The sequence below is a fragment of the Diadema antillarum genome, unplaced genomic scaffold (assembly GCF_040938485.1).
Source record: "Diadema antillarum isolate AM-2024a unplaced genomic scaffold, OU_Dant_1.0 scf00000103, whole genome shotgun sequence".
Classification (NCBI taxonomy): domain Eukaryota; kingdom Metazoa; phylum Echinodermata; class Echinoidea; order Diadematoida; family Diadematidae; genus Diadema; species Diadema antillarum.
The window spans coordinates 1,722,017-1,794,105 of NW_027270992.1; the positions used below are offsets into that span (position 1 = coordinate 1,722,017).

Below are 72,089 nucleotides of genomic sequence, written 5' to 3' on the forward strand. Positions count from 1 at the left end.
AAATCGCAAAGTTTAATGCAATTTTGGGGAATTTGCCTTTGATATTTCAAATCAAGTTTAAAACGTTAAGTGTCTAGAAACGGGCCTAGGTTTCCGATCCCGCTCTCTCAAAATCTCTCTAGAGATTTGGGAATTGTGCGTTGTTACTAACCCGCGCAAGATTTATGCATGAACTAAAACATTATTGTTGCTCATGTCAGTAGGCATGTTTTGGCGGCAAAAGGAGTAAGATATGGGTAGCGATCCGCATCGTGATCCAAATCTTACTCTGTACAGGGGAAATTAATTTTCATTTATAAGTCGACAAAATGTCGACTTACGCGTAAGTCGACATTCGCGTAAGTCGACGTGTTTTGCTCAGTCCCGATTATGTCGACTTATGCGAGGTTGACTGTAGTTAAGTGTGATCTTTCCTCAATGTAGCACCACCACTCACATTCTCGAGTCATTTTACTCACTTCTCTTGTTTAAATATTTGACCCACATTGTGGATTGTACTGCAAAACCTTAACACTCCCTCAAATATAGAACACTGCAGCAAAATGTTCTTAGGATTCATTTTTTTTTTATTAAACTTCGTACTTTACAAAGCAAGACAAGAAAGTCTTGAATCCAATTATGTACATAAATATCTTTTTGGCATGTATATTACAAGTTTATCAAATTTACATATGTATATTTACCTTTACATTTATATTACACAGATGAACAAATTCACAAATAACTTTCATGACACAGAACTTAAAAAAGAAAAAAAAAACTATTTGAGCACACAACACCTTTAACAAAGCTGATTAACTACACATAAATATGGAAATAAATAGAATAATAACCAGCTTGTTACCACAAGATTACTCTCTATAAAACAACTTTAACAAAATCACTTCCACACCCAATATCGCTCAAAATACATAACTTGTATAAAAATATAAAAATAATCTCCCGTTTTTTTTGCTTCATAATTGTTAAGTCTGTTGCCAAAACACAACAAATAAAAAAAAACTGCAGTTGAATACATTGGAACTTATAATCCATTTAAAATACTCCAAACAAAAAAAGACAAAATACTTCTGTTGTTGATGCTGCAATGGCTAGCAAATATCCTACAACACCTTTAACCTTAGTCTGTTACAGTTCAATATAGATGGTAAACAAATTACCAAAAGTAACATTGCTCTTTTAAAACAAGAGAAATACATGAAGTTTGAACTGTTCAAGAAATTCACAACTGGAATGATAAAATTAATCTCACAAACAGCATACCACGCCTCACGCATTGTCTGTTAACATTCTGACACACATCGTGGCAATTCAGAAATTGCCATTGTACATGCCAATTTCTTATTTTTTGTTTGCTTGAAATCACACAATCCATGACAGCATAAAATACAAAACACTCACAGAAACACAAGTTTACAATGAAGCCACAGTCATGAATAGAAGTGGTATCAACTGTGGCTTTACCAAAATGAAAAACTGAAGTAGTTTCACTGAAGTTACCATCGCTTGCAGATACAACTCATGCAGAAAAAAAAAAGTCACAAAGTAATTAGAGTTTGATATCATTTGGCAACCACAGTAGAAATTCACATTATACGAAGTATCAATTTTTGTCAACTAACATTGCACTGAAATAAACAAAAAAAAAAAGGGAAAAAAGTGTTATGATTTCGCTTCATGGTGAGAGTGATGATTGTACGAAACAGTTTTTCGTCAACTACAGCATGCTTTTGCTTTCTGTCCTAGCATTTTACCCAATTACTGTAAATCTGGCATCTCTCCAGCATAGAATTACTCTGAGAACTGATCTCTGGGGTCACTTGGCAATCCTGGTTGGCAGAAAACAGCTTGTCCTTTCAAAAAATTATTCTGTCCAATGTGAGGATTCCCACAATCTTCCAAGAGTCATTTCGCAAAAAGTTCACTCTGCACCACATCTTCCAGCTACAACCTCAGAGAATACTGTTGCATATTTTGAAAGTCCTCCAAAGAAAGAAGTCACCAAGGCACGATTCTCACGCCTGCTGGTAGAGAGGTTCAGCATCAGAGTCGGACGAGTAGGCCTCAACTGGTGGACAGCTGCACTTGAGATTTTGGTCGCCGTACACATCGTTGACTCTTCCTACTGTGGGCCAGAATTTGGTCTCTGGCCGGACAAAGGGCTGCAGACAGAGAAAACAAGAGACAATCTTGTGAGTGCAATCTTGTGTGATTCAGCGGAGGATGGCAGGCTTTTCATCGTAATTTCACTCTCACTAATCTCTGCAATTTTAGCATATGAATTGAACATAGTCATTCACTTTATCACCACAGAAATTTATGGTGGAATTTCCACTGTTCATGATTTTTGTTTGTGGGCAATGCTTTGGAATAACTTAGGAGGTCAATTGGAGATGCATAACAATATGAACAGGGCAAATTAGATCAACAGTTTATGTTTCCTCCACTCCCCATCTTCTTTTTTTTTCTTCCTTGAAAAAACTCACCAGTGCAAAGGCTGCCTGTTCCCGTGAGTAGGCACGGTCCCACTTTGAGGACATGACAACAGCTGCGGTGTGAGGGGCGTGCTTGATGGGGCTATCCTTGGCCTCGATGCGACCATCTTGGATGTCCTGAATCTCGTCACGGATGACTGCAGGGAATTGAGAGAGAAGACCATCAATTAGGATGTATTCTTCCACAGCTAGATGCAGGGCCACGAATATCAAAGCATTCTTTGTATTCATTCTAAATTTTGCTCTACAATATTACTGGCCTCATTAAGTACCAACAGCTGAGGAAAATTTGTAAGCTCATAGCATACTGCCTGATTATATACAGTGTCACTAGGTCGTTCAGAATTTTGCAGGAAATGGATTTAGTTTAGTTCTTTATTCCATGAAGATTAGGTGCAACTTGCTTTCCTAATTGCAGAGTCAACAGATTTTTGGCATACAGTACTTACAAAGCAGGGCATCACAGTATCTGTCCAGCTCAGCTTTGTCCTCGCTCTCCGTTGGTTCAACCATCAGCGTGTTTGTGACCGGCCACGACACCGTGGGAGCGTGGAAGCCAAAGTCTTGCAGCCGCTTGGAGATGTCCATCGCTTCGATACCGTCGCTCTTGAAGACCCGTGTGTCCAGGATGAACTCGTGGGCCACAAAGCCTGTTCAAAGAGGTCAAAAAGTGGAATGAGTAAGTTGCAGCAAACTAGGTTTTGACAGTCCCGATTTACACGACTTCACAATGAACTAAATCCAGTACATCTTTACAATGAGATTCATACATGCAGCAACTGTATTTACAAAAGTTATTTGAGTTACTTTATTAAGCTAGACCAACAAAGAAAGAACAGGAGGGGTATCAGATGCACACATAAATGCAGACAATGGATTCTTACCGTGTGTTCCCCGGTAGAGGATGGGGTAGGCATTCTCCAGTCTCTTCATCATGTAGTTGGCATTCAGGATGGCCACTTCAGATGCCTTTCGCAGACCGCTTGCACCCATCATCTTGATGTATGCGTAGGAGATGGGTAGGATGGAGCTAGATCCCCATGGCGCAGCGCTGACGGATCCAAAGGCCTGCTGGGTGGCTCCGGGCATGTCCACAATGGAGTGAGACGGGAGGAAGGGGGCAAGGTGCGCCTTACTGGAATGAGAAATGAAGAAGAAACAGATCATTATATTTGAATTCTTCTATCAGATAGGGCAAATGCTGTGCAAGAAATATTCAATTGTGAAGGACATAACTGTTATGTGATTAAAATTTTGAATATTTCCTCCTTAAGCCAAAAAAACAAACTTAACATAAATGAACTTGCTGGCACACATTGAAGTAGCAGTGGGCTGATGTCCCTTGTCTTCAAATCATTGCTAACCACCCCCCCCCAAAAAAAAAAATCAAAGAATAATAAGAAGAGAAGATGAAATTCATTATTACAACTTACACTCCAATGGGTCCCATGCCGGGTCCACCACCACCGTGTGGGATGCAGAATGTCTTGTGTAGGTTGAGATGGGATACATCTGAGCCGTAGTCGCCAGGCCGGCAGAGGCCCACCTGGGCATTCAGGTTGGCACCATCGAGGTACACCTGGCCACCGTATTCGTGAATCATGTCGCAGAGCTCGCTGATGCCCTCCTCAAAGATGCCGTTGGTGGACGGGTAGGTGACCATGATGGCAGCAAGGTTGTCACGATGCTTGTCAGCCTGGTTCTTGAGGTCGAGCAGATCGATGCTGCCGGCATTGTTCACCTTGACTGGCTTGACATCCATGCCAGCCATGTGCGCACTAGCAGGATTGGTGCCATGTGCAGAGGTCGGAATCAGGCAAATCTTCCGATGACCTTGGTCCCTGCTCTGCTGGTAGGCCCGGATGGCCATCAGGCCTGCATACTCGCCCTGGGCACCACTGTTGGGCTGGAAGGAGAACTTGTCATAGCCAGTGATCTCACAGAGGTCTCTCTCAAGGTGCTCAAACATCTCCTGGTACCCTTTGGCCTGGTCAATGGGGGCGAAGGGGTGGAGGGAGCTGAACTCCGGCCAAGTGACGGGCTGAAAAATGAATGTTTGCGAGACATGGTCAGCATCAATTTTTTTCTTACACTAAAAAAAGAACTCACTTGAATTAAAAGAGATCAATGTCTATACCCAACTAGCTCTTCAATCACAAGCTATGTTTGAGATTACAGATGAAGAGGTGGAGTTTCAAATGAAGCTATACCACTAATAAGAAGCCAAGCTGGTAGAGGGGTTAACATATGACCAGTTTGCCTCAACATGCTGATCTACATTTCAATTGACAATCAACCTAACTTTTGGGCATCAGCAATTTGCTTGTACAAAATGAAAAACACGGAACATGTTGTGGCCAATCATCATATATTGTATGTAACCCACTCAAAGAAAAGGATGAAGATTTATAGTCCCAGTCAACATGAATACTCACGATGAGCTCTGAAGTACTGTTGAGTTTCATGGTGCAAGAGCCAAGTGGAATCATAGAGTGAACCAGAGAGAGATCCTTGTTCTCTAGCTCCTTCATGTAGCGGACGATAGAGGTCTCCGACTGGTAGGTGTTGAATACCGGATGTGAGAGGATCTCTGATCGCCTTGAAAATTGCCCGTCAATCACACCGGTGGAGGGTGGTTCCTGAGCAATCTCTTTGGCAACATCAGCCTACATTGGAAGAAGCATAGAGACAAATCCATCAGCATCTTTGATCATCAGTCACTTACTGGGCAGGAACACTTATGACGAGTATATACATGTACAAGCAGGATAAAATTCCTCTTTGCATTGAAAGACTCTTCCAGAAGCAGGACAGCCTATTAATCAGAGAATCAACTTACTGCAGTCTGGCTGCTTCCCATGACCCAGAGGAGGTCGTTGAGGTCCTTCTCTTCCACAGTCTCGTCCAGAGCGATGCCGATGCATCCATCGTCAAAGACCCGGAAGTTGATCTCCTTCTCCGCCGCCCTCTGCAGGATGCCCACGCGCTGGCCATTGCACTGGACCTTAAGTGTGTCGAAGAACTGGTCCTGATTGACCAGCTCCAGTCCCCGGTTCTTGATCCCTTGAGCCAGGATGACCGTGGCCAGATGGATCCGCCTGGCAATATGACGCAGCCCCTTGGGTCCATGGTAGACTGCATACATGGCGGACATGTTAGCCAGCAAGGCCTACATGGAAAAACATCAACATAACAGCAGATTGTTGTCAAAATTGTTAGCAATGGTCAGATCTGCGATGCATTCAAGTGAATCCTTTTTGAAGAAAGGTCTTGATTATAAATATGTGTACGTGTCTACACCTTTCTGGGCATGAATCAAGCAAAAGTTACTGCAAACTTGCCAAAGCCATAAGGATTAGAAAGGGACAAAGCAGGCTACAGGAACTAAATGAGTGCCTAGCACTATGTAGCCCTGTACAAAAAATCTTGCTCCTAACCCCTCCCAAAACTGTAATCTCAACTATCTATATGTTGCTATTAATTAATTTTTGTTCCATCATGGACTGACATTGCCACAGAAGTCTTACCTGTGCAGTGCAAATATTGCTAGTGGCCTTCTCTCTCCTGATGTGCTGCTCACGAGTTTGAAGCGACAGCCGCAGTGCTGGGTTTCCAGCCGAGTCCCTGTGTTGCAGAAATTCACGAAAACAAGATTGCTTACAATCAATTCCCATTGTCCATTTTACACTTCGCAATCAAAGTAATCAACTTAAAACAATTACACTTGCTTCAACATAGTACAACAGGTCAGTCAGAAGAGGATAAAATTCAGAAGTGTATGCTATTATTGATACATAATGTAATGTCTCGTTTGCTGTTATAAAATCGGGACAACCAAAGTTATAGATGTGACGTCTCAATATCCCCTACTCCACCACAAAAACTTTATGCATAAAATGACAAAGGACATAGAACTTACTTTGTGACACCAACAATGCGCCCTGGCATGAGCCTCTTGAGGTGGTCTTTCACAGCGAAGAAGGCCGCATGGGGTCCACCATATCCTGGAGCTGTGCCAAAGCGCTGGCTGTTGCCAAGAGCGATGTCCACCCCAAATTCTCCCGGTGGGGTAAGGAGGACCAAGGCCATGAGATCAGTGGCACAAACTGTCAATGTCTGGATTGTGGATAACATAAACCATCACCTCTGTTAGCACAAATGAACATGAGGGACAACTACAGTTGTACTCCAAAATCTTTTAGAATCAATATGTTCACAACTCTGTTCTATTCATCTCACCAAGACTGACTAGTTTACTCAAAGAGCTATACCCTTAAAAGATTTTTTAACATATTTAAATGCATGCCCAAATATGATTTCTTCTCTTCTATTTCTTCGGAGGACAATCAGATTACACACCTTGTTGGCTTTGGCATTCCTCACAAGGGTGGTGTAGTCATTGATGGTGCCATCTGTGTTGGGGTACTGGAACAAGACACCGGCAACATCCTTCTTGCTGAAGTCCATCTTGGTGTATGGCAGGACTCTGACCTCAACCCCAATGGGCCTGCAGGAAAATATGAAAGATAAGAGGGAGGAAGGTTGAGTAACGGTGTCTGCAATGGGTGAATGCTTTCTGTTAGTGGGAGGAAAAACGTGACACTTCAGTGATGTGAATGGGGGGATGAGGAATTGAGTTGGGTTACATGTGTGCTTACATACATCACCTTGTCACAGTCATTACCTTTCTTTAAGACTTTTAAGGCCTTTAAACTTGCGGGTACAACGCCCCCTGGGTGGTGGCTGTCACCAGTCCCTTTTCAGGAGCCCATGATTGGATTGGTACACTTCCCCTCCTCCAGGATCCGAACTCGCTCTATCGCGCTCCATCCTTTAACCACTACTGCATGTACCTCCCCAGCTAGGTTGGAGTCTTGAGTCTCTGGTAGTGCGAAGCCGATGTCGGTGGTCAGGCCGAGTCTTCCGAGTCCCCACCCTACCATGCAGTCATCAGCAAGTGGCCATGGTAGTATTTATGGTGGTGGGCAAGGCAATCACAGTTGTCAAGTTCACCACTTTAAGAACAGGCCACCGCATTGTTCGGGACTTTGATGTTACAGGTTACTTTAATCTCATTGTGGCCAAAGGAATGGATTAAATTGGTGACAGAGCTTCATGGGGAAGTGTTCCACGGCAGGCAAACTCGGCGATCTCATGTGGAAGGCTCGTGAAATGCTGCAAAGGGACTGGAGTGCATACAGCATGCAGCGAGAAAAAGAAGAATTAGTCCTCAAGCTTGAGTTGGTTGGGTACACCAATGGGATGAGGGTTAAGATGGGCTCATAACAAAAAAAAAAAAAAAGGAAGGAAAAAAGAGAGGAATAGCATGTCAAGGAATGCTTCGAAGAAGTATCAATACTAGTATAACCCATAGATGATCCACCATGACACAAATTAAAACATGTACATAAAACTTAATGTCCAAAAGGTCCTGAAAAGGAGGATACATAGAGGGAAATTCATATTTATAAAGGAATAAATCCACTGACTGCAGCAGCCGTCATTAACTTTGCAATGAATCTGCCAGAGAAAAAACAATAAATGCTTTGACAGAGAGGCAAAAATATCTGATTAATAAATGCAAAGATCAGGTAATGAGAAGTAAAAACAAGGTGATGAATATGGACTGGAAGTTCAAAGAACAATTCATAACATCTTAATTGGTGCTTCTTTCCACAGCATGGTTGTTCACACAAAAGAATTGCAAGGAAAAAGTTTCCCCAAGACAAAATCCTGATGAATGAAATGTAACCCTTGGAAATGGGAAATATTTGGTCAGGTAGATAGGGTTATTGAAACCATGAACTCACTCGCTGGTCTTGAGTAGAAATTACAGCCCGCAAACCTTTAAATGCTCTTAGAATATCGTGTCATTATTACAGTGCAGATTCATAAATTAAACATGGTGAATGGCAAGTGCAAGTGCAATTCAAATTAATACACACAGTGCTCCCAAGAAAAATGGGTAATACAAGTACAGCAAGCACTATACACGGCACGAACAATACTCACTCTGCACGGGTTTGGACAAGCTTGATGGTGTGTGGGTGGCATTTCTCATCCACATAGAACACCTTCCTCTTGGTATGCCTACGAAACACACAGAAAAAAAAGAGAAAATCATTAGCAACTTGCTTCTCTCACAAAATCCATGTTGCATCACCTTTATCTCAGAAAATGCCAATAACTAAAGATTCCCTCTTCGAATGGAATAAAGTTTGCAGATACACGATGAATCATGAATGAATGAATCATGACTCAATGAATAAACATGTCTTCAGCATTTCCTAAAACAAGCAAAATTTTCAGTCTTCTAAGTGCCATAGACTATCACAAGGTCCATCCAAATTCAGATTCTCATTCAAAGCAAAAAAAAAAAAAAAAAAAATGTTGGAGACTCACCTAAAGCACATGCCCATGGCCTCGGCCGCTGCCGTGCCTTCGTCCAGTAAAGATGAGTTGGCAATGTCCAGACCAGTGAGGTCAGCCACCATGGTCTGGTAGTTGAGGAGGCTGGTCATGCGCCCCTGAGAGATTTCTGCTTGGTAGGGAGTGTACTGGGTCACCCTGTCAAAGAGAAGGGAATGGACAATAAGTTTATATCTACTTCCTGAAATTGTGTAGTCCACACCACTGAAACACATATTTTATAAGAATACAAACTTATTTCCTCTATTTCTAATCTTCCTCTTCCCCAATTACTGCACTCCACAGAACTCAAATTCTTAATTTCATTGTCACAAAATGCTACACATGCACAGAGTTTGAAACAAGACCAGAAGCAAACCCACCAAGAAATAGATATTTGAGGGATTGTACTCACCAGCCAGGGTTTTCTAGTATGTTGCGGACAATGACTGTGGGAATATGGCAGTTGTGGTAGCCCAGCCCAATGTAGCTCCTCCATACTTTGTTCATGGATGCCATGTCCTTCAACTTATCCAGCATCTCAGTTTCACCTGTGGGAATATCAGAGACAAAAATATCAAGGTAATGCATCATTCCCTTTTCAGTTACTGCAACATGAAAAGTGATATTCATGACTAAGAAAAGCATGGAAGATTTAGTATAAGGTCTCTCTCTTGCAATTTAATGTCTTTTCTCAACTTAATAAACAGACCTAACAGTGCTTTGTTTTTTTCAGTTGCCATATCAATTATTGCAGGGCAAATTGTTTCTATCCTTCTAATAATACAAATTTGAATTCATGTATATGGATCTCGTAAGTACACACCTATGCTATAGATACTGCATATATTTACAATATAAATTTAAATGTTGAGTTGAAATAACAGTTAATTTCTTTTTGAGAGTAGAGTCAAGTGCCTAATTTCACTCCTTAACAAGCCTCCATACTCACACTGAGCTGGATCAAGGTCCATTTCCTTGTTCAGTTTGATTTCTCTGGGAACAGTGCTGTCAATCATTTCGGCCATGCTCTGCAGGGGAGATAATTTAAGGACATTCACTAAAATATGAGAAACATGTCAACAAATAAGCAGCTTCGATTCTGTGACATGGCCATGTCTAGATCAGACATAAAACCCTATACTTGGATCAAATTAAGGAAACAATAATGGGAATCCAGGTCACTCTTTTTTTTTTTTTTTGGTCAATACTCAGAAAAATAGCTCTTAAATTCACGATGGCATAATTCTATTCCTTGATTTTTCATGCAACACTAGCACATACACACACAAGAGCCCCGACAAGCATTTGGAGGGAAAAACGGTTGAAATTGGAGGGAAACGAAGCCACTCATGCCCTCTTGCTCTAATCACCTAAAGCTTCTTAGCAAGGTCATTAATTCCAGCGTTTTACTGAGGTCCCTTTAACAGGAAGCTCCAGACCCAAAATGCATGTACTCCACCCAAATAACGCGCTCCTACCAGAGGTCATTGTGACGAAACAAAGGACAACAGCCCTGAATCGCCAGCCGCGAGAAACGTTCTGGCCAATCAGAGTGCGCGTTTGGTCACTCACTGCGAGAAGGACGTCGCGTCGTGTACGCGTGGGAAAATGGGCGCGTGAGGCAGAATGAAAACAATAACAAAGAGTGATCCTCACTCACCGAGGGCATGCTCAAAGGTCAGGCGGGGTAACCGTCGAAGTATGTCAGAGACGGCAACTTTTTGTTTTCACTTTTTCTTTTCTTTTACGGCATAAGGTCAAGCAATGCGCTGTAACAGAGAGGGAAGGGCGTGAATTGTCTGACCTCTTCGGGGATGACTTTGTCAGAGAAGACATACAAATTGCAACCATATCATAACTCCCACAAGAATATTGAATACAGGGCCTACGCAGCACAGGGCGAGGAACAATTAATACTACCGAAGTCTTTTCCGTGACAATCTGAGAAAAAATAACCATCTGCCACTTCATATCAAGCGAATGTTCATACCACTTATTAACAGTGTTAACTTTAGCTTTCCTCCGTGTGCGTGGCCTGGGCTCCTAATTACACGGGGTTTATCAAATCGGGCCTTGTATCGGAAGGTCGGCAAGCAAGCAAGAGATTCTACTCGGAAGTTGAGACTTGTTAGTGCATGTGTGTGTGAATCCCGATATTAGAATCATACGGAAATTTGACAGGCGATATCTTACATCATCTGAGGCCTATGTGCTTCGAGCACTGGGTAGCGAATGCCGTACATGTGTAGATCAACGTAAACAGTCGACCTCTCTCAGTCGCTAGCTAGTCGTTCCTGCTAACACGCACGGACAAGTGCAAGCGTGCGCACGAAGAAATCACACCAACTTTCAAAGTATGGCTGCTCAATATGGGGGAAAATATAACTGCACACCAGTATTTATACTTAAGTTTTTTGGTCGCGAATTTCAAGATTCGTATTCAGTATCAAGATAATGAAGATATCTCTCCATACGCTTCTTTCAACACTGGGAATCGGGACTGTGTTTGATCTAGTTAAATTATTGAAGTCCGAGCGAAAGCTACATACACTTTGTTGGGCCTAATAAAGCCGCGAGGAGGGTGTCCGATTGTGCGTGTTTATTAAAAAAAAAGAGTAAATTATCGATACACTGTACCAAGTAAATTTACTCGAAGTTCAATAGAGCACAGGTTAGCTTTTACTTGGCATCATTGTAAATATAAACGTCTCGTGTCAAACTTGAAAATTTTCCTCAGACAAATAAATGTGAATTTATCTAGACCCAGGCTGTAGGAACCTAGGTATATATTCCGGTATTCCAGATCGCGGACGACGAATTTCCTCTTTCGTAATAAACAAATCCAAATTTATTAACAACACACAGCCCAGTCGGGCTATATACCAAATTTATATGACATAGAGTACTTTTACCTTAGCTCCTTGATGATTAGTCTTCATAACTGAACTAGAAATGAACTAACAAAATTAAGAATATTCAACAATACAATCGTAATTGATGGCAAAGAAAGTTGTGGGGAACCTGAAACAAAATTGAATAACTAAATCACGATAAATGTAGCTCCAATACGAAACACAGGGACGGATCCAGGAATTCTTTATTTTTTTTTTTTGGGGGGGGGGGCGCAAACAATATTTCTGATACTTCCGGGTTTTATATCATTTTTTTCATTTCGTTTGTTTTAACAAAAGAAAGACCCCTCTGGATCTGCCACTGAAACTGAACCAGCGCAGAAACATTCGGTCGATACGCTGAGCTGCAAACAATATTTACTAAAGTAACACTAGCCACATTTCTACATTTTCAGGTACAATATATATATTACAGCATAAAAACAGAAAAAAATGACAGAAATGAGAACAGGAGAAAAAGCGTCAAATAATAAAATTTCTTCCACTTACATCAACCCCGACCACTTGTAGCATTTCTTGAATGTCTTCCTCCCGCGGTCCCAGATGCCTGTCAGCAAAGTTGTCGTGTTTGTGGTAGATTCTGTCCAAAATGCGGGTATTCTCCAGACAAGATGGTGTAGCGGTGTGCTGATTTCTGCACTGGTCCGTCATAATCACTGCTGAAGTTGCCGGGGCCTTGCCCAGCATGGCAACTGGGGCTTGTCGGGCTCCAATAGCTCCCTTGGCCCACTTCTGGCTGCTCCTGCGAGCGGCAATGGCAGGCAATCTCGCAATTCGCATCATTTTGGCGATGAGTTGATTTATCACTTTAAAAACCTTTCCGGTTCTAAAACTGATGACCAATGGTCTAAATGAAATCGCGGTGAAACGGCGCGCCTGGAGGAGGCGAAAGACAAATCACACACAAAGTATGAGAGTTCGACTTGAAGATGGAAAATCAGTCACTCAGTAATTTTTGGCTTTGAAAGCCGTTGCACTAGTGCTACCTATTCTCACGGAGGGCCAGCATGTCACCGGTTTTCTGCTTTTCTAAAGCTTCAGCGAGCATCCTCGATATTTATACCCTCCGCGGCTAGTAGCCGGTTGATGTTGCGATTTCGTTGCCATCGATCCCATGTGTATAGACGCATCCACGAGACTCAAGAATCTGCTTGGAACCGGTTCGAAGCGAGTTATTCAGAGACGTTTGTTGTAGTATGCAAATTATGTCAATGCTCCGCCTCAGCGTAGAGGGGCTCGTCTGTTGCGTCAGCCAATGGCGCGCGGCATTCCTGTCACACCCCCACGCTATGCATGAGTCAGCTTGTCATATGATTAGCGATCACATACTAGTACTTAGTACATGTACTGCAGTGCAAGATGCAAGATTCGCCCTGCCACTGCGCTACTCGAGTTCGGAGCAGAATCTCACCAGCTCGCGCTCTCTCATTGTTCCTGCCAAGGAGCTAGCTCCTTGTTCCTGCGTAGTCAAAATTTTGGCCCTGCCAGAAAAATGTTGGAGCAAGTCCAGTAATTTAACAACTACCTGTATCGATTTTCTGTTGTCTTGCGGTATGCTAAAAGAAAAGTTACCTTCCTAATGGTCATTGAATCTTCTCTCTGTAACAGAAATTTGCCGTCCAAAATGATCCGTATACATATCGGGAAACTGATGTCTATTACAGAATTGGTTACCGCCAAACTTGATACAGGGATGTCCCCGTGATAATATTGGAGTGTATGATATCATTGTTAATCTAGTCATTGATACTTTCCCATGCTGTTACAGGAATCATTCACACGATCTAATTCTATCAATCAGCAATTAAAACTGACACTTGCCAATAAGTTGTAGACATATTCAACAACCGTACGTTCGCTTCATGAACAGCCACGGGGCTCCATGGTTAAGTATACATTCCGATCCATTTCGGGTTCCCCCGGGCTCCCCATTTCCCCGCAGCTGTAATTCGAATTCGTTAAATCTGTCAGAAAAAGCGATTAATATCAAATAAATAATTTACTCATTTATGCGATACTAGTAGGGGCCTACACATAGTTTTCGATATAGCCCATGTTACTTGGCGCAGAATTAAGGTTTGTGTATACCACTTTATTTGACCACTACAAGTTATTTGACCACTATAAGTGCACTATTTACTAATTTCTAAAAGATAAAATGCTTCGCATTGCTCTTAGGATTGCAAGGAACTATTCTAAAAATGGTAAATGAATTAATAGTGCTGCATCTCAGCTGTGTGCCACCTAATGAGTCTAATTGATATCCAAGGCTTAAAAGAATTTCACGTTTTATATTTCATATCATTATAGGCCTATGGTTATATTCACTGTGTTTGGGGAAAAATCCACTTTTGATGCCATCATAACACGAGGTGTGATTTGTGAAAATCTTGATAATCATTTATGATCATGTCATAGACTCTAATGAGCAATTTATATAGGGTTTCTCTTCAGCATATGTTTTGAATGTTCGAACAAAAATAACCTAGCATAATTTTCGTGAATCTTAACAATTTCCGGGATTTATCGTGTTCATTCGCTGACACAAGTCATTTCAACATCGAAGCCATCCAACATCATGTCAAGAGTTGAGATCAGCGAACTTCAGCTAAGCCGAGAGTAAGTTCGCGCGGGAACCGGTTTCAGGCGGTTCCCAAACCATGGTCGTCCGCATTGCCTAGTCTGTCATTGCAGACTGGAAACTAACTAGCACCACGTCGACGAAGGACACATCGGAAATATGCATATAACAGTAGAGAGGTATGCAACAATAAGTAATGGATATACTGTAACATAAGCACGAGAGTAATTAGAGGATGTTAATATTGTACAAATCACTGCAAACCCTTATAAGACGATCAATGTTGTGTCTATCAATAAATCCTCTTCACACGATATCCAATTTTCGACAACGGTAGGCAGTGTGCTGTGAAAATATCCGCCTCTTTGTCGGCTGAGCAATGTAAATTTCCAAGAGCATAATTAGTACGTTTCTTGAAATAATAATCATAAGTTGTCAGTTTAAAATAGCAATCAGCTCAGAGAGGATGTCAGTCTGATTGGGTGTGTGTACATGCCTATTGTACATGAGGGGATCATTGTTGTGGTATGTGAAGGTATACTAGTACACGACAGTCGTTTTCCTGTAACATATGGGTTAGCAGTCTGCTTTCATCTTTTAAAATGAAAATCCGACACCCATGAATTCTTCATAGCACAATTGTATTGAATCTATCATGACGCAATAATAATGTACCCCTATTGTAGTATAATGTGACACAAGCAGAATAACGATCATAGCGTATTGATAGTCTCAGAAACTAAACACTGATCGATGGGCTCGCCCTCGAGAACCGGATGGTTGGAAGACCATGACATCGGCAGTCACGATTTTCGTGCGAGATAATCATATTTCACCACCATTAGTACATTATCCAAACTAACGTGAATATGGGGAGAGGGAGAGAGAGAGGGAGAGGGAGCGCGCTGGGGAAGCAACCTGCCTGTCGCGATAGCTGACCCATTTATTTCTGAACCCTATCAGCCAGCGTAGATTACTAGTTACGGCTCGCGATCCAAGTTCAAGCTCGCGGACTGTTTGTAGCTTACTGTTGACACAGTGAAGCATTGGTGCGTTTATTAATAGCACTTTTTATATACTCTCTTTTCTCTCACCTCGTTACGAAGCTCTGAAATGTGAAACTACAACGTATTTGTTTGTTTGTTTGTTTTTCATTAATCTTATATGCATCTATAATAATTGGTATATGAAGAGTTTGTTCGCAAAAAACCATTTTTGAAGATTTTGAAGTACGGTCTCTGTCATAAAGTACAAAATAATACCTTTTAAAGGATATATTGGTCACTACATAGGAACATTTTTGAAGTTATGGTCAAAAGAAGCCAATTATTTTCTTATTATTCTCTTTATTTTTTCTAGACCTTTAGTCGCAAATATCTCCATTTAGCAAATATGGACTTATCGGTTTTTGCGAACAAACTCTTCATATACACATTTAGGAATATGATTTTAAAGTGATCAACGCATCTATGAATTCTTACATAGAATCATGCACCGGATGCTGAAATATCACATTACATGGATAAAACTGTGGAATTTCCCACTTATAGGTGAATATGTGCAGGGGATCAACTTCCTGATATGTTTGACAATAGATACATTGATATTTCAAGCAGCCGAAGCCATCAGGATGTGCAGGGATGATAATTGAATGAAGGTTCAAAAATGTTCTATCTTTAGCATTCTTAAGCCCCAAATGCCATTAGAAATAGAATCGTTGCAAATATTTCTTTTTTTTAATTATATGTTTTATTTCAAAATCACATAAAATCACAATATTTACAAATAATCATCAATCAGCAAAAACGAGGAAAAAAAAAGAAGAAGGAAAAAAGTGAAAAGAGCAACTGACTTTGAGTTTCACTCATTGTACAAATCTAAATGGTGCGACGAACATATAAAAAATGTCCCTTTCGCTGCAATGTTTTGTTTATGCATAATAATTATATTGACTGATGATTTCAGATAAGGACCCCCCCCCCAAAAAAAAAAAAAAAATGCGAAGGAAACAGGACATTGCTGTGATGGCAGAGAATATTATTTTTGTTTACAACCCCCAAATCTGCGAAACGCAAGAGAGATACCAAAGCAAGCCCATTGCGGCGAAGCTCGGATCACCGCCTTTTGAATAAGCATGAGGTTGCGAAACGAATCGCTCTGCCTTGGTCATGAATAAACATGAGGTTACGTGTCCCCATGTCCTTTTTGTTATGACGGGTCCTCGTGATCCATTATGTCAATAAGATTGGCTCTCCGCCAACGCACAGACACGCTCCCCTTATTGTAGTCTACACGCACCCCAAGATCTTTGTTGATAAAGGACGGTGCATGCCCCATAGCCCACCGGAAACCAAATAGTGAAGGATCGATACTTTCACCTCGTACGTGAATCCCGTTCAACCTCTGTACGTTCAGGGAGGTGGAAAGGTACGTTTAAAAATGGTTGTAACACGGGCCTTGGTTTGTGGAAGCTGTGTAAAAGCAGGGAGGTGGGGACGTAAAAGGGTTGACCTTTATTTCAATGAAGAGAATGAGCTGTATCATGACAAGAGAGAAAAAGATACATTGAGACAAGCAAATACAATGTCATACAATGGAGCTACTCTCATGTTGTAAAAAGAAATAACAAAATGATTCATGAACGATATCTGAAGTAGTGAGAGAGAGAGAGATAGAAGAAACCACTGGATTCTACAAGTGTAAATACTGGATACACAGTAATGTAAACAGTAATAACAAGCGCTGAAGGTAGAAATAGTGTATATTTCTAGTAGAATAGGCGGGGTAAGGTGGGGCATATGACCATCAAACAGGTAGAAATTAGAGGTATTATGCTCTTTACTTCTCCTATGCCTGTGTGACTGGTGAATGCTACTATAGTATAAATGCCATCATGCATCACTAAATCACTTGTATGTTGATTTCAGAACTTGTGAAGATATTGACCTTAAGCAAGAAAATAATGAAAACATGGAAACACACCTCTCAGCGCGTATACATACGCGCGCACACACACACACATACAATATTCATACAGTGTATGTGTATATTTTTCACTTTGTATTTTGTATATGCAACATATAATTCTAGACATGACACGACCAATTAATGGAGATGATCTCATATGTTTGCCTAAAATACAGACCAACGGGATTTAATAAAATATCGACTTTACCTTACACCATTTCTACACGTTTTTGAAAGAAAAAAAAAATTGGTGTTTACATTGAACTTGAAGAAATTGCATAAGAGTGTCTAGTGGCGAGACTATCCTTTGGTTCAATGCCAAGTCGACACACGCACTCTCTTCGGTATATTTTCGGCAGCCGGTGTACAGTAAAGGGAGAGTGCATTCGAGATGACGTCACAAACGAATTTCTCGCGATCGCCTTCCGTCATAACACTGGCGTGTCCGTACGGCGGATGACGACATCGCAGCGTCTTGTGACTTGCATTCGTAGAAAATGCCAGATACATAAATCACGTGAGCTACAATCGTTTTGTGTTGTTGTATAATGACAATGTGCGTGTCGTTATACATAATCCAAACAAATATAGTGCGGCGATGTTTACAATATTATGGTTTCATGAAAACATATTCACGGGCACGACTGTGGAACGATTGGTCATTATGCGAAAAATGCTTTTTCGGGTTTTTTTTTCTACATCCTGTTAGAATATGGTTTGTATTTGACTTGATATAGGAAAACAGAATATCTGAAATAGATGATAGAAAAGAAAAGGAAACAACTAACATTTTATAGAGCGATCGTGCAATCGGGAAAAAAAAAAGCATATCCGAAAAATGCTGGAACGTGTAAATCCCTAAATTCTTCAGCACGGCATCTCGTATAATGTGGATGCAACCAACAAGTAGTACTATCTAAATCGCTAATTACGGTTGGAAGGTTTTTATTTCAGTGGACATCGGAAAGGCTGACCGCTCTGAAAATTCATCATTTATGTATCTATCCTTTCTGTCTATCACTGTATATACCGTATGGATGGATTTATTACATGTGGTAGGATTTATTATGCCATGTATGTATATCTTTTATTGATAGTGGTCTTATTCAAACGCTGATAACGTACTCATGGGCGTCACCAGGGGGGGTGCGTTGGGTGCGAACGCACCCCCCTTCAGCCCGTAATAAAAAAATAAAAATAAATAAAAATCAGTCTGCGAGCGACCTCAACGCCGGACGCTAAATAATTATTCTTTTTTATATTTTTTTTTTCAATTTTGCACCAGGGACAACACATTCGTGGGTAAAAACAGTTCGCACCCCTGGCTCTGGCAGCACTGATTTTATACATATAGTATTCTATACAGTGTTTACTATTCATCGACCGTACTGTACATCCGTACGGTACGGAGCACGCACACGTTTGCATGTACGTGTGCTACTTACAAGTATGTAGGGTCTACGTACGTTACTTCTGACCAATCCATATTGCCAGCCCAAGTGCGAGCCATTAAAAAAAAATAAAAAAAAATGGAGGGGCAAGTATATCATTTTGCCCACCCCCTCGATGATTTCAGAGACGAGAAGATTTCCTTCTTACCTTTTTTTTGACAGAAAAAAAAAGTTGGTCCCATGAAAATATTGGAGGAGCAAGCATAATTATCATATTTTTGCCCCCCATAATTAATAATTGATAAATGAGAAGATTTTCTTGCTTTTGATAGAAAGAAAATGTTGCCCCCATAAAAATAATGGAAGGCAAGCGCACCATACGCCCCACCCCACATAATCATAATTCCCGCGATGAAAAGAAATTCTTTGCTTTTTTTTTTGTTAGAAATCTGTCCAATTATTTCACCCAAAAGCAGTGGCGTAACTACGGAGGGGGGGGGGGGGGGGCGCACAGGGGGGGGGGTGCCTCCCCCCCCCCCCTCATCCGCTAGTTAAAAAAAAAGACTTACCAAATATGGTAATTCAAGGGTTAGTAAACTGCTTTTGAAATCGACATGAAAGGGTGATCAAGATATTTTTCTATGATTTCTTTTAACCAAGAGGTATATAGTGTGAAATATTGCTCAAAAAGCCCGGAGCCGACAAAAGGTTGTGATTCAGCGTGATTCCTGGTTGGCATTCTGCATATAAGTAGGATGTGCGCAGTGTACTCAGAACATGCGAACGGCAAAAAGAGTCGGTGCAATGTTGCGCAATGTGATGTAGAATGTACACCTTTGTACCTTATATACGCTTCGTTATATCAAAGCTAGATATTTGATTTTGCAGTGTTGCTTTACATACTAGTCTATATAAAAATGTCTTGCTTTGCCGATTAAAAGACTTGAAATGGGCTAATTCCTAACTTTTCCATGATTATAAGACACACACACAAGCAAACACGCACAATTAGGGGATGCTCTTAAGTGCAGATTTTGGACATCCTTCCCCCGCTTGGTCACTTCGACGCCACCTCGCTGGTCATATCTCCCCCAATCATGAACATAAACCGACACCCTTGACTACCAGTGGCGGATCCAGGGGGGCGGGGCGCACCGGGCGTCCCCCCCCCCCCCTTTATTTCCAAAGCGAAAAAGTATCGCTACAAACGGCAGTTTTTGGACTGTAAAATGTCAAAATTTTCAAGCTCGCTCGCTCCGCTCGCTCGCATTTAGTCATAACGCCATTCTCCTAGTGTTGCTGCCAGTAATTGCCAGCAGTTGCGCCTGGTGCGCCCCGCCCCATTATTTTCAAAGCGAACAAATATAGCTACAAACGGCAGTTTGGGGACTGTAAAGTGTCAGAATTTTCAAGCTCGCTCTCTTCGCTCGCTCGCATTTAATCGTTATGCCATTCACCTGGGGCCCGTTGCATAAAACTTACCGTTGAATTTCAATGGTAACTACCGTCAAAATTAGGCGTCACAGCCAATCAGCATCAAGGATTATAAAATTTTCCGCTAATTTCAAGACTTACCGCTAGAAAGGAGCGGTAAGTCCAGCGGTAAGGGTTTTATGCAACAGGGCCCTGATGTTGCTGCCAGTAATTGCCAGCAGTTGTGCCCGGTGCGCCCCCCCCCCCCCGTCTTAATTTCTAAAGCGAAAAAATATGGCTACAAACGGCAGTTTTGGACTGTAAAATATATAATTTTCAAGCTCGCTCGCTCCGCTCGCTCGCATGTAATCATTATGCCATTCTCCTGATATTGCTGCCAGTTATTGCAAGCAGTTGCGCCCGGTGCCCCCCTTAAATTCCAAAGCGAATAAAAAAATATAGCTACAAACGGCATTTTTTAACTGTATAATGTCAAAATTTTCAAGCTCGCTCGCTCCACTCCCTCGCATTTAATTGTTATGCAGTTTTCCTGATGTTGCTTCCAGTAATTTGTCATTTCACACCGTCATTCCATAATCCATTTATAGGGGGACAACTCCCTCCAACAACCTCCCCCCTTGCTCGCTCCGCTTGCTCGGGCTCGGTCGCGTTCATCACATCAGTGTAAGAATTAATACTAAAAGTTTATTTATATGATACCATTTATAGGCAAATTGTTCTATAACAATTTACTTACAAAATATACTGATACCTTAAACAAGTGTGACTGTTTCCAGTCGATAAAACACGCAAAAAACCTGCATCAAATTGCACCTCTATACAACATCAAAATGCAAAAAGTGCTCACTCCCTCCCACATCCTCCCCCTCGCTCACTCCGCTCGCTCTTGTTTGGCCGCGTTCATGACATTCAGTGTAAATATTAAAACAGGAAGTTTATTTGGATGACACTATTTTATAGGGCCTAGGCAAATTGTTCAATAATAATCTACATCAAAATATATTTCTACCTTAAACAAGTGGGACTGTTTCAAGTCGATAAAACAAGCAAAAACATGCATCAAATTGCACCAATTACAGCATCAAAATGCAAGTTCAGTTCTAACCGTGGAAGGGGGGTTGGCCCCCTCCCACACCCTCCCCCCTCGCTCGCTCCGCTTGCTCGGGCTCGGTCGCGTTCATGACATCAGTGTAAAAATCAATACAAGAAGTTTATTGAAATGATATAATTTATAGGCACATTGCTCAACAACAATGTCCATCAAAATGTACTGCTACCTTAAACAAGTGGGACTGTTTCAAGTCGATAAAAACACGCAAAAAACCTGCATCAAATTGCACCATTTACAATATCAAAATGCAAAAAGTTCTCACCGTGGGAGGAGGGGGTATCAACAGGCACTTCCACACCCCCCCCCCCTTGCTCGCTCCCTCGCATACTAACAACCCCCCCCCCCCCCCCCCCCCCCCCCCAAGATGAAATCCTAGCTACGCCGGTGTCCTTTCCCCGCTTGGTTTCCCTCAAAAAACACTAAAAGTCTGGGGATTGAGAGCTTCCTATTTTCCAAATGTCTGTCCAAAAAATCGCGCTACATTTTATGTCAAAACGCACCCCCCTTAAAAAAAAGCTGGTGACGCCCCTGCGTACCGTTGGCTTTTGTCATCTTTGGTAGTTGATGAATGAATGACAAAGGGTGTACAAGGAGGCCAGATTTCTTAAAATACCATAGACCTTTCGACATGTTTATCTGTACAAACAGATGGATTTCTTTATCATTCCATGTGATGTTTGCACAGACAAATAAAGCTATCTATACGTATATGAAGAAAATATCAAAGCCACTATTTACCATTTGCAGCTGAAAAACAGCTTTATAAGTAGGGCTTGAAAATAGTTCTAAAATGTGAGTTAGGAATAGAAACAACAATGTAAAAAATGTTATCAGTACAATCAAAATTAAGTATTGTTGAATATACAAAACGTGAACAATAGTTTTATTGAAATCGTTTCTAGAATAAACCGTCTACAGTCATGGTTTAGTTTAGAAAATTAGCGATATCTCCTTATATTTGTGGCTTGCAAATTCTTTATGGCAGGATGTTTTGTGATACAAATAATTATGCATCAAAATCAAACATTTTTTTCATCACCACTCCCAATGGTAGCCCTATTTATGGTGACATTATTAAATGTCGAAAGATCATCGAAAAATCTGACCTATACTGCGACACCCGTTATCACCATTTATCACACACACAGCACACACACACACACACACACACACACACACACACACACACACACACACACACACACACACACACACACACACACACAAACACACAAACACATGCATACACGCATCTGTTTATACTCTGTACAAAGATAATACTCAGGGAATGATTATATACATGATCGTTACTTTATTTCTTTATTTTGTTTAAATGCACAATGCAAGTACGTACAATGCACCAGAAGGTGGACTGTACTTCACAACAAGAAGGGGAGGGGCTACTATATAACTTTTAACATAGGTGGAATCGCATTGTATGGATAGGAAAACAATCGCCAATGAAACGAGATACGCTCTGCTATTCTACTCTTGACAGAACATGGTCCAGTGAATCAAGGTTTTTACTGTGGCTTTGTTCTCTGATTGGATTAGCGCAGATGTCTAGCAGCTGATTGTCGATGAAAAGAGATTGCTATAATTGTGTCACTAAAGTCTAGTTTCGCCGACTGGGGTACTATTGCTGCACCCAAGATTGTCTCCAAACTTTATAATTAGCTCAAGTTTGCATGGATTACTGAACTGAAGAAAAAGCTTGCCGAGGCGTTAACCCTAACGACATGCCAGCGAGGAAGCTCACTGTAAGAAGTAAACGGAAAGGGGTTGACGAGCCAAAATAAAAGGGCATTATAATAGTATTATAAGAGGAGGAATTCAATCATGGTATCTATTCGCGCCATTTTGGAGGCAACGACTTATTCAAGCGAATTCAAGGGATTCCCTATTGTATGATGACATTCGGGGCTTCTTGACATGATCGAGACAAAACTAAACCCAGTCCAGGCTCGCCTTTTATCTCTCTGGTCCAGTGAATCAGGGGTACAGTGTTGCATAAGAGGCGAATCGCTGCCCTCTTATACGACGACATTGAACGAGAAGTCAGGAGAGTTCTCTCCAATTAAATTGTCCATTGATTTTGATTACCGCCAAGCTTTCTCTTTCGAAGAAGAATGCGTGCATGCAGTGGTCTTTGAAATTTACAATAATCTCTTATAGATCACTATGGTAAGCAATAATAAACCCAGCGTTTCGCTTGAAGGAATTCTTCTTCACTTATTGGTTGACGTGAGGATTCAGTTTTTAGCTTTTTTGCAAAATACTTAGAAACCACTGTATGAAATGTTAAAGGGCATACAATTCTAAGAGGAATTCAAAGTTTATTTGATGCAAATCGGTTTCGAAACGGCTGATATCCAAAAACAAAAGAAAACAAAGAGATCTTAATAAAAGGTGGGTCTCAACTTTTGTTAGGATTGCTTTCTTACATCTCAGCCATTTCAAAACCAATTTTCATCAAATAAACTCTGCATTCCTCTTTGAACTATATCCTCTTCTCTATTTCATTAGAAGTTTCTCATTATCTTGAAAAATCATCACCAGCAAGGTTGGAAACCTGAATCCCCATCTCAACCGAAACTGTACCATTCCCTAAGCATTTTCGTAACTTGCAAACTACGTTTCGAGACGATAAGGATCTCTTCTGTTCAAGCAGACATTTTGTTTGTGTTTTTCTCTTCTTCTTCTCCTCCTTCTCGAATGCCATAACGGAAGTAACATGCAATCATAATTGCAGGAGAAGTTGGCGCTCAGATTGAATGGAGTCCACGCAGGGGACGAGTGATTATCGATTTTTGTCTCGATAATTCCTGTGACCACGCCTACCACCGTCAGGTCAGACCACAGAGCTCTACACACTGTGTGTAGAGTTCTGTGGGTCAGACTAAAGAATTGATGCTAATTATAGCTTAACGTCATGTTATTGGACTATGTTCCGTCAGGTGTGTGATGGCGTCCATTCGTGTTTGCGCGCCTTTTTACACAGCAACACCCTGATAGCGTGACCAGCAGTATTTACACTATTTAAACATTTCGTGAGAGCTACAGGTCGTCATCACGGCAGTGTATACAATCAGCGCACCTCCCTGATACAATACATAGTTAACATATTTCCACTGGTCCACTTCTTTTTTTTTTTCATGGTGAGAATGTCTAATTGCCTCATTCATAAACTATGTTACTAATATTACTTTCTGCATACCTTTAGTACAATGCATGGTTGTCTCTGACAATTTGCAGCGTGTCTGAGACTTGGCCCAAGAAAGCAGCATCCAACGAATGTAAATTTGCTTCTAAAGGCCCTGTCACACCTCGCGGTCACACTGGCAAAAGATCAAGAAGTTTGGAGGGGGTGGGGAAAAATCCCTGCTTGATGTGGAAGGTTTTGTGAGAAGTTTCGACATGTTCGAGGGAAGTTTCGCGGGAAGTTTGCGGTCACACTGGCAAAACCTCGGGATCTTAAAGATCGCGATCTTAAAGGGATCGTAAAGTTTTGGTTGAGACCTAATTTCAGGTTTCTAACATTTTTTGGTGAGATAATGAGAAACCTCTCGTGAAATAAGAAAGAGCTTGTAATTCTATGAGGAATTCAACGTTTATTTGATGAAAATTGGTTTTGAAATGGCTGAGATATCAAAAAAAAAGAATGATTCTAATAAAGTGTGGGACCCACACTTTATTATGATTGCTTTGTTTTTCTTTGTTTTTGGATGTTTTAGTCATTCCAAACCCGATTTTCGTCAAATAAACTTTGAATTCCTCTTAAAATGGTATGCTCTGTACTATATCATACGTGGTTTTTCTTGGTATCTCACAAAAAGTTAAAATCCCAATTCTCATCTCCACCGATACTGTACCATTCCTTTAAACTTCTCGATATTTTTGCCAGTCCGATCGCGCTTATAAAAAAGGAGAATTTTGGAGTATGTTTCTACTTAGGACCAGGGAGGTGAGACAACTCCCTGCTAGTACTAAGTGCCAACACAATGAATTATGATACAGAAAGAACAGGGACTCAAACAGGCGCGGTCAGACTGGCAAAATATCGCGAAGTTCGAGAACTCGAAGTTTTGCCAGTGTGACCGTAAACTTCCTACGAAACTTCCAGCGAAACTTCTCACCAAACTTCTCACTCGCAAAAAACCCTCGCAACCCCGCCAAACTTTTCAATCTTTTGCCGGCCAGTCTGGTCTGACCGATTTTCGGTTGAACAATGGGAAGACAAGCAGACAACAAAGAGAAACGGTGCAGTTGTTTTGGCTTGATAAAGTCCACAGGGCTGGATTGGATGAAAGCTCAACCATAATATTGCTAAAGGTTAGAAACCGTGTATAACCTCCTCTATGAATATCATGTGTAATGATCCACAGAGACACTTAAAAGCGCTGACTGCTGGCTAGATTTCTGAGGACGTCATTCTGATCTTCATAGTCCTGACTGCGTTAATGAGTCTTTCTTCCTTTTTTCGCCATGCTTGGAATGTAACATATTTTTGACAAAACTTATCACAGACAGCATGAATGTATATTGTACTTCTGACCCTCCTAACGGTCATCAAACTTTGGCATGAAGCAGCACGAAAATAATACCCTTACCGCCCTGCCACAAATCCCATTTGAATCCCTGTTCACACAGTTCATTCATCTGCATTTTCTAACTACTGCAATTAGCATTACTTAACAAAAATATCCAAATAGATTATAGCGATTAAGTTACAGATCATGTTGCCATTTGATCGCATTTCGCTTAGAGGGATATTTCACATTTTAATGGGATTCCTAACACTGAAAATGTAGTATTTCTATTGACAGATGCGGAGAATAACTGAAGGTTTCATGTAGTAATATCATTCAATTTCTTCCAAAATTCTTCCAAAAATATACATAAATATACCCTCTGACTGTCTGAACAGGGATGTGACTTCCCACCTCCCTGCGCTTACTGAAAATTTGCAATGTGCAGCAAATTAAGTCTTCGTCTGATGTTTTAGTTTATGTTCTTGTTCTTTCAATCGAAATTTCCCTTCATTTTTTTTACCAATGTCATAGTAGGAGAGAAGAGTTATATTAAATAGACAGCGCTTCTAATTCTTTGTAAAGAACTTTCGATCTCCCCTCTCCGCAAGTAAACTGGTCCACGGGGTTTGGAGCACGGGAAGTGAGTCAAGGAGCGAAGCCTTCCTGGGCCTCTGTCATCAGACGCTGAATCGACCAATCAGAGCTCTTCTCCTTGCCCTGACCCCCACACACCCGCGACACACCTCTTCTTGTAGCCATCAGGGGAACACTGGTCCATCGGTTTCTTTGGGTGCTGCTGACCTATGAAAAGCATTCTATTCAAATGCGCCCATTGTTATGTTGTGCAACCCACTTGTTTGCCGAAATGTATCCAATCCGTTTCGAAGAAGAGAAGAATAGGGGATGGTTGTCAGATGGTTGATACCCGATAGCCTCGGATGTATAGGAACTGTACAGACTTGTAGGTTATAATATTTTCACCCATTTGCGATCTGCAATAAAAAATAATAAGATAACTGCTCTCGTTTGCTGCAAATCAGATACGAATACGATGATATTATCAACACATGAATAAAACAGTCTCAAAGTAAGTGTCAAAACCTCGTCTTCAAGTAGTGGGATCGAGTTATATTTGGTTATAAGTGTGCATTGGGATGTTGAGTGAAGAACTCGCAGGTCAGTAAGCCAGTTTACTGAAATATTCAAAATGTATGTAGGCCTATGTTTTCAACACACAGGCTTATCCTGAATACCAGAAAGTTTGCCCGAGGCATACCTGAGACTTACCAGGCATAGCGACTATCAGTGCATGCAAAGTTCTTGTATGAGGTTTTTAGAAGAAAAACGTGTATACATTTGAAAACACAAGTAACTTTACTACTGTACTTCATGCAGGATGAGGGGTATGGATGGGCAAAAGACTTTTTTTGTTCTTTCTTTTTCGTGAGCTGGCTCTCAACTCGTCGCCTGCGCATTATCTTTGGTTGCATAACCATTACCCATTACCACCTTGGAAGGTACGTTATATGCAAATATCCTTCCCCCCCCCCCCCCCCTCCAATAGGCTCCATGGACTTTATGCGGTGCTCAGCGCGGAATTTTGTCTAGCGTTTAATCAGAAGTCCCTGGCAAAAAAAAAAAAAAAAAAAATGACATGAGCTTTTGGATTTGAATAAACCTTTCATACATAACACACCCGTCAGCGATACATCTACCGCAGATCTATCACATGTTTCACATTCAAACACATATATGTACTTTTATCGGCGTCATCCAGTCTCCCTTCAGCGATGTAATCAAGTTTCTTTTGCTTTCACAATATGTTTTAAGACGACATGTTTAACAATAGGACAATGAAGGGGTTACATTATGATCAATAAAAGGCATTTTGTTAATGTATATATTACGTATGTATGTATGTATGTATGTATTTATTTATTTATCTATTTATTCATTTATCCATTTATCTATCAATCTGTTTATCCATCTATCTGTTTATCTATCTATCTATCTTACTTTCTATCTATCTATCTATCTATCTATCTATCTATTTTCATTTTTTATTTTTTGGTAAACGAGTAAATATTGCAGAGGAAAACCTTTTAGTTCTTTCCCGCAAAAAAAAAAAATATAACCCACTTGTGAAACGATATAGGCCTACTAATGCTTTTAACAAACGCAACTCAGATTTTTGTTTGTTTGTTTGTTTGTTTGTTTGTTTGTTTGTTTGTTTGTTTGTTTGTTTGTTTGTTTGTTTGGCTGGCTGGCTGGGAGCAAGCATTTAGGGCATATTATTCTCCACGATTCACTCGCATAAAAGCAGTTTCTCTCAACAAGAACCATGCACTGAGAACAAAAAGCATCTGGAATATTTGTATCATTTTTTTTTTGTTGCAATCTGATTATTGTACGGACGTGAGAAAGGGTCGAGGGCTGTCTTGATTTCCGTTTGTTTGTTTTGGATTGTCTGTTACTTGGCGAGTCTTTATTACATATGAATATTTCTGTTTTTGCCTTCGAAATCGGAAAGTGCACACAGTTGAAGGTATATGTTCTTTGTTTCACTGTATAAACCAACAATTTTACTGCGTGAGGCCTGCGTGAACAGTCGTATATTATTGTCTGAATGACTGAGAAATGATAATTTACATTCATACATATTTACACAAACACTCACAACACACACACGCACACACTCCCACACACACTCCCTCTGTATAATTGTCTTCCTATATACATGCAGTAGTTCTAAGTTAGGCCTATAGCTATCAACACTGCTTTACAAACTATCACATTATCAATTATGATCTGTGTAACGATTATGGAGATTATGTACTCAGGTATATGCCTATATATCGTAAACTCTATCTAGCCCTGACTGGGCAATCAAACGGACCAAAACTGACTTGTGTGGGAATATCACATTCCATTGCAGGGTCTCTTTTTTATGACAAAGGGCAAAATAACTGTGTCGGTTTAAATCCACGTTGCCAAATTCTGGGAACGAATCTGACAATAGCCGCACAATGGTAAAGAACCAGTAAAATCCGGATTGCTGCGAGTCCACTCTTCCGAGTTCCTAATATAGGCTGTGAGTGTGATCGATACTGTCGTATCGTTATACCGAAAGTCTATTGTAAACAAGGTAGTCCAACATAGTATGATGTGTGTCGGGTTAAAGGATTGGTAGTATTGGTGGAGGTGAGGATTTAACGTTTTGCGAGATATTCAAAAACCACTCTATGAGATGTCAAAGAGCATGCAATTGTAAGAGGTATCAAAAGTTTATTTGATCAAAATTGGTTTTGAAATGGCTGAGGTATCCTAAAACAAAGTGAAACAAAGAGATCCTAAATAAGGCGTGGCCTGTCGCCCTTCATTAATATCACTTTTTTATATCTCAGCCACTTGAAAAACAATTTTCATCAAATAAACGTTGAATCCTTCTTAAAATTACATGCTCTTTCATATTTCATATGAGGTTTCTCATTATCTTACTTGGGAATATTTTCAACCTGAAACCCCAGCTCAACCAGTACTGTACAGTCCCTTTAGTAACCGCTGGCGCTTCGTTGCGACATAGACCGTCAGAACTATGTACAGCTGTAGGGCCTACATTTTATTTTTGGACACGACAGTTTCCTCGGTCAATATACATGTTCCTCCAATGTAACGTAGAGGGATTCTCGGTGGCGTGGATAGAGTAGCAGTGATATCAGCCTGGGGTGTTTCACAAAGTTCTGGTCGAGGTGAAGATTTAGCGTTTAACATTTTGTAAGATATTAAGAAACCACTGTATGGGATGTCAAGGAGCATGCAGTTCTAAAGGGTATCAAAAGTTTATTCGATGAAAATCGGTTTTGAAAAGGCTGAGATATCCAAAAACAAAGTGAAACAAAGAGATACTAATAAAGTTGGGGCATGTCGCCTTTTATTATTAGCACTCTTTTGGATATCTCAGCCATTTGAAAACCAATTTTCATCAAATAAACGTTGAAACCTTCTTAAAATTACATGCTCTCTCATGTTTCATAAGAGGCTTTTCACTATCTCACTTAGGAATGTTCAAAACATGAAACCCTACCTCAACCAGTACTGTACAGTCCCTTTAAGTCAAACTTAAAAATTAAGATTGACTTCAGATTATATATCGTCGCTGGTTTCTCTTTTCAGTTTTAACTAAAGTTTTGAGAATCGTCTTCAAATTATTATCAAAATTGAGAGAAAAAAAAAAACCTTTGCACCCTATTTTGTTAATTAATGCCTGTATGAAAAAGTCTACAAAATGTTCATTCTTACATGAATGATAATTATTGAAGTCATACACAGCCTACCATAATATCAAATTGAACTTCAAATTTACGTTCGACGTAAATTCTTCGTAAAACAACCCTTAGAGATATTCAGGAGAAATATGGTGTGGAGAGAATTTAAAAAAAAAGAAAAGAAAATAGGCTCCTTTCATTTTCAGAATTGCTAGTTATTTCCTTTGTAATATTATGTTGCTGTTCTTTAAGATTTTTGAATCCGTGAAAAGAAGATGCAAGTACATACAACAAACAACATGCAGAAAACTTTCATCAGTTGGGAAGATCATACAATACTGGAGATTCAGGCTTCTACCAACCTTTAGTGATTTTCTGGCCATCTTTCGTCCTCTCCTATGGACTTCTTCGGGCCAAGTGATTGCACAGTTTCTCTAACATGGGTGATGTAAAAATATTAGCGTTTGAGAGGAATTTTTGGCTAAGAAATGTGAAAGAATCTATCTGAATAAAAAGAAACAAACGAAGAGTTTGTTCGCAAAAACCGATAAGTCCATTTTTGAAGATTTTGAAGTACGGTCTCTGTCATAAAGTACAAAATGATACTTTTTAAATGACATATTTGTCACTACATATCAAGATACATTTTTGAAGTTATGGTCAAAAGAAGCAAATATTTTCTTATTATTCTCTTTATTTTGCTTGACCTTTAATCGCAAATATCTCCATATGGCAAATATGGACTTATCGGTTTTTGCGAACAAACTCTTCAAACCCACTATCACAAATCTTCGGTCCAATATAAAAAAAACAAGCAGGATAAACGGTCCAATCACTTGGCCCGAAGAAGTCCACAGGAGGGGACAAAATATATAGCCATGCAAATCACGAAAAGGTTCATATTGGAGCCTGAATCTCCAATTGAACAAACAATCTGTTGTAAGATTTAATGTAAGTTGCTCTATAGCATATAGCAATGGTGTATTGGAGGAAACAGCTGAGTTATATCATCAACCAAATGCATGGTTTTCAGGAAGTCTGTGTAAAAATCAAAAGTAGAATCATGAGTTAAACATTCCCACAGCCGCAGTAAATAATGTGGCTACTACAGATGCTGCGATTCTGCGAAAACATGGTGAAACTTTGTCATTCTTCATCTGTTTGACTTCATGCTTAAAACAATAGCATCTTGTCAATATTTTCTCGTCTTACCTTTCCTTTTCTTTTTCCATTTGTTCAAAAATATTCCTCTTTGCACACGATATTATCTGATTTTCTAAATAAATGGAGCACTTTAGTTAAGGAAAAAGACACGATGATGACTACCCATTTTCTTTGCTCAATTTTCCACTGTATTTGCTGTATACAGAACCTAGCATCAAACTTTTTTTTTTGTGGTCATGTTTCTTCTTTTGTGTTTTTTTTTTGTCTTTTTTTGATCTCTGACTACTATTGCAGAATTTCTCAAAGTGGATAATGAGAATGTTTTCATTAAGTATTCTTTTTTTATGTTTTGTGGATACAGGGTATTATAATAGTGTTGGAAATGTGGGACCTGTGAAAGTTTATTGTACAATGTATTTTGCAATGTGACCGAATAGGCAACCTCCCGTTATGTATTTTTCTTGCAGACTTTGGATCTGAATAGGAAATACTAGTAATTAACAACAGCATATCAAAAACAATCAATCAAACAAGAAAGAAACAAGCAAGCAAGCAAACAAACAAACAAACAAACAAACAAACAAACAAAAAACAAACAAACAAACAAACAAACAAAAAACAAACAAACAAACAAACAAAGCCAAACAGCTTCCTTTGAACTACGAGGCCATGTCCCTGAAACAGACACGGGAAATTGCGCTGTCGGCTGCATCAGGGAGGTGAGACACCTCCCTGGCTGCATGTAGTGCCGGGCGCAAAGCGAGCGGACGGGTAACCAATACCGAACATACAATCGATATTGATCACATGTCCTTCGGCGTGGTGCCTGTCGTTGCCAGCGCCGTTCGCAGTTCGGTTGACCCGATTTCGATGACCTTAAAGATGTTGGTGCCGGCTTGGTAGCTTTTATCCCCAGTTTCATTTTCCCAATTGCAACGTAAAATACTACCATTGCCATGGCAACGAGTTGGTAACAGCTAATTTACAGTTTTTGACTAGGATATCGATGAGACGGATGAAATTATTGTTGCGTGTCACCCCTTCTGGTTCATAGACTAGTCCAGGTGCCGTGTGCAAAATGGGGCGTGGCTAAACTACTGCTCACATGGCCTTCGGCATGGACCCTGGTATAAAGCAAAGGACGAACATACCTGCAGTTCGATCCCACCATCGAGCTGTAATAATCCAACCCTATGGATCCCACCAAGGATCTCCTGCTGCGAATAGCGTACCGGTATAATAGTCGTGTACTAAGTTTTTTTCCGCGGCGTACCCAGATGTTGTTATCCTTTTGATTTTCATTGATGTGTCATTTTCAAATGGTATTAGTTTTGGGCCCTGCTATTCCGAATGATTCACTTGGATCCTACACTCCATGCCTCAAAGTCAAACTCGCTTACTGATGTGTGTCAAAATGTCTTGCTGAGAAGGATCATGCGCGTATCGTCATGATAAACATCTCACATGAAATGCAGAAATGGCAATAAATATAAACTAGTTGCATCTTTTCGACTAATTCCGTATTTGTAATTCACTTCAAGATGACAATATGACATAGTGAAAAGGACTGCGGTAATATTATGTTCAAGCTCTAAGTTCCATGGCTAGTACTGTATACGCCATAATTGTATAAAGATAACATGCATACTGGATAAACTGTGCATGTCTTTAGGTCCTATAGTCACCACGACAATTTAATATATCTGAAGGTGACTATAGACATGTATTACTCCGCTCAATTTGAGTACCACTTAGTTCTATATGAACGAAGCGCAACAAAAATATGCCTATTAAAATCTCATAATAAGTATATTTTTCAATACAGGATAGGCTGCTAAATTTGAATTTGAGTTTGTGCAATGAAACAAAGCTCTTTTTATCATAAGGTTACAGAATAATAATTGTACAACAAAGGTTTCAGTTTTTAATTCCTGGTATTTACACACTTAGGTATCACTTTGCTATCATTCGTGAAGTGAAACCTCCTCGATGTCTGATCTTCATAAATAGTCTCCCTTTCCTTTCTTCCTGCAATCCTTGCCCTTTTGTATTCGTGTTAATTTCCCTCCTCTCTCTGCTCCTCCCTTCATTTCTCTATCCATACCAATTACCTTCTCCTTTCCATGGGTCATTCTCATGATTCTGGGATCATTGGGAAAACAACAGCGATAACAACAGCAACAGCAACAACAACAATAACACCATCAACAGCAGCAACAATAACAGCAGCAACAGCAACAACAACAAAAACAACATACAGCGGAAGAAGAAGGCTTTTTTTCTATGGCTGCCTGATATACATTTGCCAAACTGACAGAACCGTTTTCTCAAAATGGTCGCCAGTTTGTTTCTTCTTCTTTTTTTTTTTGTTCTTCTTCTTCTTCTTCTTCTTCTTCTTCTTCTTCTTCTTCTTCTTCTTCTTCTTCTTCTTCTTCTTCTTCTTTCTGGGTCCCCAACATGGAAAAGTTAATGATGGAGACTAGAATATGTAATGCGATCTTTCTAAATTCATAAATGAAATCTTTTTCTCAGAAAAAAAAGAAACATTTTTGGAACATGACAGCAATTTGTTTTGTTTCATTTCTTATAGTTAAAAAAGCAGGTGACCTTAAAAATAGGAAGCGGGAGGAACGATAAACATTTATTATCACTATTACTCTTTTTTTACTTCGCCTTACTACCAGCAGGTCGCTCGTGGATTGCCGGTACGATGCAGTGTACGGCCAAATCAGTATAAGGTATCATATTAGGCTGCAATGCTATAATAAATTATAATATACTCCATACAATAAAACATGATACCGTATGACAAGATCTTCATAAACACTAATAGTCTTGTATGTGTGTGATTTTCCCTCAGGGCTTCGTGAAAACCCAATCTCTGTCGGGAGAAATATAACTCCCGCAGAAATATTTAGTATTGTAATGCACCTATAGTTAAGGAGATGACATTACTCTCATCTGAAAACAATATGATTCGAAGGAAAAACTTCATACAACGTTCATGTATTTATTTCTGCAGTAAGACACCGAGTTTGCCTGATGCTTGACAGGCATTGCCGTATGAAATGCGACCGAACAGGTTCAGAAAGCAAGTGCTACCCTTAAAACAAAAATTGGAAGATCACGAAATAAGGGGGTCAACGTTAAGTTTCGGAGGTCATGATGAAATTCTAAATTGATTTCATGTTTTGTTGTGTTGTAAATGAAAACAGACCATGCCTCCTTGATTCGATATGTTGGCAAGTGTTCCCTAACGTCAGACATTTTTCATTCAGCTTTCAGAAAGTAAGTGCAAGTTGGTGCGATCCTCAAAACAAAGTTTAGAAGTTCAAGAAAAGGGGACTGAAAACTACGTTTCGGGGTCACGAAAAAGGGGTCTCTGAATAGGACTTCAGTGAGCAACAGTTGATGTTTGCAAAATGTTCCCAACGTCAGGTGTTTATCTCTGGCATACAACCCCCTCCTCCTTCTCTCCCCCCCCCCCCCCCCCCCCCCCCCAAAAAAAAAAAAAAAAACCCGGCACCCAGGTACCCGGGAATAGTCCTGTGTTGTTAGCAATCTATTCTTTCCTGTTGGACATGTACTGCAAACATTCTGCGGATCTGAGCAGACGCGTCGAAGTGGGCGTGGCAGAGGCGTACTAATTCTTTGCGTTCTTCTATTATCTAACATGGACAATGATGGAGGATCCCTGTATCTGGGCTACTGTCTCCTATTGTTTGGTAGTAGGATTAGAGTTTCTCTATGTTGTTTTTCATCATGTTTTGGCGTATCTTGTCTCTTCGGGGAGGATAAGAGCTCCATGGTAAGATGGATGAGAAACGCTCGAACGGTTGGAATGTGTGAATGAATGGAAAGAGGTATTTGCGGAGGTTCCAGTTTACTTGATTCAGCTATTACTGCAGAGGTCTCTTTCGTGAAGTATACATAACTCCATTAATTTCATGAAATAGGGAGGGTGAGGTAGAAAGGGGTTAGGTTGGGGGTTGAGAATATTCGATCCAACTCGGAACTCTTTACAACACAGTCATAATCTCATAGAGTCAGTAGCTTCCATGACAGGAATACATATAGATGAAATGTTTATAAACGTTTAAATGTAGATTACTGTGTTCTCTATCTAAACTCATGAAGAAAATTGATAAATGAAAGCACTTATACAAACTTGATGTAAGTTTGATATGAAGAGTTTGTTTGTAAAAACCGATAAGTCCATATTTGCCAAAGGGAGATATTTGCGATTAAAGGTCAAGAAAAATAAAGAGAATAATAAGAACATTTTTGCTTCTTTTGACCATAACTTCAAAAATGTACTTTTATATGTAGTGAACAAAATATCATTTAAAAGGTATTATTTTGTACTTTATTACAGAAACCATACTTCAAAATCTTCAAAAATGGACTTATCAGTTTTTGCAAACAAACTCTTCATATAATAAGTACTAGTAATACAGAAAGATGTTACACTAGATATTCCATTTGGGTCATACCATTAGAATGTGTTCCCTGTTGTTTGTATTTATCAATACAGTGTATAGTTTATACATCAAGCAATAAGTACAATGGTAACACTCAGATTTGGTATTAAAGGGACTGTACAGTACTGGTTGAGGTGAGGGATTCGTGTTTTGAACATTCCTAAGTGAGATAATGAGAAACCTCTTATTAAATATGAAAGAGCATGTAATCTTAAGAATTATTCAACTTTTCTTTGACGAAAATTGTTTTTCAAATATCTGAGACATCCAAAAAAGTGATAATAATAAAAGGCGACAGGCCACCACTTTATCATGATCTCTTTGTTTCACCTTGCATTTGGATATCTCAGCCATTTCAAAACCGATTTTCATCCAATAAACTTTTAATACCCCTTAACTAGAATTGCATGCTCTTTGACATCTCATAGAGTGATTTCTGAATATCTTGCAAAACATTAAAAGCTGTTAATCCTTGAGTGAACCAGAACTGTACAACCCTTTAAAAATACGCATATCAACCTATGACCTTCTGTAACTATCACATAAACAAAAATATTATGAACAAAACAACATGAGAACAAAACAATCTGTATGGTCCAGCGATTTTCTATAGGAGCAACCCACCATGTGATATGGGCCAAGGATCAAGGAGTTCAACGAAATCACTGATGTAAGTAGAAAAAGAAGAGGAGGGCACAGCACACAGCAACTGCCAAAACAATCACACACTACATGTATATACACAATACCTGCACCCCATTAACTCTCTTAGGACACATTTCTAATGTCTTCTAGTTCTTAACCAAGCCTTGCTGGCTGTGCGATGAATGGGACAAAAAACAGGAAGTAAACCATCGGAGTAACAACAATGAAGAGATTATCAGATTAAACTGAAATTGAGCATGCCTCATTAACACATTCTGTCAATAATCAATGCCAACTTTCAAAGCAGTAGCATTATCTGTTCAAAAGTTATTTGGGTTGAAAGTGAAGAGTGTGTACAAGCTTTTTCAAAAATGAAAAGGGAACTCCTAATCACACTATTTTACACCTAATCACACCTAATCACACTATTTTACCAAAAATGTTCGAGATAAACTGCAAAAGAAACACACTTTCCTGCCCGTTTCATGATTCCAAATTTTAGTATAATGTAAAAGAAGACTTGCTCTTCCAGAAAATATGAAATAGTCAAGAATGGCTGGGTTGACCCATTTCACCTATTTTCAGTCCTCGTGCAAAATCAGTGTGTGCGACTTTTTGTTCGTTTTGTGATGCACGGTCACGTATGTTGCCCATAGAACTATACGAAGTTGAATAGAAATTCAATTCCCTTATTATGTTGCCTGAACAAAAAACAGAAAACTTAGGACCTCTGTAAGGAATCCAGTGACTTTTTTTTTTGGGGGGGGGGGGGGGGGGGGAGGGGGTAATGGAACACATAAAAACAGTTGTGAATTATAAGGTTATAGAGAGTGAGGCAAATTGGCAACTCTCTGTGATCTAGGTGTTCAGCACCTTTCTACACATATTTGTTTTGTGCACCCTTTGTGCACAAAATTTCACTTGTATTATTCTTTCTCAAATATTTTGGTTCAATCTGCAGGACTCGTCGGATGAGGAAAGACAAGTAAATATGTATGGATCTAAGGCCAAGTACAAGTCTAAAATTTTTTTTTTCTTCTCTCTCTCTCTGTGTGGAGAGAAATGGAAATTGGTGATTTTTTGTCTGCAAACCAAATAAAGAGGTGCTCAACACCTAGATCACACAGAGCTACTATAATTTTGTCTTACTGGCATAACTTTAACAGTGTATGTGTGTGTGTGTATGTGTGTGTGTGTGTGTGTGTGTGTCTGATTTTTCCTGTAAATTTTCACTGATCTACTCCTCTGTTTTCTGTTTACATACAACTCAACATATTACAGGATGAAATTTCCCTTTAATGACATCCTGTTGTGAATTTTATACACAGAGTAATTATGGCTGTTGATGTGTACCCCAAGGTGAAGGTCAAAATTCCTGGATATGGCAACACCCACTGTCAACCCCTTTTTAACTCTGCAACAGAAAGGAACCTAGTAAAGAACTATATGGAAATTTGCCAGTAGGGTCTACAGCAAAAAAAAAAAAGGGAAAAAAAGAAAAAAAAAAAGTAAAATGTCAATGATATACAGATTTGAATGATTAGTATGGCATGGCAACATATAAACAAACAAATATTGACATCATTACGCACCATTGAGGTAGGCAGTGTAAGAATGTCTGATTTATTGCATGATTTCTGGCATTACATTTATTTTTTCTTTACAAAGCTCTGAAAGAATTGATCAGTAATTATCCATTTTATAAAGATGGTAATTTCTTTAACAAATGCACAGTATGTTACAAAGTCCCATTGAATCATCATAAGTATGCAATTTCTTCTTCACTGGGTTACAAGAGCAGATGAATCAGCCTTAACAAGTTCAAACACTGTTAGTCATGACTTTACATTACCTGACAAATGTGTTCTGATCTACCAATTACGGAAGTACATTAGTATTCTGTCCTACATAGCTGTGGTTCTCTGTTCAGTCTAATCACTGCAACTGATTGACAAATTGCCCTACATCGACGTAAATCACTGTTAAACTTGGCATGTAAACCAATGAACCAAACAGAAAATTGCTCGATGGCAGAAATATTCATTATCATGTTTGAGGTTGGCAACCTGTATGCTCTATTTAATCAATGTGTTGGGGACTCATCATGTTCTGTATTTTATTTGGTTTGGTTTCATTTTTCTATACTCCACATTTTGCAAGAATATCACAGACATATCAAAAACAAGGAAAAGTAGAAATTACGCGGTGCGTAATATATGTCCCCGCCGGAAGTAGCATTTTGTAGCAAAATGTGCAATAGAGGTAAAAAATCAAGGTCAAAGGTCAAAGAAGTCAAAGGTCAAAATTCTGTGTAAAAGTTTTGAAGCCCTCACCTAGTGCCATCACATAAAGCAAACGGAATCGAAATCGGGTTAGAAATGGCGAAGGAGTAGCATTTTATAGCCAATGTACAATACAGGTCAAAAATCAAGGTCAAAGGTCAAAGAAGTCAAAGGTCAAAATTCTGTGTAAAGTTTTGAAGCCCTCACCTAGTGCCATCACATAAAGCAAACGGAATCAAAATCGGGTTAGAAATGGCGAAGGAGTAGCATTTTGTAGCCAATGTCCAATACAGGTCAAAAATCAAGGTCAAAGGTCAAAGAAGGCAAAGGTCAAAATTCTGTGTAGAAGTTTTGAAGCCCTCACCTAGTGCCATCACATAAAGCAAACGGAATCGAAATCGGGTTAGAAATGGCGAAGGAGTAGCATTTTGTAGCAAAATGTACAATATAGGTCAAAAATCAAGGTCAAAGGTCAAAGAAGGCAAAGGTCAAAATTCTGTGTACAAGTTTTGAAGCCCTCACCTAGTGCCATCACATAAAGCAAACAGAATCGAAATCGGGTTAGAAATGGCGAAGGAGTAGCATTTTGTAGCAAAATGTACAATATAGGTCAAAAATCAAGGTCAAAGGTCAAAGAAGTCAAAGGTCAAAATTCTGTGTAGCAGTTTTGAAGCCCTCACCTAGTGCCATCACATAAAGCAAACGGAATCGAAATCGGGTTAGAAATGGCGAAGGAGTAGCATTTTGTAGCAAAATGTACAATATAGGTCAAAGGTCAAGGTCAAAGGTCACGACTGAAATTCTGTGTAGAAGTTTCAAAGCTCCCATGTAGTGCTATCATATAAAGCAAACAGAATCAAAATTGGCTCATAAATGACAGAGAAGTAGCAAATTGAAGATTTTGATCACACACGGACGCACACACGGACACACGGACGGACGGACGGACGGACACACGGACACACACACGTACGGAGCCCGTTTCATAGTCCCCTGCTCGAACTCGTTCGGCGGGGACAATAAAATGTGCAAATTGTCAAATTCCACAAAATGTTGAATTTTCATTCTCACACAAAATCAAACTCATGGTCTGCATGACCAACGTTGATAGCAAATGTGATACCGCACTGATACTTGCTGTACACTACAATAGATGGATATCCTTTGGCTGGAAAGCTTTTGTACCGACAGACTGGTGTCTACATGATACACAATAAATCAACAAATATTGGTGTTAAGAGTTGAAACAAATCAATCATATTATACACATGAAGCAAAGATGAAATGGCAAGCTAACATTCTTCCTTTCATATTAAAGAAGTAGGTGGGTTTGATAGTACATGTACAATGTATACTCAATCTATACATACTTTCTTTTCATACCATTTCTTCATTGTCATTAATAACAACCAAACAAACATATGTAAAATACCACAAATAATTGGCAAATATATAATGAAATCAACTGCCCATAGAATCTTACAATGATAAACATATAAATATCTTTTTACTGTCAAGACTTGGTCACAGCAATTTAGTTCATCCCTTCCTATTAAGTATATTTCAGTTTGTGAAATCTCACTTACACACATTAGATGTTGCCACCTGGGACAAAAACCATTTGCAAGCTTCTGGACAAGTAGGGATAGCTCTCAATAAAAACACTTTTAGAGCTTACACTGTACTGACACTGATTAGGCACTTGCGCAACACAGTGGACTCCCATTATAATGAAGTCCTCAGGACCAGTAGTTTTCCTTTGTTATATCAAAATTTAATAATAATCAAACAAGTAAACAATAAAAAAACACAAAGCAGATAATGTTGGGGCCTGAATTTTTACTTCTTTGTAACTGCAATTTCGTTATATACGTGTTCATTGTAATGGGAGTGCACTGTAAATAATTTGCTTGATGAATTAATTACTGTCCTGCTTGCAACAACAAACTCTGGTGTCCACGCAGTCCCCTGTTCCTGAGTATAAAATCATGGAAGACACCAAGAGAAATCCAGGCAGTAATAGAATGCTGGGACGGTGACAGCAGCCAGAGAATTATAACATGTTACTAAACTTCATTAATAATCATTAAAACACACATATCACTTTATAAATCATACTTTGACAAATTCTGATTCTGAACTCATTAATCGCTCAGCTTGCTTCAGTCAATATCTACCTGCTATCTGTATTCATAAGACAGCCATATCTATCTGGACCTGTACAGTATGTCCCCCAAAAAATTACAATCATATTTTCGCATTGATAACACCCAATATGATTAAACTGTCTAAATGCTACTTCAGGGTCTTAAAATATAACATCTTAGCTCTATTTTGCAGAAAACCCCATTCACTTTGGTTAAGCGGTCACAGAGAAATGAGGATTGTTGTAAAGCATGTCATGAGTCGGATTCCTCCGAGTTTAGCACTTGGGAGCTCTTGTGTGTGAACACAATACACAGAACTTGGCGGGAAGAGATTCCTGACATGCTCTACAAAATTCCTTGTTTCTCTTTGATCACTGAAGCAAATCGAATGGGGTTTTCTGTAAGATGTGGACAATGAGTTATAGTTTCGTACCTTGAAATTGTATTTGGATTGATTCCCCATTTTCAAAGTTATCATTGCGGAGGGTCCCGTTGTAATTTTTTTTTTTTGTGGGGGGACACACGGTACTTAATAATGTGGGTATTTCCTTCTGTGAGTGACCATCATACAGATACACGGTATTGCCTTTCTGGAGGTGTAGTATAACACTTGAAATCCCACATGGGAGTTATATTTTCCCTTGGCACTGCACACTTCAAGAATATAATATTTTGAGGGGAAAATATGATTTCCCTGGGGACTTTCAAGGGTGTGTACAGTTCTGGTTGAGGTGAGGATTTAGCTTTTAACGTTTTGCGAGATATTCAGAAACCACTCTATGAGATGTCAAAGAGCATGCAATTCTAAGGGGTATCAAAAGTTTATTTGATGAAAATCGGTTTGGAAATGGCTGAAATATCTAAAAACAAGGTGAAACAAAGAGATCCTAATAAAAGGTTAGGCCTGTCGCCTTTTATAATTATCACTTTTTTTTAGATATCTCGGCCATTTGAAAACCAATTTTCATCAAGCAAACGTTGAATAATTCTTTAAATGACATGCTCTTTCATATTCTATAAGAGGTTTCTCATTATCTCACTTAGGAATGTTCAAAACATGAATCCCCACCTCAACCAGTACTGTACAGTCCCTTTAAGTGTTATATCACTCAACAAAAGACAAGCCAGAAGCTGTTATACTAATAGTCTAATTGGATACACATCATATCATTCTAGTCCTATTGGCAGACATTCAAATTCTTGAATTATATAACTGGGTACCCTATTGTGATGTCACTGCTTGCAATACAACAATTTTGATTCATGCTGCATTAGTCACAAGACTGCACTATGACCAATCAACAACCAGTATATGTAGACCACATAATATTACTTTATATTGCCTGTCTATGCATCTGTTTCTTTATTCAATTGCACTGCAATATTAAAGCAATGTTTTTACATTGATTGCAAACATTTAATGAATTACATGAAAAAAAAGCAAACAAACAAACAAACCCTCATTTGCATGAAAAAGATAATATCAAATGTTAATCTAATGTATTACTGCTACATAATGGTCAAATTTTATCAATAGTATTTCAGTGCATATGGATAAACTCATTCTCGATTCTAATAAAAGACTCTGATAAAATGCAGATTGTAGATAATTGTAGATGAATCATAAGCCAATATGCAACAGTATATTGGTAACAGGTACAAATAATCTTCACTTACTATGAAATCCAGTTCAATGATTTTTTTTTATCATGGCTACCACTAAAACACTGATCAATTCAATGCTTATTTATGTCGATGTCGGGCAATTTGTCAATCAGTTGCAATGAAATCCAGTTGTTATTCGTCTGTTGAGAATGAGAAGGGCGTTAAGTGGTCTTGAACACTATGGGTTTTGTGGCAACTTAAGGCCCTTATCATTCTCAACCGACGTACTGTTGTTTGGGGCAGGGGAGGGGTTGTGGATTTCCTTTTTACATTTCCCTTTCCTTCACCTAGGTATGAGGCTAACCACATAGAACAGCATCACACAAAGGAAAAAAAAAATGTTATTCAATTTCTATCAAACCCTTTCAATCATCATGCAAGAGAGAAGAGAGAGAGAGAGAGAGAGAGAGAGAGAGAGAGAGAGAGAGAGAGGGAGTAGGTCAGAAGTTCATTGAATATTTTAACAACAAAAATCATATATCCAGACACATATCTTTCTATGATATTCTCCTTGGCAGCGCGGTATGAAAGATGCAGCTGCTGATCTCATTGAGAGGCACAAAGGGTGTGATTAACGTCATATCCTATTATATGTTGCGATTGACTGATGTTGACAGGAAACATGAATCCAACTTCAAAGTACTGTAACTTATGGCAGCCATAACTGGGGGCCTTCCAAAGGAGATGAAAAAAAGCACTTTCGATGGGTTATGCAATGAGCCAAGTGCGCTGCTATTCTTTTGTTAGGTATTCATGAAACCCCAACAGGTACAAATTACCATAAAAAAACAGAACCCAAACTCAATGGCCCGAATTCACGAAGGTGGTACAAATGAAACCATGGTTTAAACCATGGACAAAAACCATGGAGCGCCAAGTGTCGCACGGAATATTTCGCTTCGAAATTGGTTATTTCGTTGATGAAAAATGATTATTTTGTAACGAACTGACAACATTTTGTAACTAAATGAACATTTCATCCACGAAATGATAATTTCGTTAACGAAACGGTCATTTCGTCAACGAAATTACCAATTTCGTAACAAAATATTCCGTGCGACACTTGGCGCTCCATGGTTTTTGTCCATGGTTTAAAGGGAAGGTAAACCCAAAGAGCAATGTGGATTGAGTGAAAGCAGCAACATTAGTAGAACACATCAGTGAAAGTTTGAGGAAAATCGGACAATCGATGCAAAAGTTATGAATTTTTAAAGTTTTGGTGTTGGAACCGCTGGATGAGGAGACTACTAGAGGATATGACGTATGAGTGGACAACAATACAAAGAAAATATAAAGGAAATTCAACAAAAATTCACTTTTCTGGAATTATGAAAGAGCAGTGGACCAACTGCTTTCAGAAAGCAGGGGGAATAATTGCTACCCTTAACATATGTCAATATCAAGTTGATGGAATTTGTAATTTTCATGAAAAATGGATTTTTGTAGTATTTTCTTTATATTTTCTTGCTATTGTTGTCCACTTATACGTCATAACCTCTAGTAGTCTCCTCATCCAGCGGTTCCAACACCAAAACTTTAAAAATTCATAACTTTTGCATCGATTGTCCGATTTTCTTCAAACTTTCACTGATGTGTTCTACTAATGTTGCTACTTTCACTCAATCCACATTGTTCTTGGGGTTTATCTTCCCTTTAAACCATGGTTTCATTTGTACCACGTTCGTGAATTCAGGCCAATTGGTCTATTGCCAATGCTCGCAATGCTGCACTGATGAATGCATAAATTTGCATATAATTGGTACATATCTTGGTATCTTCTCTTGCCATAGATCCTTTATCACATGTTGTGAGCAGCAATGATCTGTCCACCTTGAAAAACCTGTGAGGAGAAAAAACAGCACAAGAGAGAATAGAAAAAATATGTGTGAAAACAAGTATGTAAATACATATCACTAGAAGACACAACTCTTGCATACAATGAAGAAATGGGATTTCACAATTGAAGATTAATAAACTAATCGAGACACTAGATGCAACAAAAGACCTTGCATGCATTGATGGTAACTCTTCTACACACACACACACACACACACACATACAAAATGACACCGTGTCAGGAAAGACAAAGGGTGTGTTTACCAACTCACTTCTCATGTAGAATTAAGGCTTTCAAGGGACTTTCAGGAAGATTATGATACATGCAAAGTTGTTTCGATGATGAGGTTGGGAAATGCTTTTCTCCAATGCCAATTAAGTGTGATCTGAAATGCATTGCAACAAGAATGCATTTCTGAAGAGATGATAAATGCAAAATTGTTTGAAATGTGTTAATAGCTCAGACCTACCCACACCAACTACATGATTTCTGTTCCTTGGGTCAAACAGCGCAATGGAGCTGTCCTCTCGACCCGCGATAGAAATGATATGCTACAACTCGAGAAATGCAATCTGAAAGGCCCTTGTAAAAGCGTTTTGATATTGGGTATTAAATGATGTTTCAAACACGGGAAGATGATAAACTCACCCAAAGTGAGACAAAAGTAAAAAGAAATAAAACCAGACAGACATAAACTAGAATGTTTCAGTTCTGCTTAACTTTATTTTGTTTTACATTTACTCAAGGCAAAGTAAAACTATAACCCTGTGTCACCTAACATTCTTAAGGTTTGACACGAAATGAATGTTTTTCTCATGATCCTGAAATAAAACTACCCCTGAAATACACAAACAAAGAGACAAAAGAATTGTGTCTGTAACCATGTGACCTGGGTTAATGTTACCACGATTGTAACACAGTCAAGCAAGTCAGATCAGACCTTGCTTCAGAATTATTCGGGATAAAAACAAAGACAATGGAATACACTGTCTATACCACAAAAAAAAAACCAACACCAAAAAAACAACAACAACAGCAACAACACAACAAACAAACGAACAAACAAACAAATGAAAAACAGTGAGGTTTTCTGAGCACCCAGACTTATCCTATGTATACTCTGGAAGCAATGACAGACTTTGCCTATAACAAAATTAACTGCTGATGACTGAATATCAATAATCAACCATGACTTCAAGAAATGTTTACCCTCAAGCAGCATTGCCACTGCAGATTTCAATCCCTTGCCATGCCTAGCATTCTAAAGGCTTCTGCATGAACGGCTACTGGTGAAGAGGAGTGGGGGGGGGGGGGTGGTAGGAAGGTGGAGGAGTTTGAATGATGAATGCTTCTACACCATCTCAAGTAAAGACCAGCGACTTGCTGCAAGATGTCAGCGAGATGGAAGTCTGTCATGTCATTTGCGCATTGCACTCTGCGATTATTTCACAGCAATTGCAACGCACGACAATTGCAATGTTTTTGGGCTACATATCTTTGACAACACTATTTTCATCGAGATACTTGTGTAGAAGTGTGGATCCATGCAAACTAAACATACCGGTAGGTTTCATAAGTATGCGCTGGCACTGCCTAATGAAACCCACAGACATCAAAAACAGAGGTTGTCAGGGCCAACATGGGGGCGTGCAGCTCATAAAGTCCCATTGTTCATTCAGATTCTACATAGGGCTTTTTACACTTGTGTTTCTTAACCCCGGACTTTCTCTGACCCAGGACTATCGTTAGTCCCGTACCAATTTTTCAGCTTTTTACACTCGCCAATTATTCCCGTACTATCTCTTGTCCGGGGCTAAGGAGAAAACTGACCTTTTTACACTCGTATTTCTTAGCCCCGAACTTTCCAAACCACATGAATATTCATAATTACGCTGTGTACTGTACACGTACACGCACGCACCGGCAGCACTTGATTACCTCGTTTCTGATTGGTCAGTGGGGGGTCGGACTTCCTCTCCGTCGCTTAGCCCAGGATTATTTTTTCGTTCTGTTTACACTCACTTGCTTGGTACCGCAATTGCGGTGCTAGCACCGCAATCGCGGTGCTAACCCCTGCTATTTTGCAGGGCCAGATAGTACTGTACTATCGGTGGGGTTGGCCCACTTTGGCAAAAACGAGTGTAAACAGAAAGTGGGCTAAGGATAGTCCCGTACCAACGGTGGGGCTAAGGCCCTCCCTTAGCCCCACCGTTGGTCCGGGGCTAAGCAAAAATTTACAAGTGTAAAAAGCCCTCATGTTTCATCTAACACTGAGGGTTTGGGTCTATTAACTTCTGCCAGCGCATTGGAATCTTCGGCAAACTGATGGAGCCATTTAACATCCGTGCGACACCAGGAAGTTTCACGCGGTCAGACGACATACAACCATTCACCACATTCATAAAGCCTTGTTAGACCCCCCTGGTTGGCACGCACATATGTACACTTTTGTAGGTGGCCATTGATCCTCTTTCATGGGTGTTTGTGAAAAACAGGAAAACAGGCTGAGCAGAAACACCATCCAAAGGCCAACAACAACATTACTTAACTTCATGCTTAGCTTCTTGAATAAGACTATAAACTGCAACTGGATGCAAAGTTTCCACTTTACTCCACCGTGACAAAAGAAAAACAACAGCAACAACAACAACAGCAGCAACAACAACAACAGCAGCAGCAACAAAGACGACGATGACAACAACAACAACCTATAGACTACACTTTGAAGTACAGGAATCACTGAAATGTTGTTTATCAGACGCAGAGTGTATGACTTGATCTTACCATGTTCTCCTTCACACACATCCTTGCCTGCATTTTGTAGCTTTTATTCCAACCTAAAAATGTTCTCAGCCAGAGTTTGTGGTCTTTTTTACTTCCGACATTCACATTCAGATTCAGAGTCTTTCACGGTCCATCATGCAGAAATACTATTCAGTTTCAACCACTTTAAATGGAATGCAACATATTACAGCATGATGAATACGATGAAAACAAAGACACACAAAACAAGCCACAAGGACAAATATAAAAGATGGTGATGTTATGACAATAAAACGCATGTTTCCACGTCATTGTGTCATACCATTTGTTCATTGCTTGAAAAAAAAAATTACAAACTCTGGTGTGAGGCTGTTGGCAAGAAATGCAGAGTGAGGCATGTTTTCGGGGGGTGGATCCAGGAATTCCGTAAAGGGGAGGCGCCTTTGCAAAATTAAAGGAGGCGCACGCACTCACCCCCCCCCCCCCATTTTTTCTTTTTCTTTCTTGTGTTTTAACAAAAAATTCAGAGGGGTGCATATGCACCCCCCTCTGGATCTACCACTATGTTTTAAAGGCTGAAAAGTTGTCTGTCATGCTGGAACCCACAAATCACATTTGAAGTGCGGCCATGGCAAGTACCAGCACCAACAATGGACCTGCATGCACATACAGTGGACCTTGCCATCAATAATCTAGTATCAGGACCAAATCTAAAGACAAACTTTACCTCGAGACGTACAAGTAACTGGTTTCGTACAGGAACCTGGTGGCCTGCGTATTAAAGGGAAGGTAAACCCAAAGAACAATGTGGATTGAGTGAAAGCAGCAACATTAGTAGAACACATCAGTGAAAGTTTGAGGAAAATCAGACAATCGATGCAAAAGTTATGAATTTTTAAAGTTTTGGTGTTGGAACCGCTGGGTGAGGAGACTACTAGAGGATATGACGTATGAGTGGACAACAATACAAAGAAAATATAAAGGAAATTCAACAAAAATTCACTTTTCTAGAATCATGAAAGAGCAATGGACCAACCGCTTTCAGAAAGCAGGGGGAATAATTGCTACCCTTAACATATGTCAATATCAAGTTGATGGAATTTGTAATTTTCATGAAAAATGGATTTTTGCAGAATTTTCTTTATATTTTCTTGGTATTGTTGTCCACTCATACGTCATAACCTCTAGTAGTCTCCTCACCCAGCGGTTCCAACATCAAAACTTTAAAAATTCATAACTTTTGCATCGATTGTCTGATTTTCCTCAAACTTTCACTGATGTGTTCTACTAATGTTGCTGCTTTCACTCAATCCACATTTCTCTTTGGGTTTATCTTCTCTTTAAGTCTATGGCCATTTCATAATTCAGTATGGGACAGCCTATGAAGCTTTTACAATGAGGATTCTCACTGCTAACTACTCTGACAAATCATGCTGTTGAATTTAACGAGATAAAAATAAAATGCCAACTCTGTGTGACATAGTTGTTAGGCAGCTCTTCCTTCAGTTTGCACAAAGAAATTCTCCAATATCATTTTCTCACAGACAAGACTTATCCTTTGATAAGGACACTCAAAGACATATTACTCTCATTATTATATACCAAGGACAGGTCTGATGAAAAACTTTCTAGGGACAAAAATGAAAACTGGTGAATTTTTGTGGTTACAGCTTGTTATTCCGAAGATTCGTTATTCCGAAGGCTCTTCAGTCCAAAGATTCGTAATTCCGAAGGTTCGTTATTCTGAATTTCATTTTCAGATTAACAAATCTTCGGAATAACGAATCTTCGGCATAACGCCACAAATGTTCGGATTAACGAACCCTTTTTCATTTTCGGATTAACGAACCTCTAGGTACAGGGAAATTGTGTGTTTTGGATTAACGAATCTTCGGAATAGCGGACCTTCGGAATAACGAACAGCACCCATTTTTGTGTATAAACAAATCGGAGAGCTGCACACTTCAGCATTACACAGAGTTGCCAATTTCCTTTACTCTCTAAACTTCAACAACTCAAACTTTCTTTGTGCATCTCATCCCCCCCCCCCCCATAATTTTACTTATCTATTTTCTGATGTTTTTCTGCTTTCATTCAAAGCAACAGAGTATCACAATGGAATTTCCCTTTAAGAGTTGACTTTTCTGTGATGTGATTTAGCAAACAGGGCATTTTACTTTATGACCTTCAAAACATGTGGCACATTGAGCTTCCTGCCAAATATTTGACATTGACATTTTGTTTACTGAGATTTTCCTTTTCAGTGATAAATAGCAAAACAGGTCAGTGATAAATAGCATAACAGGTTGACAGCGCCATTCTGACAGCATGCTCTACTGCCATGTTGGATTGTGAGCCAAGGGGTTCAACATTGATGCTACTCACCAGTGAAATATCTAGATTAACCCTTTAGCAACTGAAGGTTCTGTATGTAACAGCCTATTTCACAACACTTTCAAGTAGAGGTTGATAAACAGAGTAAAATCTGACAAACACGTTGCTAGAAATGCAATCCAAATTAGACATAACAGTTAAAAATATGAAATTCCTTTTTTTTTTAAACATTCTTTCATACTCCAGGTCGGACCATGATGCATCCACTCCTACTGCATTTGAGTTTTTGCTCTGTTTATAAGAGATGACATGAACATGGTATGATATGGCTTCTTGAATTTGTTATTTTCATTCAAGCAGCAGCTTCTACCATGATCACAACAGGTGCGGATCCAGGAATTCCGTAAAGAGGGGACGCCTTTACAAAATTAAAGGGGGGGGGGCGCATGAACCCTTCCCCCAATTTTCATTTTTGTCTATCTATTTCATTTGTTTCAGCAGAGAAAATAGAGGGGGGCGCATGCCTGGTGCGCTCCCCCCTGGATCTGCCACTGCACAATGTCATGGCTCCCCGGAGCGAACGAACACCCACGAAGGAATGATCTGCCTGTTTATTTGTTACTAGGTACAATAATGTATATTTTTTACGGGCTGGGGGCAGCCCCACCTTATTGTGCACCAACAAAGACAGCGCTTCGCTCAATGGGCTGGGGCAGTCCCCGACAATTTACAATGTGTGTGAATGAAAAGATGTTCCAGCGATATGAGCTCTATTGTTAGTGAACTACAAAAAAAAAATTTTTTTTTGAATAATGAAGAGGTGCAATTCCCTTCCTACTCTACAATATTCTGAATCTTTACAGGCAAAATGTCTTTCCTAGTATGTAACATGCCATTCTAGATATCATATGAGTTACCAGTATTTCTCACTGAACTCATGGCTCAATAGTTAAAACAATTCATCAGCTGCCTGACAAAAAAAGAGTTGGGGACATTTTTCAACCATTTCTTAGTATTACAGGGTATAAAAGAGTGCATCAATAAGCCATCAGATGCTGCAAAGATGATGATTTCTAAATTGTATTTGATTAAACATTACTGTGCTTTGTTCTCCAATTGGCATCCATGCCGGAGTGCCTTATTCCCCGTATCAGCTAGGCAATTGCCTCCCCCCCCCCCCCCCCCCAGCTAATTACTGGTTAGTGTTAAGGTTAGAGTAAAGATTAGGGTTAGGGCTAGGTTTAGGGTTTGGAGTTTGGATCAGGGTTGGGATTAGGTTCCGAATTAGGATTAGAGTTAGGGTCAGGGGAAGGGTCCAGGGTAATTGCCCAGGGGGTAATTGCCCTATTAGATCCTTCTTCACAGATTGGCCCACATGTCTGCCACCTTATTCCCCGCGTTCACATTGTCCCCCGCGCCGCAGGGACAGCCTCAAGAGATCTTATCTTTTTTACGATCTGACCGTTCACATTAGTTACGTTCAGACGGCAGGCCCTAACCTCGAGGTTAGGAAACCTCGAGGTTTAGCTCTTGCCCCCTAACTACGACGCGTGTCCACACGACGAATCTTAACCTCGAGGTTAAGCTTCTGCCCCCCGTAACTACAAGTGGGTGCCACTCGATGTTAAAACCACAAAACCGGAAGTTTCTTTCCCACACTGCTAACAAGGCGTCTATTTATTCTTTAGTCCAACCCTGTCGGACTTGCTTACAGGTACTCTTTTTCTCTGTCATGGTATGCAGAGATAGCACTGCACTGATGACTTTATGCCCTTATGAAGATATTCGTCGAAAACATTTTTTTTTTAGCGTCGGAGAAGAATCTAGAATACAGTAGCGAGTTCGACGTGTTCAATTTCAGAGATCAAGCGCATGGGAAGAAAAGATGATGTTGTTGTGTCGTGCGTCATAGGTTTTTCACGTGTAGCGTATTTGTGGTGTACGTTTGGGAGGTTGACCCGGAAGCAGAGGGAAATTGTGGGGGCTGGAGTTTACGGCGAGGTCACTCTTAACTTCGAGTTCGTTGTTTTTTGTGTCACACACGGTTCTTAACTACGAGTGGGGACCCCCCGCGGCTCGTGGTTAGAGCGCTAACCATAAGATTTCTCGTGGCTCGAAACATCGAGCAAAACCTCGAGGTTTGCTAAACTACGAGTGCGTCTTCAAGGTCCCTAACTACAAGCTCTAACCTCGAAGTTTCCTAACTTCGAGGTTAAGGGCTCCCGTCTGAACGTAACTATTGGTATCATCTCATCTGTCCCCGAGCTGTGGGGGCAATTGGGGCTTGGGGCGAGCTCTGCCAGGCATAGCGCATGCCCACATTTGATGACCACAGCTGGACGCTATCAATTTCGCCCCAAGGTCACTCTCCCCTCCAAATCTTGTCCCCGTACCCGACTTGATTCGCGGGGACGAGGGGACAAGTCCCAGCGAGCGTTCACATTATGGTTTTGGAGGAGAAAGTCCCACAGCTCGGGACTTTCCCCACGGCGCGGGGGACAATGTGAACGCAGGGTGAGTCAATCAATAGAGATTAATTGAGATTACTTAATCCCTATAGTGTCACCATGGTCTTCCTGTTGGCAGGAGGCTCATTCTACACCTGACTGAGCTTTTGCTTACTTAAAAACAAGACAGATGACTGACTGCTGATAAAAAGAGCTTTGTGGTTTAGCCAAAATGTCTGGATGTATGAAAGTACAAACAATATCTTCAAATTCTATACGTTACATTCAGACGACAAGCCTTAACCTCGAGGTTAGGAATCCTCGAGGTTAGAGCTTGTAGTTAGGGACCGTGAAGACGCACTCCTAAGGGCTTTTTACACTTGTAAATTTTTGCTTAGCCCCGGACCAACGGTGGGGCTAAGGGGGGCCTTAGCCCCACCGTTGGTACGGGACTATCCTTAGCCCACTTTCTGTTTACACTCGTTTTTGCCAAAGTGGGCTAGCCCCACCGATAGTACGGTACTATCTGGCCCTGCAAAATAGCAGGGGTTAGCACCGCAATTGCGGTGCCAAGCAAGTGAGTGTAAACAGAACGAAAAAATAATCCTGGGCTAAGCGACGGAGACGAAGTCCGACCCTCACTGACCAATCAGAAACGAGGTAATCAAGTGCTGCCAGTGCATGCGTGTACGTGTACAGTACACAGCGTAATTATGAATATTCATGTGGTTTGGAAAGTCCGGGGCTAAGAAATACGAGTGTAAAAAGGTCAGTTTTCTCCTTAGCCCCGGACAAGAGATAGTACGGGACTAATTGGCGAGTGTAAAGAGCTGAAAAAAATGGTACGGGACTAACGATAGTCCTGGGTCAGAGAAAGTCCGGGGTTAAGAAACACAAGTGTAAAAAGCCCTTTAGTTAGTTAACCTCGAGGTTAGCTCGATGTTAAGAGCCACGAGAAATATTATGGTTAGCGCTCTAACCATGAGCCGCAGGGGTCCCCACTCATAGTTAAGCACCGTGTGGACACAAAAATCAACGCACTCAAAGGGGCAGGAATTTAACCTTGAGGTTTCCTAACCTCGAGGTTAGGGCCTGTCGTCTGAACATAACTACTGAAAGAAAAAAATGTATGGATATCCCTAATTCTGGGTTGTTGGTTTTTTTTTGTAGGTAGCCAACATATTTCAAGTTGTATGTAAACTCAAGTGTACTTTATCACTCCCTACAAACTGTGAGTCAGGTAATGTCCAAAGTGAATCAAATGTTATGCAGAACCGTCACAACATGCCCGACACTTCAGAGCAATGTGTGAGCATGACAGATGTATATTCTGCATTCAAATGGGATTATTCTAGACAAGCTGTGTGTATTTTCCATCTCACAACATATATGTATTCACAACCATAAGGGGAACAAAATTGTGGTTGCATACACAATGGGTCACATTGAACAAACAGTAAAGCTTTGATTAGTCGAGGGAGAATACAGTGTATATTGCTATTACCCTGTGGGCCATATTTATATGTCATGTAATTCATTAATTGTGACTTCAAAAATAATTTCACAAGTGGTTGAATTCATGAGTCAGAACTGCAATGGTAACAGAGTGAGAAATAAGTACTACACCCTTTCACTAGTCTCAGTGGAAACTAGAAATATCACTTAAGGTGATTAATACCCCCGCCCCGTGACGACAGTCTTACCCAAGGAATGATCTTTCCTTGATCTTCTGCCATTTAAATGCCGTTACCATGTAGACGCAGCTTCCGACACGTCCGAAAAATATGTCTTGCACATCTTCCCACCAAGACTATTGTGTGTGCCACATTTCATAAGCTTTTGTCAAAAACTGAGGAAGTAGGTTCAATCACAACGATCTTTCCTTGATCTTCCGCCATTAATAATGCCGTTACCATGGCAACGCAGCTTCCGACACGTCCAAAAATATGGTCTTGCACATCTTCCCACCAAGACCAATGTGTGTGCCACATTTCATGTGCTTCAGTCGAATACAGAGGAAGTAGTTCAATCTGCAAGATCTTTCCTTGATCTTCTGCCATTTATATGCCGTTACCATGGCAACGCAGCTTCCGACACGTCCGAAAAATATGTCTTGCACATCTTCCCACAAGATCAAGGGTGTGTGCCACATTTTCATAAGCTTTGGTCAAAAAACTGAGGAAGTAGTTAAATCCGCAAGATCTTTCCTTGATCTTCTGCCATTAATATGCCGTTACCATGGCAAACGTACTTTCGGGGTACTGTCAAAAAATGCGTCTTGCACATCTACAACCAAAGGCACACATCTGTACCAAGTTTCATGGAAATTGGGCAAAAAAACTGAGGAATAGTAGTTTGCAACACAAATATTTTCCATCATTTTGGCTCATAATATGTGAGCTGTTACCATGGCAACATACTTTTTGTCACTGTCAAGAAATGTGTCATGCTGACCTATATCCTAAGACAAACATACAATATGAATTCGATGAGAATTGGAAGAACACTGATGAAGCAGTTTTGCCATGAAGCATTTTGCCCTTTAATTTACCAATAACATGCCGTTACCATGGCAACGCACTTTTGCCACTGCGGAAATATGTGTCTTGCACATTAACATATTCAGATGAAGCATCTGTACCTAATTTCATAAAAATTGATCAAAAACTGTGGGGAGGAGTTCGCGACGCATAGATTTGTACCCATTTTTGCCCATAATATGCCATTACCATGGCAACGTACTTTTGGGTACTGTCAAAAAATACGTCTTGCACATCTACAACCCAAGGCACACATCTGTGCCAAGTTTTATGGAATCGGTTGAAAACTGAGGAAGTAGTTCGCGACGCAAGATTTGCGAACAGGACCGACCGCCACGATCCGAGACCGCCCGACCGCCCGACTGCCGACGACAGACCGCACCCGACCGTCCGCTGATTCCTATATACCCCCTTCAACTTCGTTTGGCGGGGGTATAAAAAATACTGATATCCAACCTTGGAGATGATATATAGGCACAGTCGTGCAACAGGTAGGGCAATATTTTTGTGAGCTGCTTATTTCTTAAACAGCAGTAGACTCCTATAATGTAGGAAAAATTGTGAAATACACTATGTATACACTAAACATAATTGTCCTGTGCGCATGATCTACAACATTCTTATATAATCATAATGTAAAAAAAAAAATGTTATATCCTCGGCAGACTGAATTGAAGTTTTGGGCATTATACTGTGACAAGCTGAAATTTTTCGCGGTACAGATATTTTTCGCGAATTGCTACTGTAGATATTTTATCGCGAATTGCTACTTAGATATTTTCGCGAATTGCTACTTGGAAGACATTTTCCGCGTGTTGTTAATTTTGCGGTTGCAAGGGTCTAACTGAACTTAGTTATATTCGAGCATTGTTATTTTCGCGGTTCAAAGGCGATTCGCGAAATTCGCGAAAATAAAACCACCACGAAAATTTCAGCTCGTCAGTTCTTGTATCTTTTTCAGCAATTCATGGGTTACTAATTTCAATTAGTTATGTATTTCATGCTTCTGTCATTTGGGCATGCTGCGTAATGTCAGGAAATCCATAAAATATATGACAATGCCCTACTTTCATTCAAGTAATGTGAATGCATTATGCATATACCAGTGTCTTAATATGAAACATACACATAAACTGCCACAAGGGATTGTTATATATACATACATGCACAATGTATACCCACACCTATACCCGTACCGGTTATGTCAATATATTTGATGAATTTCCTTTGGATTGCTATGGTTGTTGTTATTGAAATTTACTTCTTTGCTTCTCAATCATAATTTTGAATGTGGCAGTTAATACTTACTACCTCATTAAAATTTAATGCAATTTGAGGCGGATCCCTCTAGGAAATCGGGATGCTACACAAGGTCTTCATGAGCTTCTTGCCTTGGGGTGCATAGGGATATGTCTTTGTCATTCTAAAGGACAAAGTCACAAAAATATATGCATGGAATGAGTGAATGCCACAATATTAGTAGAACACATCAGTGAAAGTTTGAGGAAACTTGTACAATCCATTCAAAAATTATGAATTTTTAAATCTTCAATGCTGCTATTGCTGGGTGACAGGATTACAACATTCTGTGACATCACACAGCGTAAATATTAACAAACTGAATGATACACAGAGAACAACAACATCATTGTATGTCAGTGACATATAAAATATAAACAGAACTCACATACTTACTTTAACTTTATCTCATTGTAAATGAATTTAAGTGTTACTGAGTGATAACTATGTCCATTGGCTTGACCGAGTCATAGTGTATTCAATACATTCACACTGTATTACATGCAAATAAGATAAACAACAATGTAGAAAAAGGGATCCATTCTCACAAAAGTTCAGCGGATCAGTGATTTATTTGAACACTTTAAGCTGATTACACTGTACAGTATTTGTGGTCAATTTTAATGACTATAAGGATGTTTTGCGTTATTGATAAGAAAAATCATTTTGAAGTCAGACAAGCATTGATGACAAAACAGCGTATGATTTTCAGAACATCTCAATGCAATTTATTCGATGTAGTCTCTATAGGCAAGCATGTCATTGCATCACTGAACATTTCAATGTGAAACTGAGACATCTTGTATTCTGCGCATCTTTATGTACGCTTTCACAAACCAGGCCATTGTATGAGTGAAACCTACTTTCGAATCTGCAACACCATGCCATTGAACTTGGTATCATTGCATTGAAGGCAGCTATATAACTACCACGATCTGGATCGCTCTGAGATCGAAATACCTCCGGCATACCTTTGTAGGTAATATTTGACATTTTCTGAGAAAACCAATTGTATATGTATAGTTTCTCAATACGTATGCTGTGATGATCATGAGTGATCAGGTGTAAGGTCACTTTTTGTGTTGCAATCCCATTAAGCCCTGCCCAGTTTTACAGTTCCATGGTCGCCATACATTCAGATGCATAATGGACATGATGGAATGCTAATTCGTTATTGAGTTGCAGTTCAAAACGATGCTCTGACCATCATTTCGTTATACATCGTTTCGTTAGTCAGTGTTCAGACGTATTTATTCATCTTATATAGCTATACCATTATATACCATTCTAGTATAATTTTTTTTCATCTAAACACCCTGTATGTTACTCAAGCCCCCTGCCCATTGACCTCAACAGACCAATAGGAAGCTGGCAACCTGAGAAGTGCTAGCTGGTCGTGTCAGGTTGGGTGGTTAATTTTATGTTATATATCAAGCTATCTTCATCATTAATTGTGAAAGACATCACATGCTCAGCTAATGTACACATGTGAATGCATGAAGTACCGAACAAATGTTGGTGATCTGTCTTACCACAAAAATAAAAGAATGCAGATATGCTGTTTTCTCTTTTAGTTTCATATACTCATGAACAATCATTTGGTGTCCTTGAAAATACAGCTTATCATATAATTAAATGTACAAAACAGTGTTTGTAGGTTTTAGTTTCATCTCCATAATTGTGAAAATGATTTGGCTGTCCATACAAGAAGGCTTACCCGTATCATAGAAATAAGAGTGCAAAACATATGTTATGAAAGTATGTAAATGGATCGATAAACAAAGGCCGAGATATGCAATTTTATTATAACATATCCTATATCTGGCCCCAAAAGATGTACACGCAACCATGCAGTTGTTCACGCAACTGCTACGTGTAAGCAGACAGTTGTCAGCCATGGACTTCACTGCACTTCATGAATCCAGGAATTCCCATACTCCTGTCCCTTCAACCCCCTTCTAGACTCAACCCCCCTCCCCCCCTCCCCACTCACTTCCTCCCTTCCATCTCTCCCAAATCATAATGTAACCATGGCTTCAGATGTGCTGATAAGCTACCCTGGCTTATAATAAAAGGTTGCAGCTCTGTCCAGCATGGGCCAAGGACTCAACCTTGAGTGTGGAGATGATCAACCTTCAATTCCATTATTCAAGTATTAGCTATTTTGGACGTATAGTTTGTCTTGATTAACCCATTGAGGATGGGCTGATTTTGCTACAACATACATTTTCCCATAGACACCTGCCCGAGTAAATACTCAGGACTCATCCTCAACGGGGTTTAAAGCAGCCCTATCATAAATAATAGCCCTTATGCTGCCAATTTGTGGTGATCATGGAAGGTTTCAAGGCCTTGTGGTAGTAGAATGATTAAAGTGCTGGTATTACAAGTACCTCTGTCATGTATACACTTGCACAAGAGCAAAGTCCCATCACAGTGTCCTTCATATATAACTGTCAGTTTCATCCATAGGGATTCATTATGGACACCAGTTCATGACCAGCTTGTCATTTTGCTGATGGTATTTGCTATTGAAATCGATTTGTACATTATATTACTATATTGGTCTTTATTATAAGAGGAGAGATTATTTGTAGTAGGCTTTCAGTTTGGTGGGTAACTGATATCTCGCTACCTATGACCATTTTTTTTTTTAAAGCAATCCTGGCACTTGTACAAATTTGACTTTGCACTGCCCTGCATTATGGTGTGCCAGTGCATGCTATTTAGTGGCACATAGTCTTTTGGTCATGGCAAATTTATAATAGTTACCAAATGCATAATCTTCAGGACACACATCATTAAAAAAGGATTTGTCAGTAAACCCACATAAAGATTGGCTCTCTGGCTTGCCAGACATTTTGCCGTGGCCATAATTTTCAATGAGTGCTGTAAAATTCACATGACACAAAATGCAAAGTCATGAACTCAATAACACATTATGAGAAGAATACTAGAAGTTAACTCAGCTTGGAAGATACAATCCATAGTACTCAATGAGTAATGATGGTAGTGAAAATGCTAGCTACTTTTGTACATGTTCTTCATAGCATGACATGGTACTAAAAACACTTAAAGTGAAATTCCCCACCATGCTCATGTCAGTTTTTAATCATTTTTTTTTAATATTAAAAGCGAAACACATCAGAATGAGACTTGGTTGAATCATTGAAATTGGACATAAAATCAGACATTTATGGAATGTTTACACTTAAGGGTAAAAAAAAATGGAATGGTTGTACTGGAATGATGGGTCAATGAAAAAAAGAGCAGGCAGGTTTTTTTTTTTTGAGGGGGGGGGGGGGTGGGGAGTTGTTTGTCATAGAACATGCTAAAACTAAGCACAGCTTGCCTGCTTTACCTTTGGGGCAGTGATTAAGAAATTTCAAGATATCACATTTAATGCATATGTGTAGGTCTGTTGTATCACAAACATGCTACCATGCAAATTTTCACAATAAAGCCTAAAATGTATTAGGAGATATCAGTATTTTTTTCAATAAACCATAACTGTAGACGGTTTGTCTGAAAACATTTTTATTATAACTATTGTTCACATTTTGTGTATTAACAATACTTAATATCAATAATATGGATTCAAACAGTGGTTGTTTCTATCCCAAACTCGCATTTAGAACTATTTCAAAGCACTAATGTTTGGGTTTTTGTTTCATTCTGCAAATCTTAAATCATGCCTTTAAGTGAGATATGCAGCAATACTGGCATGAATATGACCCAACCAAAAAAGAGTGCCCATGGGGTGTGCATACAAAAAGACAAAGCTAAACTGTCACCAAAACAGCTCAAAGCACTTTTTTTTTAATAGCAGGAAAACAGCTACTCCCTCCACAACACTTCCATATGACTTTCTGCACAGCAACTCTGATTGCTACGGCAGCATGATTACATGTATGATTTTTGTGACAGGAATAAAAACAAAACAACCAACGGGCCAGGATATTATTTACATTAATATATCTATCTATCTATCTATCTCTATCTATCTATCTATCTATCTATCTATCTATCTATCTATCTATCTATCTATCTATCTATCTATCTATCTATCTATCTATCTATCTATCTATCTATCTCTCTATCTATATATATATATATACATATATATATATATATATATACATGTATATATTTTCTCTTTTTTTTTTGGGGGGGGGGGGGAGGAGGGGAGCTCATGGCACACACAAGCTACACCAAATGTTACACTTCAATATTCTGTTTCCTCCAGGTACCCATTCACATCCGGGCAGAACACAGCTGTGTGACAAAGTGTCAAGATCACGGACAAGAAGGGTGGCGAGGTGGCTCATCATGATAAGTCGGGAGGTTACTGTATCTGGATTTCAATCAAGAGGCACAAGTTTGGGCATGGTTTGAAGCAATTAGTGAACCATACTCAGCAATGTTGTGTGCTATCATGCCTTCCCCTCTTGTAGAGACAAACACTCTGGGCCTCAGCTAGGACAGAAAATAGAACTCATGTGTGTGAGAGAGTCACACTCCATACAGGTCAAAGTAGGCATACTCACAACTGACCCTACCGAAGGCCAACTAGTGCAGCTCAATATAAGCTACTCAGCCATCTTATTAGGAGGAAAAATGAAAACAAACAAACAAACAAACAAACAAACAAATATGGACTGTGGCTTGAACCCTGGATCCTCTCTTTAAAAGTGCAGCATGCAGTCCACTGTCTAGACCATAACATATGGCGCATCACAAATGCCTACCTGCAATCATAACATATCTCCCTCCTATTGCAGCCAACTTTCTCACAATTAACACATGCTGTTTCAACCCATCACTCTTGCATCAACAGCCGAACAAAAGTTCTGCGAGGTTTCATGCAACATGACGCCTGACAGATGATGTATCACTCTTCACACATCTTCCTGAGACATGAGAGTGAGTGATGACGGAGTACAACAGGAAATGGGAGACAGCAGGCACCAGGGCAATGCATCATGGTCTATCTTTAGCTGCCTGATCACTCTTCACATAACACTCATCTCCACAATACTGTCATGAAGAGCCAAAGCTTTCAAAATTTCAATTGAAGGAGGAATACTGTATATGCCAAATATTTTGCAAGGTTTTTATTTTTCGCAAATTTTGCGAGTCAGGTGATATTCGCGAAATTAAAGACACCCAAAAATAATGACTCTGATCCCGATATGAACATGAGGCACACATACATACATTTCTCCATTCAGTACAGTACTCCATGATGGCGAATTTCACCACTAGCGAAATCGTCGGGAAGTCCCGATCACAAAAATTTAGACTCGCTATTCATGGCGTATAAAGTACCTCCCTACCAGATTCTAATAAAAGTCGCTCCTGTCGTAAACAGTAAAGTGCTACGATAACTGATGGTTTCTTGATTTCATGTCATCTCTAAGCTAACTTATAAAATTTTATGCTGACTTAGCACTGTATTATGAGTCAAGAAATGAGGAAACTCTGGCTGTATTTATCGTATTTACACACAGGATTTATCAGTTTCGGCATTGCACTAGATGAAAAAAAATCCATTCTATTTGCCATCATTCACAAACAGCAAAAAAACACAATCACTCAGGTGCAAATGAAGCATTTTGAATCCAGACTATACATGCCTATAAACAGCGTGAGATCAAGTGTGGCGAGTTCCACTATGGCATTATATAACTGACAATCTTTGCCGCCCCATTCACACATGCCATACAGGGCAAAATAGTTGCAAGAGTTTCCAAAAGAATCTCAAGTTAGTTGTAGCCTGAGTTTTCCATCACAGTGCATATCATGAGGGTTAAAATATTTTTTGTATGTATCCTCCATACACAAGAATTGACAGTTTTCACGATATCACATGACAAAGATTGATTAAAAAAAAACCACAACTGCTGATTTTAGGTGGGTGGGTCGTGAACGGGTCTAATATCAGACTCCACAACATACAGACTTCTTACCCCCCCCCCCCCCCACAGCACACACTGTGTATGGTACATGTACGCACTCCTGCACAATGTATGTGTAGTTGCTCAGTTTAAGAGGTGTCCACAATACATAACAAGACACACATACATACAAAATACACCAATCTGTCATGATATCAATGAAATCAATTGGGTTTTTCTTCACGAACTCTGCAAATCGAAATGCATGTGATTTCTTGTGAATGCATGAAATGCACAAAAGACAACGAAAAAAGGCAAAAACAAAACAGAATTAAAAACTTGACAATGAACTCGCCTGTACTTCCTGGTTTATGCTGAGTATTAAAGTGATGTGGACTTCACAATAACCAAAGAACAAAGGGAAATCTTTTCTATAGATCTGTCAATTGATGCTGTTTATTGTTGACATATCTCAGTATTTCATATCACTGCTGAGTTGAATGATATTTTCTTCTTCTTTCAGAGGTTAGATGCACTTTGTCTGCATAGTCACCTTCGACAACTTTCGATCTACTTCTGATTTTTATCGTCTGCATTCAACTTGGGGGTGTGAGAGTGTTCATCAACTACTATCCAAACATTTTAGGTATTTGCTCTATAGAGATGAAATATCACGCCTCCTACTTAAAACTGGCTTAAATACCAGCTTTGGCCTTGAATGATCCATTACATTATACTTTTGTATGAGAACATAGCGTCAACAGAACCTTTCGCTGTACTTTTGTAAGAAGACACTTTACACGGCCAGCAGGAAGAAAGATGACATAGAATTGACCTGGGAACACTTTTATGAGGCATTTCCTTTAATCATAACAATATCTATTTCAAAATATCAAGATTCTCATTACATCATTTCAGTTCATTCTCTCTCTCAAACATTCCTGCATGACTCTACTTCCAGAAACAACCCGACACGAAGTCCCTTGTTCATCATCACATGCATTGTTACTCCAAACACCCAGAATAATACATGGATGGGGGATTAAATGTGCTTCTTTTTTTTCAGTCACAGGACCAAAACTTTGGTATCAACAACCTATTCAATTCCATCAACTTTATCAACAGAAACATTCAAATTCAAACAGAGACCATTTTTGTTCCTCTGACCTTGAGGATTATAGCTCTGTAATCTATTGTGTCTTTGAGAACACTGTGTTCCTCACCAGGTATGTGCTTGCTTGTTAGTTTGTAATTTTCTTCCCTGTTCTCATGTTTTGTACATGTATTTTTCTTTTAAAGTGCCATGAGCAGGAAAAGGTGGACTTTTGTGCTATGCTAGCAGTCACTATTATTATTTTTATCGTGATTTCTTTAGAACACCATCAAGTATGGAAAAGAACATTACAAAGACAGGTGTACTCAGCAATAGTAGCACATGCAGTAAATAAAGCATAGAACTAAGAAGAGTATCACCTCGATGAAAACCTGATAAAAAGCAGTACACATGCACAATTGAGAATTCATGTACAACTTACATGCATTCATGTAATTGTTCAGGTTATGTCGGGGGGGGGGGGGGCATTTCATGACGCATTTTGTCAGATATTTCGCCTGACAAACTGTTAAAAGCTACAGAAATCCTTACATCTGATTGGCTGACAGCAAATTTGTCCGACAAAGTTGTCGGACAAAATGCCTCATGAAATGCCCCCCTCCCCCCCAGTTCCTATGATAAGCATATCAATACATGCCAAATTATGCAAGTTTAGAAAGGAGAGGAAGTATCAGTGTAACATAAAAAGAACAAAGACATTTGATGAGGTGGAAGAGACAGCAACGCTTCGGTGATTTCTTTTTTCTGTTTCATGCTCAGTGATCTTATCAGGCTCATGTGCAAATAGGTCAGAATTATAATGTTTGCTGTGTACACATGTCTGCCCACTGCCTGTAGTCTGATCAATGTGATTCTACAGAGCCGAGACAATGGGAGAGAACCAGAATACACAAATTCAATGACTCAGTGGTCATAAAATGTCTGCCAGATTAGAGTTTAACACCATCAAAAGTCTACTTTATGACTTCTAACACACACTAGCTACCGGTATGCCTTTCAGTGCAGAAAACTATGACCCTAACCTGACATGAGTTCAAGTCATGTCTCCATTATCTATCAAAAAGTGTATAACTCCTGAGGAGATTCTTGCTACCTGATTGGTCAACCGCTAATCACATGATACTCGCTCAAAAGTACCATTGTATTCACATAGAACACAAGAATGTCATTGGACAGTGCTTGACAATGTCACCAACCACATACCGTACATTACTCCTATAAAGGCTCTCTAACAAACGTGCATTTTTGCAATTCACCTTGCCCTACAATGATTACTGTCATATTCAGGCCTTGGCATGGACTCTAGGCCTAACTGTGAAGTAGAAAATATTATATAAAACAGATAATGAATAGTCTTTTATGCATGCAAAAATACAAGATTTTGCATTGGATGAAAAAAATGAGATGCTCTGGTCAACTCTGAATTGCTGCATTGAATTGATCATCTCATCTTTTCCCTCAGGTAAAGTTTTGTATAAGACCATCGCACAAGACTATTCACTATTTGCATGGCAGTTATCTAGTTAAGTGCCTATTGTTTCTCAGTGTCCTTCAGTCTGCGTTAATGTGCCATATAGGAGCAACACTAGATGACCTTTGATATAGCTGGAAAAGCCGACAGTTCTTATGAATCGGTGAAAAAACCAAAAAGGGCCAATCAAATATGTTTAATGCTCTTTAAAGACCCCCTCCCCCTCTAAAAAACAGAATAATTTGTAGGTGGTTCACTCATGACAAGACAGGAAAAAAAAAAAGAAATTTGTAAAGTGTATAATTGAGTTCATGCTTTTTCATGACTGTTTATATCTTAGAAATTAAGATTTTTCTCTTTAAATCTTGCCATTATCATTATTACAATTATTTGAGATTTTTTCCTCTCTTTTTTTTTGGGGGGGGGGGTGGGGGTGGGGTGTAAGAAGGGTGGTTTTGATTGAACTTCACCTAGAGGACCTTCAAAGGAAGACTACAGTTTTTACCACTTACTAGCTGCACCTCTTTTGCATATCAAATTTTATACACACATAAAGTGCCTCCAAGCTCAAAATGAAAAAAAAGAAAGAAAAAGAAAGAAAGAAAGAAGAAGCTTATCAAGCCTCCAAACAAAGCGCATGAAGAAATTCACCCATGTCAACCACATATTGTCGGCTGAGAATGATAAGGGCGTTAAGTTGCCACTAAACCCATAGTGTTCATGACCACTTAGCGCCCTTCTCATTCTCAACAGACGATATGATGGGGCCCTGTCCGTCTGGCATAGTCCATTGTCTTTATCAAAGTTGTTTTCCATTAATTTCATTTCAGTGTCTCTGGAATGGCAAGTTGGCAAATCAGCGGGGCTTGGAAAAGTCAATATTTACTTTACCCAGTGTGAGGGTTGACAGAAAATGGTACAACTCATGACTGGAGAAAGAGCACATATTTTTATTTGAACCACCTCATTCTTTGGCATTTTACCACTTTAAGTAAATAATCGAATCATCCTTAAAGGGGAAATCCACCCACAAAATAAATAAACTCTAAAAGAAAGAGAAAAAATTCCCTACAGAACATTCCAAAAATGAACCCCCCCCCCAAAAAAAAAAAAAAAAAAAAAATGGATAGGAAATAAGGAAGACATGACATTTTGAAATTTCAAATCTCTGCGAAAAACATTTTTTGACCAGTCCTTATGAATATTCAAATATGTGACTTGATGATGTCATGCTCTCACAATTTTTCATGCATTTTATATATGAAATTTGGAAAATTGTTACTTTTATTTATTACAGGTAAAACCATATATTCCCACACCAAAATATATTAAATCCTTTAACATTTGGGTCTTTATTTCTATTTTGGGTGGTTTTAAGGAAAGTTTATATTTATACAGCAGAAATATGAGATTTTTTGGGGGTCATTTCTGTATAAGAAATGACTAAGAAACTGTGAGAGCATGACATCATCAATTTGCTGATTTGAATATTCATAATGACTGGTCAAGAAGTGTTTTCTGAAAAACTTCAAAATTTCAAAGTGTCACAACTTCCTTATTTCTCATCCAATTTTGATCATTTTTGCACTTTTCAGAGAATTCTTTTCTCTTTCTCATAGAATTTGGGAGTGGATTTCTTCTTTAAATTTGCAACTCTGAATCATACAGTACTAACTTGTATCTCCTGTGCTGGGGAAGCTTGATTAGATGAAAGTGGCAAAATTTATGAAATCTGCACAAAATCAGAACACAAAATTGCAACAATTTGCCACTATTCTGTACCACTTAAAGGGCTAAAATAGTTTTGGATGAGATGTGAGAAATGATTAGCAACCTGTTATGTGATTGGTACAATATATGGAAAATATGGAAAAGCATATAATTCTCAGAGAAATTGAAAGGAAAACAAAGCGATCATACTAAAAGGTGGGACCCACTTTTTATTAAGATCATTTTTTTAATGGGGGGGGGGGACATCTCAGCCATTTCAAAACCTATGTTTATCAAATAAACTTAAAATTTCTCATAGAATTGTATGCTATTAAATATTTCATAAAGTTTTTAAGTATTTTGCACAATGTTAAAAGATGAATCTTCATCTCACCCAATACTTTACCATCCCTTTAATCTTATAAAATTTGTGTCACGTTCAGGGATTAGAAATGAATTGGAACAGTGATGTTAGGGGTCTTTGATAATTTTGCAAATGAAATAAACAGTGGCATAACAGCATTCCATGCAATGGCTGAGTTTGCCATTTCATGGTATGCCAATCATCTGTATGGTTTCCATTGTGCATGCTCACAGGAGGGCACTGGATACCTGCATAATATGACCAGAGCAGCCTACGATTTGTGGGACACAATAGACTCATGCTGGAGCTCAGTTTGGCTCTTTACACAACACTGAGAAGTAAGCCTGATCTGATGGCATATGTCCTCCAAAAGTTTTATAAAACTCAAGTAGGAAAATACACAGGAGGACCGGCCATAAAGTCATAGGTCAAACATGATTTTTGTAACATGATTACAGAACGAGGATTCTAGTTTGCTTTCAGACGAACAGTAATTCCTTGATTGGCGGAAAACCTGCTGCTAAACACATTAACAATCATAAGACAATCTGCCATTTAAAAGAGAACATTGCTGTGGGAGCAGTTCTCACATCCCACTCATAGAGAGTGGGAAGCTGGCTCAGTGGGCAGTGTATGAGCCTCTTGTTCAAGAGGTTCCTGGTTCAAGCCCCAGTGAGGCCAACTGTATCAGTGTTGTGTGAAGGCGTGCCCTCGCCTCCGAAAAGAGGCAATATATGCAGTTCCCCACACAGAATACAAAATGGAGGTTGTGTGCGTAGAGGAGTCCAAGTCCACGCTTGATAGCTTCTTGCAAAAGCGAGCAAAGGCAGGGTGGAACTCTGGTTGAGTGGTTAATTTCATGCACCTTTTGAGAGACGCACAATAACCTCGACCCCTCGTTACTTACTCCAGTAATAGCTAAGTATTCATAAAGTGACACCAACCATGGACATGAACTGTCATTCCAGAAATACAGTGTACAAGGTAGCTGTGCAGTTCTTCTGAGAGTTAACAACGTACTACGTTAAAAGCTTAGAGAAATCGGTAAAGCTGGTCACAGTTTCATGACAGTTGTCAGCACTGACAAGTTGTCAATCTCTGAAAATTCCAGTAAAATCCATGAGAAGCTCTGGTCAAGGACTGTTACCATGGTGATTGTCAGAGACTGATGTGAAATGGTGATCAGGTCAGAGAGAATATATGAGTACATGATATATAACCAGATAAACTTCAAATTTTCATGATACTGTACTGAAATCTCAATTGCCCAGCCTTTTCCTATCAGATAAACAAAGATAAAAGAAAATCAGTTGATTAAGGGGAAGATACCTCATGAAAGTGTAAACCAGCAATGAACATAATGTAATGTTGTGTTAACGTTGTGTTAATGATTATCATTTATGTCATGCGAGAACAAATATTTCTAAGAAAACAGTTTTTTACACAGGTCCATTAATATGGACCGAAATACCATTTGATTTGAAAATGAGACCGTCTTTGAATAGTTTTAAAAGAAATTATAAATTTGTACTCCTGAATTCATATTCTCATTTAGAATGATTATTTTAATGGCACTTATATATTTTATATGTCTTTTGATTTGTACTTCTGTCCTGTCCTTTTCTTGTCCTCTTTAGTTTCTTTTCTATACTCCCGATACATTTTACTAAGTATTTATGTTTTCTAGGGGTCAGCGATTTACAAGGCTTATTGCTCTTCTCTGCTGACCCCCCATTCACATGAATTTATGCATCGGCTTTTGTTCTTGTTGTTTTGTGTATGTGTGTGTATTTCTTTTGAAATTCATATGTTTGTATCTATGTGTTTTCATTCTATGAATTTTTTTGATGATTTTATATCGAATGGAAATAAACTTGAACTTGAACTTGAATGATAGAGAGAAGATGGACAATGGATAACCAATGACTAACCTTGCCTTTAAACTCAGATATATTTGCAAGCAATCAACCATGGACCTGACCAACTCAAGCCGTGACACCATGGATTGGTTATGGCAGCTTTGTAAAACAGTGCAGCAGCAGTACCTTTTAAACAAATAGAAGATCTACCAGGTGCATAACATACAAATATACGTACCAGGCCAGGTCTCATTTTATCAAAAGATATAATCGATTATAAATTTCCTTACCACACAGGCTGCCATAGACTTGTGATAGAAATCAACTATATAATCAACTTTAACCTTTCATAAAATAGGGCCTCGATGAGAGGTTAAAACTATGTGCATGAGGTGACTTCAATAGAACTTATTTTCTGAAGGGCACAGCCCCCCCCCCCCCCCCAAAAAAAAAGAGGTGCTACCAAAGTCACCCAAGGCACTTACCGGGTAGTTTTTAATTGGTGCATTGAACAATAGCCTGGCATATTTGTTTTATATCCCTCACAAATTATTTCAAGAGCTAGTAGGATTTGCTCGCTGTTTACAGTTTCCGGTTGACTGACCATCCAAGTAAATTTCCTCTGCGCACAAAATTAGGCGTATAAGGATATGCACGGTCTGTGGGGCATGATACTCATTCATTTGTATCTGAAAACCTAACCTGTCTTCTCGTGTAGTAAAGACGCAATGTAGGTGGAAAAAGCGTACTGTATTAGTGTATTTGTGTCTATGCAATGAGTGGGATGCGATATCATCTTATACACTAAGATACCCTGTTTTGATAATTATACTGGTGGTATGTTTAGCAAATCGCCAGTGGGTATTTTTTTTTTTCTTAACCATTTCCCTATGGAAATAGTTGGACTCTGATGGGATGAAGATTTTCATAGTAATATCGTCTGTTGAGAATGAGAAGGGCTTTAAGTCTTCTCGAACACTATGGGTTTTGTGGTCACTTAACGCCCTTATCATTCTCAACCGACGATATGTTTTGTCATTTCCACTGTCCTTGACCAATCACATAACAAGTAATAATCATGAGGGATAAAATATTTGTTATTGATGCAAGTAGTTCTACTAACTGTATGCTTGAATACACTTTCTATTTGATTTTTCAGAAAAGAAAAGTTTAGTTGAAAACATTCCTTGGAAGAACTACAATGCACAGTCAAACACTCAATCTGTGTTTTGCTAACAGTGAGCCAAGACATGCAGTAATCAAAAAGAGAAATTGATTAATTGAACAAAGATGGAAATATATAAGAGATAAAGAGGACTAAAGGAAGCCAAAACTCAAAGAGAAATGTAGATTGAGTGAAAGAGCAACAATAGTAGGACACATCAGTGAAAGTTTGAGGAAAATCGCACAATAGATGCAAAAGGTATGAATTTTTACAGTGTTTTTGTTGGAATCGCTGGATAAGGAGACTACTAGAGGTTATGATGTCATATGTAGATAACAATATAACGAAAATATAAAGGGAATGCCACAAAAGATTAACTTCTCATGAAATTTACACATTTCATCACCTTGATACTAACATACATTAAGGGTAGTAACTATTCCCCCTGCTATCTGAAAGCGGTTAGTGACGTGCTCTTTCATTATGCTAAAAAAGTGAAAGCAGGATGAATCTTCTTTATATTTTTGTTATAACTGTTGTCCACACATGACGTCATTAACTCAAGTAGTGTTCTCATTCAGCTGTTTGAACACAAAACTTTAAAATCTCCTGACTTTTGCATCAATTGTCTGATTTTCCTTAATCTTTCATTAATGTTTTTTACTAATGTTGCTGCTTTCACTCAATCCACACATCTCTTTGGGTTTGGGTTTCCTTGAACAATGCGAACATCAGAACAATGCTGAGGAAATTCAATATGACCACTTTAATCATAGACCTCCACAATAGGGAAGTTGGTGAGGAAGATTATCTCTCATAACTGGACTATGGAGATTGGCTGTCATTTAGGAAACCCATTGCTAGATTAAACCTATCTATTGCTAGTGATAGGCATTCACCTGTTCAAGGCCTGGACTTCGTGAGGTCAATGAACGTGCAAATCAAAGACAATTGGGCTTTATAATCTCCTCAAGTGGCTACTTTTTGAGCAGCATGTGACCAACATATCAAGGCCCTTCCCATGGTTAACTCATTTTTTTGAATTGTTTGTTCTAAGCAGATTTACCACTTCAATGCAATGGTGGTGAGACATGGTCAGAAACAGTGACAAAACTGAAAACATGCACAATTGTGCCTATACAAACAGTGCATGTCTACAGAAATCCAGCGTGACTGACATCATTGTTAACCCTCTGGCCACCGAAGATTCTGTAATAAAATAATGGCCTATGGCTCACTGAAAGGTACAACGATACTGCTCTCATTTTGACAAAATTCTATTATGATATGAAGTACGTAGCTCACTACATGTTCATTTTTGTCAATTTTGTAAGTTATGCTTATTCGAAAGCCGAAGACTTTACGAAGAAAAAGGTGTGTCACAGAACTAGGTAATTCTGACAAACATTTTTGACCTTTGACCTTTTCCAAATTACACAATCATAATTATAATCTATATGAAAACAAAATATTGTAAAGCATCAAATTATCTGAGAAATAAACTCGAAAGGGTGGTTTCGACATTTTTAGGGAGTAATAGAATGCATAGTTTTGGGCATTTCAGTGACTTTTGGGTTGAAGAAGTGGAGGTGCAGAGGGAAGTACAGCTGTACGTGATACTTTTATTCTGGGGCATGTTTTGTATTGAAATTTTAGTGTAATAATCTGATTCTCTACAAAAGACAAACAACCACCAATTGTTAGGACAATAAGGCATTCAAATGGAAGTGTAGGTGTCACAATTTACCAACAAACATCCGCACGTGTTTTGTAATCTCGTGTTTGCTTGCCACTGCTGTCACGTGATTCTTTCCACTTGCATATTTTCCTTCCTGGCAGCAGCTTATTCGAGAATTGAAATCCCTGAACCGCCAATGTCACTGCGGTGAGTGGTATTGTCTATGCAATTGTGATAAGAATCGCACTTGTCTTCAGTAATCACTATACCATGCCAAAGGAAGACACAGTGTACATGCACTGATGAGCAGTGAATTGATTGAAACAGTTGCTTTGTTTGAGTTCAATTGGCATGGCATACATCTGGGCTTGTAGCTGTCCCATGTTCATCTTCCTCCATACAGAAATGGCATACTGGGTGATTTCGAGTCAAGTTGACAATGGAGACGACAGTCACATCTCATACAAATTACTGTCAAACATGATATATTCGCGGCATGAAATTTTCGCGAATTGGAGCCGACAGCCCTTTTCGTGGCATGAAATTTTCGCGAATTGCTACTGGCATTCAATGCATGTAATGTAGACAAAAGCTTTTGCGTGCATTTTAATTTCGTGAATTTTGGCGCTCGCAAAATTCGCGAAATTAAAGTGCACACGAAAATTCCTCGTTTTACAGTATGCTGAAATTAGCCTTCACACTGGATCCCTTTTCCAAATGAGACCAGCTAGAGTCTTCTGCTTCTTCTTCTTCTTCTGAATGATTATTTACGATAATAGCAACGTAGTAAGGATTGCATATGGCTACCAGAGCAAAGAAATGCAAAATTCAGAAAAGATCATGCATGCTAGTTATAAACTCGGCAGAGATATGGATGGTAGAAGTATAGAATGACAACAATAATATGGTCTTATTAATCCCGGGTAATCTCTTTTGTGTTGTTTCTGTTCAACCAGAGGGCCCTATCATTATCCCCCCCCCCCCCAGCATTGCAAGGTACCCAGTCATACACCTGGGTTGAGAGGGACATAATTTGTGGGTTAAGACATCTTGTCCAAGGACAAAGGCACTTGACGGGATTCACACTTGGCACATATGTGTATGTGATTGAAAGTCAAGAGTCTAATC

At 39.4% G+C, this 72,089-nt stretch overlaps 1 protein-coding gene across 1 annotated transcript; it reads right to left on the reverse strand.

Moving 5' to 3' along the window:
• Window positions 1–676: 676 nt before the first annotated feature.
• On the reverse strand, window positions 677–12,906 carry LOC139719056 (glycine dehydrogenase (decarboxylating), mitochondrial-like). Its single transcript, XM_071630500.1, has 15 exons — window positions 12,308–12,906; window positions 9,856–9,934; window positions 9,319–9,454; window positions 8,898–9,062; window positions 8,508–8,585; window positions 6,855–7,002; window positions 6,415–6,611; window positions 6,023–6,119; window positions 5,335–5,664; window positions 4,931–5,161; window positions 3,929–4,536; window positions 3,380–3,630; window positions 2,945–3,145; window positions 2,487–2,632; window positions 677–2,162 (listed from the first exon to the last, which is right to left on the reverse strand). Exons 1-15 carry the CDS (start codon window positions 12,599–12,601, stop codon window positions 2,016–2,018), a joined length of 3,108 nt encoding a protein of 1,035 aa, XP_071486601.1. The 5' UTR covers window positions 12,602–12,906; the 3' UTR covers window positions 677–2,015.
• Window positions 12,907–72,089: the final 59,183 nt, after the last annotated feature.

Bases quoted from the DNA above. Each gene is read 5' to 3' on its own strand.
- LOC139719056 (XM_071630500.1), bottom strand. From the start codon at position 12,601: ATGATGCGAATTGCGAGATTGCCTGCCATTGCCGCTCGCAGGAGCAGC. The intron at 9,455-9,855 runs GTGAGTATGGAG...ATATTCCCACAG, and splicing joins GGACCTTGATCCAGCTCAGT to GTGAAACTGAGATGCTGGAT. The intron at 4,537-4,930 runs GTGAGTATTCAT...TTCATTTTTCAG, and splicing joins ACAGTACTTCAGAGCTCATC to CCCGTCACTTGGCCGGAGTT.